This window comes from Aegilops tauschii, chromosome 2, assembly GCF_002575655.3.
Source record: "Aegilops tauschii subsp. strangulata cultivar AL8/78 chromosome 2, Aet v6.0, whole genome shotgun sequence".
NCBI lineage: Eukaryota > Viridiplantae > Streptophyta > Magnoliopsida > Poales > Poaceae > Aegilops > Aegilops tauschii.
In genome coordinates this window covers 97,999,251-98,071,339 of record NC_053036.3, presented here as the reverse complement: position 1 = coordinate 98,071,339, position 72,089 = coordinate 97,999,251, and the positions used below count along the sequence as shown (strand labels likewise).

The 72,089-nt window shown below is 46.7% G+C and overlaps 2 long non-coding RNA genes across 11 annotated transcripts; both read right to left on the bottom strand.

Annotated features, from left to right (window-relative positions):
• Positions 1-19,597: 19,597 nt before the first annotated feature.
• Positions 19,598-23,056, bottom strand: LOC120974450 (uncharacterized). Its single transcript, XR_012203740.1, has 2 exons — positions 21,607-23,056; positions 19,598-21,498 (listed from the first exon to the last, which is right to left on the bottom strand). It is a non-coding gene; the product is annotated as an uncharacterized lncRNA (long non-coding RNA).
• Positions 23,057-43,631: 20,575 nt separating this feature from the next.
• On the bottom strand, positions 43,632-51,425 carry LOC109772410 (uncharacterized). 10 transcript variants are annotated; one of them, XR_012201930.1, is made up of 7 exons: positions 48,201-51,425; positions 47,980-48,131; positions 46,967-47,174; positions 46,301-46,727; positions 46,125-46,230; positions 45,871-45,995; positions 43,632-45,775 (listed from the first exon to the last, which is right to left on the bottom strand). It is a non-coding gene; the product is annotated as an uncharacterized lncRNA (long non-coding RNA). The 10 variants fall into 10 exon arrangements; XR_012201927.1 differs by having other exon boundaries at positions 43,632-44,432; XR_012201929.1 differs by having other exon boundaries at positions 46,125-46,727.
• Between the last annotated feature and the right edge of the window lie 20,664 nt (positions 51,426-72,089).

The following is a 72,089-nucleotide window of genomic DNA, read 5'->3' as shown; positions in this document are numbered from 1 at the left end:
GAGCCGGGCCAAGGCGTTCCTTCCAGAACTAGACCCGGCGGACATTGCCCTTGGCTACCCCAGCTTGAAGGAAGACGGCACCCCCTTCGACCAAAGGGACTTTGCAGCCTGCGTGAAGATCGTACGCCTGGTGGCCACTCTGATAGGAAACGACACGGATCTGACCAAGTATCAGCCGAGTTACGATGCAGAGAATCAGAGGATCCCCAGCCCGTGTTATGAAGCCATCAGCTTAGTCCCGCCGACTCGTAAGCACACCTTTGCCCCGGAGATTGACCCGGCGGGGTTAATTGACGAGGAAGCTCAATTTGAAGCTCTGAGCGGCATTGACTGGAAATCGTCAACTTTCCAGGTCTTGGGAACAGCCGAAGGAGCGGAGAGGGATGAGTCGGAAGCTTCAACCCAGCAAGCATCGTAACTCTGCAGGCGGCTTATTTAGGCAATGCTTCACCCTTTGGACTCGATGAGTCTTGTAATAGAATAGGAGCAACATTTTAACTTTGTCGTGCCATCGTGCACGCGCTGAATGCTTAATGCCATTGAAGTTTCCTTATATTCCTCCGGGTCATAAATGATCCTTCATGTTCCTTAAGTTTAAATAGTTGTCTTTAACTATCCTGCATAGAAAGATAAATCACAAGTCTCTAGGTGGCTTACCGCACTGAGAATCATAGTCTTATGCATATAACCCGGAATATGAATCACAAAAGACTGGTCCTCAATTATGTCCTTGATATAACCGTAACAACACACTTACCGGCCTGCAAGCACACTTCCGGCTTAGATAACCCGGGTAATAAGGTTGGTACCTCAATTCTGGTTTACCAGTCTTAATAACGCTGATTGTGTTCGACTAGTACTGTAAATCAAAGTTAAGCCGGCAAAGTGAGACCCGCCGTGCACACTTGAAATAATCAGAAGAACTCGCTATAAATCAGAAAAACTTAGGGGCTTCCGGTTCGAATACGACCAGAGACCCGTCCCAAAGGGGTTATGCTAGGATTCGAATGCGATCATATAGCCCCCAGTGGGTGTGGCGATGCCAATCAAGAGGGTACCGACAGCTATGTTCTCTTTGGTTCGAATACGACCCATGTTTGAACAGGAAGCCCCCAAATGACCTTAAGAATTGTTTAACGACGCTGATTCGAATACGATCCACGTCGGTTCCCAAAGGGGGTCAAACTGTGATTCAGATATGATCAAAGAAAACTCCCCAATGAGCTCGGCACTTTGCCAATCAAATGGGTATCGACAACTATGTTCTCTTTGGTTCGAATACGACCTATGTTTGAACAGGAAGCCCCCAAGTGACTATATTGCGTATGGCTAGATCCGAATACGATCATAAGACGGATCCTCCTTCAAGTTATCATGTGATCTTGTAATGAAAACAACACATTCACCTTTGGAGGAGAAAAAAGGACAGAGGTCCTGCTTTATTGCTTATCATAATATATACATGGCTTAGAGAAATATGTACATTATGAGAGCAGGCGGCTCAAGTGTAATAAGGCCGAAGCTGAGCTATGTTCCACGGCCGACGGGTCTCTTCCTCCGACTTACGTGAATCTTTGTGCTCCCGAATGTCAATGAGGTAATATGACCCGTTGTGCAAATTCTTGCTGACCACAAAGGGCCCTTCCCACGGCGGGGATAGCTTGTGCGCATCTGTTTGATCTTGGATGAGCCGGAGCACTAGATCGCCTTCCTGGAAGACCCGGAATTTAACCCGGCGACTATGATAACGGCGCAGGTCTTGTTGGTAAATCGCTGAGCGAGCTGCTGCCACATCAAGCTGTTCGTCCAACAAGTCAAGAGCATCTTGGCGCGCCCGTTCATTATCCACCTCCACATAAGCCGCCACTCGAGGCGAGTCATGACGGATGTCACTGGGGAGGACTGCTTCCGCTCCATAAACCATGAAGAAAGGCGTGCAAACCGGTAGACCTGTTAGGAGTGGTGTTGATGCTCCACAACACGGAGGGTAATTCCTCCACCCAACAACCCGGCGTCCGTTGTAAAGGGACCAAAAGCCGGGGTTTGATGCCTTTCAGAATCTCCTGATTAGCCCTCTCAGCTTGACCATTGGATTGAGGGTGAGCCACTGATGAAACATCAAGTCGAATATGCTCTCGTTGACAAAACTCCTCCATGGCGCCTTTGGATAGATTGGTACCATTGTCAGTGATAATGCTGTGTGGAAAACCAAAGCCAAAGATCACTTTTTTCATAAACTGAACTGCCGTGGCTGCATCACACTTGCTAACTGGCTCTGCTTCAACCCACTTGGTAAATTTGTCAACTGCCACCAAGAGGTGGGTCTTCTTATCCTTGGACCTTTTAAAAGGCCCAATCATATCAAGTCCCCAGACCGCAAAGGGCCAAGTAATTGGGATCATCCTCAGCTCCTGAGCCGGCACATGAGCCCGTCGCGAGAACCTTTGGCAACCATCACATTACTGACCAAGTCCTCCGCATCAGCATGAGCCGTCAGCCAATAAAAACCGTGACGAAAAGCCTTGGCCACAAGAGACTTTGAGCCGACATGATGGCCACAATCCCCTTCATGAATCTCACGCAAGATCTCTTGACCTTCCTCAGGGGAGACACAGCGCTGGAACGCTCCCGTAACACTGCGGCGATGCAACTCACCATTGATAACAACCATTGACTTAGACCGCCGGGTTATTTGTCTGGCCAAAGTCTCATCCTCAGGCAAATCTCCCCGGGTCATGTAAGCCAGATAGGGCAATGTCCAGTCCGGGATGATGTGGAGAGCCGCGACCAGTCGTGCCTCCGGGTCAGGGACAGCCAAGTCTTCCTCTGTAGGCAACTTAACAGAAGGGTTATGCAAGACGTCCAGGAAAGTATTAGGCGGCACCGGTTTTCGCTGAGAGCCGAGCCGGCTTAAAGCATCAGCCGCCTCGTTCTTCCTGCGATCAATGTGCTCTACTTGATAACCCTAAAAGTGTCCAGCAATGGCATCAACCTCACGGCGATAAGCCGCCATGAGAGGGTCCTTGGAATCCCACTTGCCTGATACTTGTTGAGCCACCAAATCTGAGTCGCCGAAGCACCTTACTCGGCTCAAATTCATCTCCTTAGCCATCCGAAGACCGTGGAGCAAGGCCTCATACTCAGCCGCCTTGTTAGTGCAAGGAAACATCAATTGTATCACATAATGGAACTTGTCACCTTTAGGGGAAGCCAATACAACTCCAGCCCCCGAGCCCTCCAATTGCCTGGACCCATCGAAGTGAATAGTCCAATATGTGTTATCCGGCTTTTGCTCGGGCACTTGTAGCTCTGTCCAATCGTTGATGAAATCCGCCAAGGCTTGAGATTTAACAGCAGTGCGTGGTACGTATTTCAGACCATGAGGTCCGAGCTCTATAGCCCACTTGGCCACTCTCCCTGTGGCCTCTCTGTTTTGAATGATATCTCCAAGGGGGGCAGAACTGACCACAGTAATGGGGTGACCTTGGAAATAATGCTTAAGCTTCCGGCTTGCCATGAACACACCATAAACAAGCTTCTGCCAATGTGGATACCGCTGCTTGGACTCAATGAGTACTTCGCTGACATAATAAACCGGCCGCTGAATCGGATGCTCCTTACCCTCTTCCTTGTGCTCCACCACCACAGCCACACTGACGGCTCGTGTGTTAGCAGCCACATACAGCAATAAAGGCTCCTTGTCAATCGGAGCAGCAAGGACTAGGGGCTCCACCAGCTGTCTCTTCAAATCCTCAAAAGCAGTATTAGCTGCCTCGTTCCAGACAAAGTCATCAGTTTTATTCATCAACTGATATAATGGCATGGCCTTCTCCCCTAAACGGCTTATAAAACGGCTTAAAGCAGCGATGCGACCCGCCAAGCGCTGGACGTCGTTTATACACGCCGGTTTAGCCAGGGAGGTGATGGCCTTGATCTTCTCCGGGTTAGCTTCAATGCCTCTGTTAGAAACCAAGAAACCCAAGAGCTTGCCTGCAGGAACACCAAAAACACACTTGGCCAGGTTAAGCATCATCTTGTAAACCCGGAGATTATCAAAGGTTTCCCTTAAATCATCTATCAAGGTTTCCTCCTTCCTGGATTTAACCACAATATCATCCACATAAGCATGAATATTGCGCCCAATCTGGTTATGAAGACAGTTCTGCACGCAACGCTGATAAGTCGCCTGTGCACTCTTGAGTCCAAAGGGCATAGATACATAGCAGAAGGCTCCAAAGGGAGTGATGAACGTCGTCTTCTCCTGGTCCTTAACTACCATTTTAATCTGATGATATCCGGAATAGGCATCCAAGAAGCTTAAGCGCTCACAACCCGCCGTAGCATCAATGATTTGATCAATACGGGGAAGGGCAAAAGGATCAGCCGGACACGCCTTGTTTAAGTCCGTGTAGTCCACACACATCCGCCAGGTGCCGTTCTTCTTGAGCACGAGTACCGGGTTAGCTAACCACTCTGGGTGAAAGACTTCAACAATAAACCCGGCCGCCAAGAGCCGGGCCACCTCTTCACCAATAGCCTTCCACCTCTCTTCATTAAACCGCCGAAGGAATTGCCTGACCGGCTTAAATTTCGGATCAACATTGAGAGTGTGCTCAGCGAGTTCTCTAGGTACACCTGGCATGTCAGAAGGCTTCCATGCAAAAATGTCCCTATTCTCACTGATGAACTCGATGAGCGCGCTTTCCTATTTTGGATCCAGATTGGCACTGATGCTAAACTGCTGAGATGAATCACCTGGAACGAAATCAGCAAGTTTAGTCTCATCAGCCGACTTAAATTTCATTGCCGGCTCATGTTCCGTAGTCGGCTTTTTCAGAGAGGTCATATCTGTTGTGTCAACATTGTCCTTATAAAACTTCAACTCCTCTGTTGCACAAACAGATTCCGCATAAGCTGCATCGCCTTCCTCACACTCCAAGGCCACCTTCCGGCTGCCGTGAACCGTAATGGTCCCATTATGACCCGGCATCTTGAGCTGTAAGTACACGTAACACGGCCGTGCCATGAACTTGGCGTAAGCCGGCCGCCCAAATATGGCATGGTACGGACTTCTTATCTTGATCACCTCAAAGGTCAATTTTTCCACCCTGTAATTGTGCTCGTCTCCAAAGGCCACTTCCAACTCGATCTTGCCGACTGGATAAGCCGACTTACCAGGTACCACACCGTGGAAAATAGTGTTTGACTGGCTGAGGTTCTTATCAATCAATCCATACGACGGAAAGTCTCATAATAGAGGATGTTGATGCTGCTGCCTCCATCCATGAGTACCTTAGTGAACTTATATCCTCCCACCTGAGGAGCCACCACCAAGGCCAAGTGACCCAGGTTATCCACCCGGGGAGGGTGATCCTCCCTACTCCATACTATAGGTTGCTCAGACCATCATAAATAGCGTGGAACCGCCGGCTCAACAGCATTCACAGCCCTCTTATGAAGCTTCTGATCTCGTTTACACAGACTGGTGGTAAATACATGATACTGTCCACCGCTAAGCTGCTTTGGATTGGTCTGATAACCCCCCTGCTGTTGTTGATGACCCTGGCCGGACTGCTGATTAAAGCCCCCTTGTCCGTTCTGAGGGTTAGAATTTGAGCCGCCGCCCGGGCCGTGAAAACCGCCGGCGCCTGAACCGCCGCCCGGGCCATTGTTGCCATTAAAGGCGTTGGAATTCTTAAAAGCCTTCATGATTGCACAATCCTTCCACAAATGAGTAGCTGGCTTCTCTCTAGAGCCCTGCCTTGGACAGGGCTCATTCAACAGCTGCTCCAGCGTCGGGCCTGACCCGCCGGCTCGGGGAGGGGGCCTCCCCTTGCGTCTCTGGCTATTACCCTGTGAACTGGCGTTGGCCACGAACTCTAGGCTGCCGTCGGCCTTGCGCTTGCCACCTCCTTGGTTCCCCGGGTTATGCTGAGGACCCTTGCCATTGCCGTTCTTCTTTCCCTTCCCTGTCCTTTCATCATCTGAAGCGGGGTCCTTGGTACTATCAGAATCGGCATACTTGACGAGAGCCGCCATCAGCGTACCCATATCATTACAATCACGCTAGAGCCGCCCAAGTTTCATCTTCAGGGGCAGAAAACGACAATTATGTTCCAACATTAAGACTGCAGAGCCGGCGTCCATCTTATCAGATGAATGTATTATCTCTTTAACCCGTCGAACCCAATGTGTCGTAGACTCGCCCTCCTGCTGCTTACAGTTAGTCAAATCCACAATTGACATAGACTGCCTACAGGTATCTTTGAAATTTTGGATGAACCGGGCTTTCAGCTCAGCCCAAGACCCAATGGAATTCGGTGGTAGCCCTTTCAACCAAGTGCGGGCAGTCCCATCTAACATCATGGTGAAGTACTTGGCCATCGCCGCTTCACTGACCTCCAGCAGTTCCATGGCCATCTCGTAACTTTCGATCCAGGCGGCTGGTTGTAGGTCAGCCGTGTAATTAGGCACCTTCCTTGGGCCTTTGAAGTCCTTGGGTAGACGCTCATTGCGGAGAGCTGGCACTAAACAAGGGACACCTCTAGTCCTGGTAGGGATACCCACGTCGACGGAGGTCGTCGGGTAAGCTGGGGGAGTCTGGTAAGCCGTCAACTGAGGCACCTGCTCCTCCTCTTGTCGTGCTCTGTCTTGGTCTGCTGCGCGAAAGGCTCCGTTATGAGCCGGGCCATGGCCAGGGGGCGGGTCATGGCGTCGGACATTACTTGAGCCGGTCGCTGAGACCATGTGTCTGCTGTAACTCGGGCTCCGGCCCGGACGAGGGGTCGAGTGGATCCTGTCCCGGCTGTAAGAGTACGCCTCTTGCTGCGCCAGCGCTGTCTGAAGGAGTTCCCTGACCCGGCGGGTTTCAATAGCCGTCGGAGAGTCGCCGTCAATTGGGAGGGCCGCCAGCCGTGCTGCTGCGGCGACCATGTTCTCCAGCGGGTTAGCATAATGACCCGGTGGTATTGGCACATAGAGGCAGGGCAGGGTTCACCCGGGGAGGCCCCATCACTTGTGGCTGAACAGGGGTTCCAGACCCGGGCACTATGATCCCTGGCGGGTTACTGGACCCTGCACCTGGCGTGTTGAAGAGATTGGGCCTTTTGATGCCTCCTTCTCATGACCTCATTGGACGCGTTCTGATCCATCGTGAGTCGGAAGGACTGCGCCTGAATCAACTGAGTTTGGGCGTCGAGAGCCGCCCTCTCCGTAGCCATCCTGATCCCTTCCGCTGCCAGATCCTCTTTGGCTTTCACGAGGTCTAACTTTAACTGCGCCACCTCCGCGTCATGCTGAGCTTGATACGCCGGGTCAACCGCGGCGGTCAACAGGACCGTCATCTTGTCCGTGAGATCCATCAGTACCTGAGCCGGCGAAGGCACCGGGTTTCCCGCCCCAGCAGCAAGGTTCTGAACAGGCTGTGCACCGGCCATGAAAATTCCAACCCGGCTCGGCGGCTCAAACGGGTCCGGAATACTGTCGCCATCGGAACAACCCATTAGCCTGCCATCTTGAAGTTGATACAACGAGTTTGACTCATCTGTGGATGATTCGCCGTCAGAGCCGGCGGCCATCTCATCACCAGATCCAGATCCACCAGAGAGCCCTCCATGGATACATCCCACAAAAGCATGCTTCAAGGCAGGCAGGGCCCGGGCGGGTTGTGCGCGCTGAGCCGTCTCGATGAGATCGGCGCAGAGATCCGGCTCGGGGCCCGGCTCACCAATCTTGCCAATGAAAACATGAATTCCGCCGAAGGGAACCCGGTATCCGTACTCAATTGAGCCGGTGTCGGGCCCCTAGTTTGCATCGTCGATGTAGAGCTTGCCGCGACGACTCTTGGTCTTCCGACCCACAGCGTATCCCTTGAGCCCTTCGAAGCTGCCCTTCAAGAACTCAAATCCACCGTGCGCTGGCCCCACGGTGGGCGCCAACTGTCGTGGAATTGTCACGGCAGATGTCCTCAAGCTAGGACTTAGTCGTGGAGCCATCGCCGCTAGGAAGCTTGAAGGGGTTAAACGGGACAAGGAACACGAAGGTTTATACTGGTTCAGCCCCTTACGGTGAAGGTAAAAGCCTACGTCCAGTTGAGGTGGTATTGATTAAGGTTTCGATGACCAGGGAGCTTAACTGCTATGCCTGGCTCTCCACGAGATCTTCTTCTCCCTAAACCGCTGCCGGTTCGTCCCTTTATATAGAAAGGTTGACGCCCAGCCGCTTCTGAGAGTCCTGGCCCGGCTCATAAGAGTGTCCGGCTCGGACTCTCAACTATTCTTGCCTTACACTACAAGTTCTACCATAATGACGGTTGTAACTACGGGCCTTAAGCCATCTCCGGGTCTTAAGCCCATCTTTGGCCCACCGTCTTCAAGCTTGGCGCCGGGCTTCAGGTGATGACCCTTATGAGTAACCCGGCCCCTCCTGGCGGGTGACTCTAAGGTTTATATCCTCAACAGGCTGGCATGGCAAAATGGGAGACATGATATAGCAAGTGATAGGTAGCGAGCATGGCATTAGAGCGAACAACTAGCATAGCAAAGATAGAAGTGATTTCGAGGGGTGGTCATCTTGCCTGCAAGGTTCTCAGAGTTGTCGAAAGCTTGATCCTCGCAAGCATACTCGACAGGTTCCTCGTTCACGAAATCGTCTCCCGTCTCTACCCAAGACAAGAACACAAACAAACGTAACCACAATCAACCACGAGAAATGCACAAGCAACATGATGCAAAACATGTATGATATGCGAGATATGATATGCGATGCATATGCGTGCTCCGGAAGGAAAATGATGAACATGGCAGTAACTTGGCAAACCAAGCATGCCACTGGAAAGATGAGATGATTTCGGTCGAAATCGATATAAAGATCACCGGAAACGGATGCACGCTTTGCAAATGGCAAGCAAAACAAGAATGACGTGAATCTGCGATTAACAGCATGATAGCACTTAAAATGCAACAAGTAGCAATGCTACAGCACTCCAACATAGCAACAAAGCATATGGCAGTAATCTACAGGAGATGCTTGACAAAAGATGAACACTGAGCTACGGCTAGTTCACAACATATCAAGCTCAAACAAGCATGGCAAAAGTGCAAAAGATAACAGGTTCACAGACTTGGTGAAATTACTGGACATAGCAGAAAAAAGCATCAGGTAGCAATGTTCAGAGCACGAAATCAACATGCTACAGGAACTTAACATAGCGAAACAAGGTATGGCAGTGTTCTACTAAATGCATATGACAAAAGTTCCTTACTGATCATAAGCCAAAAAGGACCAGAAGATATGATGGCAAGCACGTAAACATAGCAAGTTTCGTTATCAGGTTCCAGACTTAGCAGAAAATAGAGCATGGCAGAAACAATAATATGTAGGCCTCTTTGTGAGCTTGATGCACTCACTACAGAGCAATACATGACAAAACAAGCATACCTACAGTAAGATGGCAAGTTTATGAAGCTAAGCATGGCAAGAACAAATACATAGCACATATGGATCAACTACAACAAGCTTGGCAAAATTGCATATCATGTTAAGAATCTGCGAGAAATATTTTATAGCAAAAGTAGAGCACGATTGAGTAATGCTATGGCACTCCATAATTTCAAAAAAGGGCAGGAATGGATCAATTACAACTATATCTACAAAACATCCTTACTTAACGTCTCCAAAATATGCATGGATCTCTCTGTAGCATCAAGTTTATATGGCAACAAAATAACAGCAGACAAGGACTTAGAGAAATCACTAAGTCCCTGAAATCAGAAATATTACGGGGCCTACTTTGCATGCTTGTGCTAGTCACCACAGAGATCACAAAAATACATGGCATACACCCTTGGAAAGATGGCATGGCATACAACAAAACACATGTAGAGCTTATGCCCATAAGATGCACAGATTAAATGATACAAAAATGACAAATCTCCAAGTTCTGATAAGAACCAGCAGATAACAGCAACTAGCCCTCTTGCAACAGAGATTTGGGCATCAAGATGACCTCTAATGAACATGGTGCAATTAAACAAAATGTAGAGCATCACGAGACGAACAATTTGGCATATTACACGCGCGAATCGGAGCTACATGCAAGGAGTTATGCAATGTTGAAAAATGCATCAGAACGTGAAAGTTTCTAGACTTGGTGAAATTTTGAGGGGGGGCTCGGGGTCAACCTGTTGACTGGATCTAGATCGAGTCGGGGCCGGCTCCCGAGGGCGCTCGCCGGCGACGGGAGAGGCGAGGGAGGCCGCGGCGGCCGGAGGGGCGGCGTCGGGCGCGGCGGAGGAGGGCGGCGACGGCACGGCGAGGCGGCAGGCGACGGCGGTGCGGGCAGGCGGCGGCGCGGGCAGGCGAGGCGGCGGAGCGGCGGGTGCGGCGGCGCCGGCGGAGAGGCAGGCGGCGGCGCGCGGAGGCGGCGCGGCGCGGAGGAGGGCGCGGGCGGCGGCCGGGCCGGGAGGGCCGCGGGCGGGCCCCGGCGGGCCGTGCGGTACGAGCGGCGGCGGAGGAACGGACGTGTCCGGCGGCGGAGGGGGACGAGGGCTAGGGTTTGGACTGAGATTCGTATACGGGAGGTCTCACATATAAATAGGTAGAGGGAGCTAGGAGGCTCCAAATGAGGTGCGGTTTTCGCCCACACGATAGTGATCGAACGACCTAGAGCATGGAAGAGAGTTTGGTGGGTTTTGGGCTGGTTTTTGAGGGGTTTTTGCTGGACACTCAAATGGACTTTGCGGATGCCCGGTTAACCGTTGAAGTACCAAACGACCTTCAAATGGAACGAAACTTGACCGGTGGTCTCCGGGTGGTATAATAAGGCCACTTGACAAGCCTCGGTCCATTCCGAGAATGTTTGATACCCGCTCACGAAAGAAAACAAGAGGGGTGCACCGGAGGAGATAGGAGCGCCGGATTGCAAAACGGACAACGGGGAAAATGCTCGGATGCAAGAGACGAACACGTATGCAAATGCAATGCACATGATGACATGATATGATATGCATGACATGAACAAAAAAACAAAGCGAAAAACAAAACCCGACCATGGAGGGAATATCAGAACACATAGCCGAAAATGGCAAGAGTCGGAGTTACAAATATGGCAAGTTACATGCGGGGTGTTACAACCACTTCAAAGACAGTTCAACAAAGGTTAGCCTTGCGTGGCAACTGCTGCGCAAGCTGCTGAGCAAGGCTGTGAGACCGGCCTAGCATGTCGGTCATAGCTTCCAGGTGTAGCTTTTTAGCAATGAGGTTCTCATTGGTGTTCTCCGCAATTTTTCTTAGAGATAGGACTTCAAGTCGAGGAAAACTGCCCGTGCGTTGCAACGGGAGATACACTACTAAAACATTGTCATTGCAGCGAAAACAGGCAAAGAAGAATTCTTTGTACATGACATAGAGTAACACACAACTCACCATCAATTTCAAAAGATATATATATATATATATACAGCCGGTCTATTCTGCTAATATTAGCAGAATAACTATTCTGATAACACTTCCGCACTGCACACTCAACGCAAGTGCACGTCATTCTCTGAACCAAGTGTGCTGCAGCACTACACGAGTGAACTTCTCGTCGGAAAAAAACTGTACGCGTTGTTTTTTTGGTACTGTTTTCGCTCTAGCTTTCACCGTTTATGGGAATGAGGCGTGTAATATACCGTTGAAAAGCTATGGATTAGGCGCAACTTCGACAAGTTGAACACTTTTCGAGATTCCACACGGTTTAAGAGCAGTTTTGAAAATGGTGCGGCCCATGACGAGTGGCAGCGAGCGTTTATTCGCGATTTCTTCTAAACCGCTCGTTGGAACGAAGAAAATGATGCACCGTTGGGAAGATATCGTCGAGGCGCACCTTTTTCATATCTATCATTTTCTCTAATTCGTTACGATTTAAGAGCAGTTTCAAATTTACAAAATTGCGGAATTCTGTTTTTTCTTAAATCAAATTTTCACTACTGTTTTCGCTCCAATGTTTTAACCGTTTGTCAAAACGAGGCGTGTAATATACTGTTGAAAATCTATGGACGAGTCGCAACTTTCATATGTTGAAATGTTTTTGAGATTCCTTATGTTTTTAAGTTAATTTTGAAAATCGTGTGGCGGACGATGAGTGGCAGCGGCCTTTTTTGTGAAATTTTTACAAACCGGTTGTCGAAATGATTCAAATGATATGCCATTGGAAAGATATCGATGAGACGCAACTTTTTCATGTGGAACACTCTCTCTAATTCGTTACGGTTTAAGATCAGTTTTAAATTTACTAAAATGCGGACACTCTGTTTTTCGCGACACCCAAATCGACGTGGGTACTTCATCCGACTGAAAACCGCACTGCATCGGACGAAAAACCGCACTGCATCAGACGTGTTAGAGAACTGCATGATTTCTTTTGTCGGATGTAAATTTTCTCACACGAGTTTTTGTTTTTTTCTTTTTACTTTTTTTTACGAACGAGAGTGGACCGCAGAGCCCAGGCCAAGTGAGCCGCGACATATATCAAAGTGAACCACATTACTATTTTGTTGTTTCACTAATTTTTAACACTTTCATGTTGGGCGCAAGTGAACAGCATCACTCTCAAAACTGAACCACATCCGCGGACCGAACGCACTGCAGGTGTTGACGTAGTCGACTAAATTTTAGAACACATGAAACAAATTGCGCCATCGCACCATCGCATCAAACAAACTTATTCAAGACCGTGAGCATAATGCCATCGCACTGCAAGCACCCTACTGCACACCCGTCCGCACCGCTGTGAAGACCCAGGCGAACTGCAGTGTTGCGCCCAAATGAAATATATATATATATATATATACAGCCGGTCTATTCTGCTAATATTAGCAGAATAACTATTCTGATAACACTTCCGCACTGCACACTCAACGCAAGCGCACGTCATTCTCTGAACCAAGTGTGCTGCAGCACTACACGAGTGAACTTCTCGTCGGAAAAAACTGTACGCGTTGTTTTTTTGGTACTGTTTTCGCTCTAGCTTTCACCGTTTATGGGAATGAGGCGTGTAATATACCGTTGAAAAGCTATGGATTAGGCGCAACTTCGACATGTTGAACACTTTTCGAGATTCCACACGGTTTAAGAGCAGTTTTGAAAATGGTGCGGCCCATGACGAGTGGCAGCGAGCGTTTATTCGCGATTTCTTCTAAACCGCTCGTCGAAACGAAGCAAATGATGCACCGTTGGAAAGATATCGTCGAGGCGCACCTTTTTCATATCTATCATTTTCTCTAATTCGTTACGATTTAAGAGCAGTTTCAAATTTACAAAATTGCGAAATTCTGTTTTTTCTTAAATCAAATTTTCACTACTGTTTTCGCTCCAATGTTTTAACCGTTTGTCGAAACGAGGCGTGTAATATACTGTTGAAAATCTATGGACGAGTCGCAACTTTCATATGTTGAAATGTTTTTGAGATTCCTTATGTTTTTAAGTTAATTTTGAAAATCGTGTGGCGGACGATGAGTGGCAGCGGCCGTTTTTTGTGAAACTTTTACAAACCGGTTGTCGAAATGATTCAAATGATATGCCGTTGGAAAGATATCGACGAGACGCAACTTTTTCATGTGGAACACTCTCTCTAATTCGTTACGGTTTAAGAGCAGTTTTCAATTTACTGAAATGCGGACACTGTTTTTCGCGACACCCAAATCGACGTGGGTACTTCATCCGACTGAAAACCGCACAGCATCGGATGAAAAACCGCACTGCATCAGACGTGTTAGAGAACTGCATGATTTCTTTTGTCGGATGTAAATTTTCTCACACGAGTTTTTGTTGTTTTCTTTTTACTTTTTTTTTTACGAACGAGAGTGGACCGCAGAGCCCAGGCCAAGTGAGCCGCGACATATATCAAAGTGAACCACATTACTATTTTATTGTTTCACTAATTTTTAACACTTTCATGTTGGGCGCAAGTGAATAGCATCACTCTCAAAACTGAACCACATCCGCGGACCAAACGCACTGCAGGTGTTGACGTAGTTGACTAAATTTTAGAACACATGAAACAAATTGCGCCATCGCACCATCGCATCAAACAAATTTATTCAACACCGTGAGCATCGCGCCATCGCACTGCAAGCACCCTACTGCACACCCGTCCGCACCGCTGTGAAGACCCAGGCGAAGTGCAGTGTTGCGCCCAAACGAAATCTGGAAAGACACCAAACATATTCCTGAACTTCAACAATTACATAGTCACACCGCAACTTCTGTTGTTGAGGAAGAAGGGAACCACCACGCCGTCTTCGCCGGTGTCGCGAACACCCTGGTTCCCGGTGCGGCAGAGCCCATCCTCGCCTCAGACATAGCAACAAGAAAAGGAGCGGCGCAACTAGCGCCATGGAGTCTCGCAATGAACTGCAAACAAATATTGAGTGAGCTGCAACAAAAAGCAAAGGAGCTACTAAATGAAAACACTACAAAATGCAAGAACATGCCAAATGCACTGCAGGGAACATGCTCGCCCGCCGAACTGCATTGGGAACATACAGAGTTAGACGCCCTGTGGTGGAGTTGGCTATGGGCCATTAGGCAAACAAATACTCGCACAAATATGGGACGATGTCCATGGGAGTACAATATAAACACACGAATACAAAAGCCCCAGCGGATATGGCCATCACCTTGGGCTGCATGTAGATGGGCACCACATTGCAAACCCACGCCCGCGTGCCGCACGACCACACTGATGGAACTGCACACCATACTGAAAAATGCATTACCTTGCCAACAGAGAACCCGTCCTCACCTCACACAGAGCAGTAGGAGAAAGCACGGCCAGCGCCATGGATCTGACAGTGAACAGCAAAATGAAATTTAGCGAGCTGCAAATAAATATCAAGACGAGCTTCAAAAAGAGCAGCAAAAACAAGTGTTTTCTGAACTGCATGGGGCGGCCGTTGACCTTCAGCTCCAGCTCAGCGGATTGCTTGTGCAAAATGTACTTCCTTTTTAGAAACAAAATAAGGAGAATTTTGAGTTTTCAAAGAAAAATAATTACAAGTGAACCCCATGGCACACAAGTGAACGACTGCAAAAAGTAAAGGCACTGCATCCTCGGCCAAAAAACAAAAAGAGAACTGCACGTCTGTGCTGCTCCAGCCGCTAGCGGCTCGCCGGAGAAATGCAGTGGCCACACCACCGGTGAATTTGTTTTTGTCGAACTGCACGCCATCGTTGGCTGTTCTTCACAACGCCGATTGGCCGAACTGCACTGAATCTTTCCTCCCAATATAAAAAAAGTAAACTACAACATCGATGCTCGCGTGTTTTCTTGTTCGTTAGTGGGGAACAAACAAGGAGCATCACCTGGCCGGGACGACGGACTGCATCCGCAACGGCAAGCTGCACTCTCACACGCTTTCTCACAGCACGCCTTGTTGCGAGGAAGAAGTCGAAGGGCGGCGATGTGGGATGCAGGGTCTTGCATCCGGCTGTGTCCATGGTCCGGAGCCACTGCTGCAAGCAAACGCGGCCTGACAGGTCAGCATGCTAGGAAGGGGCGCACGCTACGGCCAACACATGGGAATATCCTCGCTGGCTCTGAGCTGCATGCCCACTCGCTCCGAGCTGCATGCCGCACACACTGCACAGCACAACCCACGAAACGAACTGCATCAGGTGCCTCGACCATCTTCAGGCCAGCTTGCTAGAGGGGAGGGGAGGCAGGAGAGCTCGTCGGAGGGGGTGGGAAGCAGTAGAGATCGCCGGCGGGCAGGGGAGCACGAGAGCTCGCCCGGGGAATGGGGGACCTGCGCCATGCAGCCAGAGGAGCTAAATCTCGGGACGGGGGTAGGCGCTCCTAGCCCAGATTTGGCGGCCACCAGGGCGCGCCGTCGCGGGGAGGGGCACGGGGGCCGGGGTGAGGGGGCACCTCGCCTCTGTTTGCGATGCACGCGTCGCCGGGCAAGCACGGGAGGAAGGATCCCGCCGGATCCGACGGTCGCGCGGCCGGGTTAGGTGTCTGGGCAGGGGTGGGAGGCGGATCCCGCCGGAGAAGGTGGGACGGTGGGACGACGGCTCAGGTGGGGCGGGCCTCACCGGAGAAGGTGGGGAGGGTGGTTGGTGGCTCGTGGGACGGTGGCTCGGGGTGGGCCGCGCCACGCCGGAGATGGTGGGGAGGGTGGGACGGCGGCTCGAGGTGGGCCGTGCCGCGCCGGAGACAGTGGGAGGGTGGGATGGCGGCTCGGGGTGGGCCGCACGCGCCGGAGACGGTGGGGAGGGTGGGGGTGGGTGCGTGCGTCGGAGAAGGTGGGGATGGTAGGGGCGGCGGCTCGGGGTGGAGCACAGGTGCCGGGCGGGTTGGGGAGGATGTTGGGGACAAGGCAGGAGGAAGATGGTGGAGGTGGGTTGGGTCGTGGGAGAAGGGAGGTTGGGTATGTGTTAGGCGCTGTAAGTCGGGTGGGGTGTTATCAGAATAAGAAAAGTGTTATTAGAATAAGGTCTTAAAGGGTGTTATCATAATAGACCCACCCTATATATATCATAATAGACCCACCCTATATATACATATATATATATATCACTTATTAAGAGCGTTATTCTGCTAACACCTACCGCTTATTCTGCTAACACTGAAGGAACTACCCCCGCCCACCCCGACCCGCACAAAAAACACCTCCACCTTCTCCACATCTCGCTGCCCCTGCCCCACGACCTCATCTTCTCGACCCCCACCCCCCTTCTCCACCAAATTCCACCGCCGGAGCCCCGCCTCCTCCTTCCGCTGCCTCCAGTGGAGCCCCACCCCACCCCCGCCTCCTTCCTCCAGCACGACAGGAGACCGTCCTCCACCACCATCCTCCATCTGCCGGCGCGCCCCCAACCCCCTCCGCGCTGGCGCACCCCACGGCCATGGCGGGAACTGGCCACCACTGGCCCCGCGCGCGAGGTCTCCTCCACAGGATCCGGCCTCCTTCCTCCAGCACGGCAGGAGACCCTCCTCCACCACCCTCCTCCATCTGCCGGCGCGCCCCCAACCCCCTCCACGCCGGCGCACCCCGCGGCCATGGCGGGATCCAGCCATCGCTGGCCCCTGGCGAGGCCTCCTCCACAGGATCCGGCTGCCACGGCCATCTATGCGGCTAGAAACAGACAGATCCGGCCGCCAACCGCCGCTCATCCCCCTGCCCCTTCCTCGCCGTCATTCCATTCCGGTGGATCCGACTCGTGCCGATGTGCACTGCCCACCTCCTCTGCAGTTCAGTGGCACTCGTGTTGTTGCTCGTCTGCGAGACCTTGGCCTCGTCCCCAACCAGGATATGGTCCCCGTCGGACTGGCCTCCCCGCACCAAGCTTCTCCTCCGTCAAGTTCGCGGCAGGCCACGTGGGTGCAGTTTGCCCGTACTTCCCGACATGGTTAGGTCGCCTCAGTGCTGCAGTGTGGTTCCCTCGTGCATGCAGTTTTAGGCCCCCCTCCCCCGTGCTATTTTTTGTGGAGGGCAGAGCTGTTCAGGTGGCACTCCGATGCAGCTCGGTTGCGGAAGGGAGGGTGGCGATGACCTATAGTCATGGCGGTTGAATGTCTTGGTGCTGCTCCAGCGCCCGTCTCTGCTTCAGCTCCCCTGTAACTGAAGCAGTTCACCGGAGCAACCCCCGTAGCACTTTCCTCCTTGATCTGTAGATCGGTAACATGCCCCCTTAATGCCGCAGCTTGTTTGAGTGGTTGTCACTGTCCACACCACAAATCGTGGAGCCATGGTCATGTTGTCGAGTTCGCCTGTATTTGTACTCCATCACACGAGCATGTGCATTACACATCGCTCCCCGTCCGTGTTCAGCTCCAGCTCCCCTGGATCAACCTCGATCATGTCGCAGTGCAGCTCACTATGCCTAAAGTTGTAGCTCGGGAACGAACGAGATGTGCAGCTGACATTACATAATTGTGCAGCTCACTATACATAATTGTGCAGCTCGCTGGACCCTGTTTGAAGTTCTAAAAAAAGTGCAGCCCCCTAGTGGTTCACTTTGTTAAAAAAAGGAGAAAGAAATCCCCACGGGAGGTTCACTTCTTTCTCTAAATGCAATTTGTTTTGTTTGTGGGACGATTGGAAAAAGTAGTTCACTCCAATTTGTGTAGCAGCTCATTACCCCTATGCATGAAGTGTAATTTTTTTTCGTGTGTTTCAAAAATCAGTCGATTACATCAACACATGCAGTGTGTTTGGTCCTTGGATGTGGTTCACTTTTGAGAGTGATGTTGTTCACTTGCACAAAGTGTGGAAGTGTGAAAAAAATTAGCAAAAAAAATAGTAATGCGGTTCACTTCCATGTATGTCGAGGTTCATTTGCACTCGTCTCTGCGGTCCACTCTCGTTCATAAAAAATGTTTTAAAAAAGAAAACAAAAACTCGTTCGGGAAAATTTGCATCCAACAAAAAGGAATCGTGAAGTTCGCTTGATTGTCTGATGCAGTGCGGTTTTCTGTCCGAAGCAGTGCGTTCTTCTGTCGTTCATCAAAAAATGACAACAAAAACTCACAAAAGCTCATCTGAGAAAATTTATGCCGACAAGAAAATCATGAATTTCGCTTGACTCTCTGACGCAGTGCGGTTTTCCGTCCGAAGCAGTGCTTTCTTCGGTATTTCATAAAAAAATGACAACAAAAACTCACAAAAAGCTCATCTGAGAAAATTTACGCCCGACAAAACAAATCATGAAGTTCGCTTGACTGTGTGATGAAATGCGGCTTTCCGTCCGAAGCAGTGCGTTCTTTTGTCGTTCATAAAAAATTGACAACAAAAACTCACAAAAAAGCTCATCTGAGAAAATTTACGCCCGATAAGACAAATTATGAAGTTCGCTTGACTGTCTGATGCAGTGCGGTTTTCTGTCCGAAGCAGTGCGTTCTTCTGTCTGATGCAGTACACACGTCGGTTTTGGTGTCTCGAAAAACAGAGTATCCGCATTTTTAGTGATTTTAAAACTGCTCTTAAACCGTAAGGAATTAGAGAGTGTGTTCTACATGAAAAAGTTGTGCCTCGTCGATATCTTTCCGATGATGTATCACTTGCATCATTCCGCTGAGCGGTTTGAAATTTTTTATGAAAAAATGGCCGCTGCCACTCATCATTCGCCGCATGATTTTCAAAATTAACTTAAAAACGTAAGGAATCTCAAAAACATTTTAACATATGAAAGTTGCACCTCGTCCGTAACTTTCCAACGGCGTATCACACGCCTCATTTCGATAAACGGTTCAAAAACTAGAGCAAAAACAGTACCGAAAATTTGAATTTTTTTGAAAAACAGAGTTCCGCGATTTAGTAAATTTGAAACTGCTCTTAAACCGTAACGAATTAGAGAAAATGATAGATATGAAAAAGATGCGCCTCGACGATATCCTTCCAACAACGTATCATTTGCTTTATTCCGATGAGCGGTTTAGAAAAAATCGTGAAAACACGCTCGCTGCCACTCGTCATGGGCCGCACTATTTTCAAAACTGCTCTTAAACCGCGAGGAATCTTGTGTCACCCCGGCTCAGAGAAAACCGGAACGCCCCGTATTCCAGCCCAGAGATCGAGGAGAAGTCTTCTGGAATACGGCACTGCTCAGCATAGAACAAACCAGCTTTCTATTATTACACGAATATGAATACAAGGTCTCCGATATTACAATAAATAACCTCGGTACGGCGACACTACGCCGCCTGCCATTGTTGTTCTATGCAAGCAGCAGAACAACTCGATGCAGCGGAAGAACTCTAGTAGCGGAACAACGACGACGGTGGTGAACTCCACTCCGCAGGGACTCTGGCTGGAACACTTATCCTAGCTCGCACGAACGGAAACCACGACAAGCAAGCAATCAAATCCGGCATGACCTGCAAACTGGCATGACACGCCAGGTCAGTACATTGAATGTACTTGCAAGCTCACAATAAACCAGAAGCATTCAAGGCAGACAACAGCATGGCAATTACAGGTTAGGCAGAATTTAACATGATATCATCAGAACAATATAGCATGAACAACTTGAACATGATACAGTTAACACAACATGAACATGGCATGAACATATTAATCCGGCAACACTATCATGCAACATGATGTCACTACATGCACCACTTATTCTGCTCGGGCTACCTTGTGACCATCACATGCATCACTTACCGACCTCGGACATCACACAATCATCTTAGGATCAAATCAAGCTTGGTATAAACAATACCGTACTAATCATTAAATGACCACAAGGAGCTTGATCTTTACTCGCACAACATCACGAATATACAACAACTCGGTATCCTCGATACCACATGATCCTTGCGACTATCACAACCCGACCAACACTTGGCCCGTGATCCTTACGGCGATCACAACCCGACCTACACTTGGCCCGTGATCCTTACGGCGATCACAACCCGACCAACACTTGGCCCGTGATCCTTACGGCGATCACAACCCGACCACTAAATGGCTCGTGATCCTTACGGCGATCACAACCAACTTATCTCATTCTTATTAAGCACATTATTCTTATTACTGTTGACTCATGGTGTGACCTACTTTCGACCTGGGCCCTTATCCGCGGGCACGGCTATCGATAGATTTAATATACACTCTGCAGAGGTTAGTACACTGTACCCACACTATGGAACCCATGGCCTCGCACTCCCATTCGGGTGGACCAACGGCGTTCCGACAAAACCGATCTACTGCCATGACACACTCCCGGCCACTCCGACCAACTCCCCTCTGGGCTAAGTCATGGGTGGCCCTGTGTCTACCTCAAGACACAACGACCACCGTCGTGGCCCGTCCCACTCTGGGACCCGGATCCAAAAACTAACTCAACAACGGGCACACAAGGCTTATGTCCGCCTACCTGATCAGGGTAGCGCGTGCCCATAACCTTCCCTCGTTGGAGGCACCGGCGAGAGGCACGACAATAGACCCAGGTAGGACCGTCCCATACCGGTAAGCGTGGTTGCACTGGTCAGCATCGATTCAGCGGCACCATGACTCAGCCAACAGTTGTTCAAGTTCAATTTAATCCGGTTAACTTGAATGCAAATATACTGAGCCATGATAAAATACATGAACATGATATCAACATAATCATGAGGGTATCGCATAACTATCCACCATATCAACAATAAATCATATCCACTGAGCATGGCATACTGACTAGCATGACCATCACCATTCACCAACATCAACATGTACCACTAGCAATCATAAACATATGAAAGGAGATAGTAGCAGGTAGAACATGATAACAGAGTACAAGACAACATAGCACAAAAGTGAACATGCAACTCTAAACATTACCGGAACAGCGATAACCATCTTTTCAACAAGCAAACATTTAGTAAAGATTCAAGTTGAAAACCATGGCTACTGCATGACTATCATGCAATTGGGTATTGTGGCTTGCCTGGGGATGAAGAAGGCACCGGGGAGAAGTGCGGTGAAGCCGCGGAAAGATTTGGCGGAAACAGTTCTCTCTCGGAGGGGGCTGTTTACGTGCAAGGGCAAAAAGGTCATTTTCATAGTGTCAAACCATAGTGAAAATGAAACCAACAAAAAGAGCTCGACGATACGAAGAAGTGAGCGTTAGTTTCACCTTAAACGGAGTTACGGTTGCGGAGTTATGAGGTGTAGAAGATCAGGGACCAATCTGTGAATATTTTCATCACCAACGGGTCCCTGGGAGGAAAAACTGAAAGCGCATAAAGATAAATATGTTTTTTGAAAGTGAAAACGCGTTTTGTACCGAAGTAGAAGGAAAATACGTTTCCACAAAAGAAAAGCGTACCCGGGGGAAACCCGTCTCCACTTATCCACGTGGGCTGAGGCGCCTGGGCCACTGGCGCGTGGGACCCAAGGGCAGGGGGGAGGGGGCCAGCGAGGTCGTCCTCTTCCTCCCGCGCCTTTGTTCCTCCCGTGGAACAGAGCGGGGCAGGGGAGGGAAGCGGCCAAGGGGCCGGCCGGCTCCGGCGATCCCCGGCCCGGCCGAGGGTACCGGCGGGACCGCGGGGCTGCGCCGCACCCGTTCAGAGGGAGCACGGCCACCGGGGAGGATAGGGCTGGAGGGGAGAGGCGGCGCCATGGGAGGGCAGAGGCGGCTCCGCGGAGGTGGTGTTCGTCGGAGCAGGGCGCTCCGGCGAGGGCTGAGGAGTCGGGGCGGCTCGCGAGGACGAGGGGGAGGCCGTTGTGAAGTCGGGGAGGCACGAGGAGGCTCGGGATGGCCAGAGGATGCGGTGGCCGAACGACGGAGACGACGGCCGGACTAGGGCGACGCGGCCACGGAACTCTCAGGCGAGGGGCAAGGGGTTTGCGCGAACTGCTAGGAGGTGGGGGAGATCGAGGACAACACCAGGGGAGGAGGGGATGCTCGAGCTCGCCGGAACCAAGGAGGAACCGCGGCGGCCGAGGCGAACAGAGGCGAACTCCGGCGAGATGCCGTGGCTCTGGTGGGCTAGGAGGGACTAGGAGGGGCTTGGGAGCTGCGGGAGAGTCTAGGGGTCCTTATATAGGCCGAGGGGAGGCTTTTGGAGCTCACGGGCGAGCTCCCGACCAAGCATTAATGGAGGGCAGTGGCTGGGCATGGCACGGGCATGGCATTTGCGACGCATTCATGGCGAACGGCAACAAGGCAGAGGCACAGGGCGATGCAGAGGCTCACGGGGCAGCTACTAGACATGGTTGGAGGTCGAGACGAGGAGGGAGGAGACGAGCACAGGGACAAGAAGAAGCCAGAGCGCGCAAACTGCATGACGCAAGCGTCCGGGGGATCTGCACCATGGGGGTCGTGTACAATTTTCATACCTACATCACTGGTCTTGCTCCTTCATTATTGTTTTCTTGGTCTGGATCTTTGGCTGAAAGAGTTGGGCCATATTGCTTCTTCGTATGACCATAGATATTGTCGGTGCAAATTTTTTTTCGGCAATTGGAGTTTATCTCATTTTTCTGATAGGGTAACCCATTAAATGGCAGATCTATCACTTCTCAAGTTCTGACCGCAGAAAAATGATCATCCGAAATCCTTGCAAGAAATCAGCAAATAAATCAGTAGCCACCAGAACGGCCTTTACAACTCATATCTGGGACATTACTGAAATAACTCAACCACGGCTCAGGACAGCCGAAAAGGAGCTCAGAGCATGAGACCGGGTCGATAAGAAGAAGGTGGCAGCTCCCTAAAATAGCCAGCAGCTCCCTAAAATAGCCAAAAAGCAGCTATAGGACTACTTGTTGGGAATCGTAGCATAATTTTAAAATTTTCCTACGCTCACCAAGATGCATCTATGGAGTATACTAGCAACGAGGGGAAAGGAGTGCATCTACATACCCTTGTAGATCGCGAGCGGAAGCGTTCCAATGAACGTGGATGACGGAGTCGTACTCGCCGTGATCCAAATCACCGATGACCGAGTGCCGAACGGACGGCACCTCCGCGTTCAACACACGTACGGTGCAGCGACGTCTCCTCCTTCTTGATCCAGCAAGGGGGAAGGAGAGGTTGATGGAGATCCAGCAGCACGACGGCATGGTGGTGGGTGCAGCGGGATGTCGGCAGGGCTTCGCCGAGCTTATACGAGAGAGAGAGGTGTTGCAGGGGAGGAGGGAGGCGCCCAAGGCTGTAGTTATCCTGCCCTCCCCCCTTTATATAGGCCCCCTTGGGACGGGAGGGCGCCGGCCAAACCCATCTAGGGTGGGGGGGCGGCGGCCAAGGGGGTGCCTTGCCCCCCAAGGCAAGTGGGAAGCCCCCCCACCCTAGGGTTTGCAACCCTAGGCGCATGGGGGGAGGCCCATGGGGGGGCGCCCAGCCCACTAGGGGCTGGTTCCCTTCCCACTTAAGCCCACGGGGCCCTCCGGGATAGGTGGCCCCACCCGTTGGACCCCCAGGACCCTTCCGGTGGTCCCGGTACAATACCGGTAACCCCCGAAACTTTCCCGGTGGCCGAAACTTGGCTTCCTATATATAATTCTTCACCTCCGGACCATTCCGGAACTCCTCGTGACGTCCGGGATCTCATCCGGGACTCCGAACAACTTTCGGGTTTCCGCATACACATATCTCTACAACCCTAGCGTCACCGAACCTTAAGTGTGTAGACCCTACGGGTTCGGGAGACATGCAGACATGACCGAGACGCCTCTCCGGTCAATAACCAACAGCGGGATCTGGATACCCATGTTGGCTCCCACATGTTCGACGATGATCTCATCGGATGAACCACGGTGTCGAGGATTCAATCAATCCCGTATGCAATTCCCTTTGTCAATCGGTATGTTACTTGCCCGAGATTCGATCGTCGGTATCCCAATACCTTGTTCAATCTCGTTACCGGCAAGTCTCTTTACTCGTACCGCAATGCATGATCCCGTGACTAACGCCTTAGTCACATTGAGCTCATTATGATGATGCATTACCGAGTGGGCCCAGAGATACCTCTCCGTCACACGGAGTGACAAATCCCAGTCTCGATCCGTGCCAACCCAACAGACACTTTCGGAGAAACCCGTAGTGCACCTTTATAGTCACCCAGTTACGTTGTGACGTTTGGCACACCCAACGCACTCCTACGGTATCCGGGAGTTGCACGATCTCATGGTCTAAGGAAAAGATACTTGACATTGGAAAAGCTCTAGCAAACGAAACTACACGATCTTTTATGCTATGCTTAGGATTGGGTCTTGTCCATCACATCATTCTCCTAATGATGTGATCCCGTTATCAATGACATCCAATGTCCATAGTCAGGAAACCATGACTATCTGTTGATCAACGAGCTAGTCAACTAGAGGCTTACTAGGGACACGTTGTGGTCTATGTATTCACACATGTATTACGATTTCCGGACAATACAATTATAGCATGAACAATAGACAATTACCATGAACAAAGAAATATAATAATAACCATTTATTATTGCCTCTAGGGCATATTTCCAACAGTCTCCCACTTGCACTAGAGTCAATAATCTAGTTACATTGTGATGAATCGAACACCCATTGCGTCCTGGTGTTGATCATGTTTTGCTCTAGGGAGAGGTTTAGTCAACGGATCTGCTACATTCAGGTCCGTATGTACTTTACAAATATCTATGTCTCCATTTTGAAAACTTTCACGAATGGAGTTGAAGCGACGCTTGATATGCCTGGTCTTCCTGTGAAACCTGGGCTCCTTGGCAAGGGCAATAGCTCCAGTGTTGTCACAGAAGAGAGTCATCGGGCCCGACGCATTGGGAATCACCCCTAGGTCGGTAATGAACTCCTTCATCCAGACTGTTTCCTGCGCTGCCTCCGAGGCTGCCATGTACTCCACTTCACATGTAGATCCTGCCACGACGCTTTGCTTGCAACTGCACCAGCTTACTGCTCCTCCATTCAAAATATACACGTATCCGGTTTGTGACTTCGAGTCATCCAGATCTGTGTCGAAGCTAGCGTCGACGTAACCCTTTACGACGAGCTCTTCGTCACCTCCATAAACGAGAAACATATCCTTAGTCCTTTTCAGGTACTTCAGGATATTCTTGACCGCTGTCCAGTGTTCCATGCCGGGATTACTTTGGTACCTTCCTACCAAACTTACGGCAAGGTTTACATCAGCTCTGGTACACAGCATGGCATACATAATAGACCCTATGGCCGAGGCATAGGGGATGACACTCATCTTTTCTATATCTTCTTCCGTGGTCGGGCATTGAGCCGTGCTCAACTGCACACCTTGCAATACAGGCAAGAACCCCTTCTTGGACTGATCCATATTGAACTTCTTCAATATCTTGTCAAGGTATGTACTCAGTGAAAGACCAATGAGGCGTCTTGATCTATCTCTATAGATCTTGATGCCTAATATATAAGCAGCTTCTCCAAGGTCCTTCATTGAAAAACACTTATTCAAATAGGCATTTATACTTTCCAAGAATTCTATATCATTTCCCATCAATAATATGTCATCCACATATAATAAGAGAAATGCTACAGAGCTCCCACTCACTTTCTTGTAAACACAGGCTTCTCCATAAGTCTGTGTAAACCCAAACGCTTTGATCATCTCATCAAAGCGAATGTTCCAACTCCGAGATGCTGGCACCAGCCCATAGATTGAGCGCTGGAGCTTGCATACTTTGTTAGCATTCTTAGGATCGATAAAACCTTCCGGCTGCATCATATACAACTCTTCCTTAAGGAAGCCGTTAAGGAATGCCGTTTTGACGTCCATCTGCCATATCTCATAATCATAGTATGCAGCAATTGCTAACATGATTCGGACGGACTTCAGCTTCGCTACGGGTGAGAAAGTCTCATCGTAGTCAACCCCTTGAACTTGTCGATAACCCTTAGCGACAAGTCGAGCCTTATAGATGGTTACATTACCATCCGCGTCTGTCTTCTTTTTAAAGATCCATTTATTTTCTATGGCTCGCCGATCGTCGGGCAAGTCAGTCAAAGTCCATACTTCGTTTTCATACATGGATCCTATCTCGGATTTCATGGCTTCTAGCCATTTGTCGGAATCCGGGCCCGCCATCGCTTCTTCATAGTTCGAAGGTTCACCGTTGTCTAACAACATGATTTCCAGGACAGGGTTGCCGTACCACTCTGGTGCGGAATGTGTCCTTGTGGACCTACGAAGTTCAGTAGTAACTTGATCCGAAGCTTCATGATCATCATCATTAACTTCCTCCCCAGTCGGTGTAGGCACCACAGGAACATTTTCCCGCGTTGCGCTACTTTCCGGTTTGGAAGGGGTGACTATCACCTCATCAAGTTCCACTTTCCTCCCACTTAATTCTTTCGAGAGAAACTCCTTCTCCAGAAAGGACCCGTTCTTGGCAACGAAGATCTTGCCTTCGGATCTGAGGTAGAAGGTATACCCAATAGTTTCCTTAGGGTATCCTATGAAGACGCATTTTTCCGACTTGGGTTCGAGCTTTTCAGGTTGAAGTTTCTTGACATAAGCATCGCATCCCCAAACTTTTAGAAACGACAGCTTAGGTTTCTTCCCAAACCATAATTCATACGGTGTCGTCTCAACGGATTTCGACGGAGCCCTATTTAAAGTGAATGCGGCAGTCTCTAAAGCATAGCCCCAAAATGAGAGCGGTAAATCGGTAAGAGACATCATAGATCGCACCATATCCAATAGAGTGCGATTACGACGTTCGGACACACCGTTTCTCTGAGGTGTTCCAGGCGGCGTGAGTTGTGAAACTATTCCACATTTCCTTAAGTGTGTACCAAATTCGTGACTTAAATATTCTCCACCACGATCTGATCGTAAGAATTTTATTTTCCTGTCACGTTGATTCTCAACTTCACTCTGAAATTCTTGAACTTTTCAAAGGTTTCAGACTTGTGTTTCATTAGGTAGATATACCCATATCTACTTAAGTCATCAGTGAGAGTGAGAACATAACGATATCCTCCGCGAGCCTCAACACTCATTGGACCGCACACATCGGTATGTATGATTTCCAATAAGTTGGTTGCTCGCTCCATTGTTCCAGAGAACGGAGTCTTGGTCATCTTACCCATGAGGCATGGTTCGCACGTGTCAAATGATTCGTAATCAAGAGACTCCAAAAGTCCATCTACATGGAGCTTCTTCATGCGCTTGACACCAATGTGACCAAGGCGGCAGTGCCACAAGTATGTGGGACTATCGTTATCAACTTTACATCTTTTGGTATTCACACTATGAACATGTGTAACATCACGTTCGAGATTCATCAAAAATAAACCATTGACTAGCGGGGCATGACCATAAAACATATCTCTCAAATAAATAGAACAACCATTATTCTCGGATTTAAATGAGTAGCCATCTCGAATTAAACGAGATCCAGATACAATGTTCAGGCTCAAAGCTGGCACTAAATAACAATTATTGAGGTTTAAAACTAATCCCGTAGGTAGATGCAGAGGTAGCGTGCCGACGGCGATCACATCGACCTTGGAACCATTCCCGACGCGCATCGTCACCTCGTCCTTCGCCAGTCTCCGTTTATTCCGTAGTTCCTGTTTTGAGTAACAAATATGAGCAACCGCACCAGTATCAAATACTCAGGAGCTACTACGAGTACTGGTAAGGTACACATCAATTACATGTATATCACATATACCTTTGGCGTTGCCGGCCTTCTTGTCCGCTAAGTATTTGGGGCAGTTCCGCTTCTAGTGACCACTTCCCTTGCAATAAAAGCACTCAGTTTCTGGCTTGGGTCCATTCTTCGACTTCTTCCCAGTAACTGGCTTACCGGGCGCGGCAACTCCCTTGCCGTCCTTCTTGAAGTTCTTCTTACCCTTGCCCTTCTTGAACTTAGTGGTTTTATTCACCATCAACACTTGATGTTCTTTTCTGATCTCCACCTTCGCCGATTTCAGCATTGAATATACCTCGGGAATGGTCTTTTCCATCCCCTGCATATTGAAGTTCATTACAAAGCTCTTGTAGCTTGGTGGAAGCGACTGAAGGATTCTGTCAATGACCGCATCATCCGGGAGATTAACTCCCAGCTGAGACAAGCGGTTGTGCAACCCAGACATTCTGAGTATGTGCTCACTAACAGAACTATTCTCCTCCATTTTACAGCTGAAGAACTTGTCGGAGACTTCATATCTCTCGACCCAGGCATGAGCTTGGAAAACCGTTTTCAGCTCCTCGAACATCTCATATGCTCCATGTTTCTCAAAACGCTTTTGGAGACCCGGTTCTAAGCTGTAAAGCATGCCGCACTGAACGAGGGAGTAATCATCAGCACGCTGCTGCCAAGCGTTCATAACGTCTTGGTTCTCTGGGATTGGTGCTTCACCTAGCGGTGCTTCTAGGACATAATCTTTCTTGGCTGCTATGAGGATGATCCTCAGGTTCCGGACCCAGTCCGTATAGTTGCTGCCATCATCTTTCAGCTTGGTTTTCTCTAGGAACGCGTTGAAATTGAGGACAACGTGGGCCATTTGATCTACAATACATAGTGTAAAGATTTTAGACTAAGTTCATGATAATTAAGTTCATTTAATCAAATTACTCAATGAACTCCCACTCAGATAGACATCCCTCTAGTCATCTAAGTGAAACATGATCCGAGTTAACTAGGCCGTGTCCGATCATCACGTGAGATGGACTAGTCAAGATCGGTGAACATCTCCATGTTGATCGTATCTTCTATACGACTCATGCTCGACCTTTCGGTCCTCCGTGTTCCGAGGCCATGTCTGTACATGCTAGGCTCGTCAAGTTAACCTAAGTGTATTGCGTGTGTTCCGAGGCCATGTCTGTACATGCTAGGCTCGTCAACACCCGTTGTATGCGAACGTTAGAATCTATCACACCCGATCATCACGTGGTGCTTCGAAACAACGAACCTTCGCAACGGTGCACAGTTAGGGTGAACACTTTCTTGAAATTATTATAAGGGATCATCTTACTCACTACCGTCGTTCTAAGCAAATAAGATGCAAAAACATGATAAACATCACATGCAATCAAATAGTGACATGATATGGCAATATCATTATGCTCCTTTGATCTCCATCTTCGGGGCACCATGATCATCTTCGTCACCGGCATGACACCATGATCTCCATCATCATGATCTCCATCATTGTGTCTTCATGAAGTCGTCACGCCAACGATTACTTCTACTTCTATGGCTAACGCGTTTAGCAACAAAGTAAAGTAATTTACATGGTGTTATTCAATGACACGCGGGTCATACAAAATAATAAAGACAACTCCTATGGCTCCTGCCGGTTGTCATACTCATCGACATGCAAGTCGTGATTCCTATTACAAGAATATGATCAATCTCATACATCACATATATCACTCATCACATCTTCTGGCCATATTACATCACATAGCACTTGCTGCAAAAACAAGTTAGACGTCCTCTAATTGTTGTTGCAAGTTTTTACGTGGTTTGTAGGTTTCTAGCAAGAACGTTTCTTACCTACGTATGACCACAACGTGATTTGCCAATTTCTATTTACCCTTCATAAGGACCCTTTTCATCGAATCCGTTCCGACTAAAGTAGGAGAGACAGACACCCGCTAGCCACCTTATGCAACTAGTGCATGTCAGTCGGTGGAACCTGTCTCACGTAAGCGTACGTGTAAGGTCGGTCCGGGCCGCTTCATCCTACAATACCGCCGAAACAAGAAACGACTAGTAGCGGCAAGAAGAATTGGCAACATCAACGCCCACAACTTCTTTGTGTTCTACTCGTGCATAGTAACTACGCATAAACCTGGCTCATGATGCCACTTTTGGGAATCGTAGCATAATTTTAAAATTTTCCTACGCTCACCAAGATGCATCTATGGAGTATACTAGCAACGAGGGGAAAGGAGTGCATCTACATACCCTTGTAGATCGCGAGCGGAAGCGTTCCAATGAACGTGGATGACGGAGTCGTACTCGCCGTGATCCAAATCACCGATGACCGAGTGCCGAACGGACGGCACCTCCGCGTTCAACACACGTACGGTGCAGCGACGTCTCCTCCTTCTTGATCCAGCAAGGGGGAAGGAGAGGTTTATGGAGATCCAGCAGCACGACGGCGTGGTGGTGGATGCAGCGGGATGTCGGCAGGGCTTCGCCGAGCTTATACGAGAGAGAGAGGTGTTGCAGGGGAGGAGGGAGGCGCCCAAGGCTGTAGTTATCCTGCCCTCCCCCCCTTTATATAGGCCCCCTTGGGAGGGGGGGCGCCGGCCAAACCCATCTAGGGTGGGGGGCGGCGGCCAAGGGGGTGCCTTGCCCCCCAAGGCAAGTGGGAAGCCCCCCACCCTAGGGTTTGCAACCCTAGGCGCATGGGGGAGGCCCATGGGGGGGCGCCCAGCCCACTAGGGGCTGGTTCCCTTCCCACTTAAGCCCACGGGGCCCTCCGGGATAGGTGGCCCCACCCGGTGGACCCCCAGGACCCTTCCGGTGGTCCCGGTACAATACCGGTAACCCCCGAAACTTTCCCGGTGGCCGAAACTTGACTTCCTATATATAATTCTTCACCTCCGGACCATTCCGGAACTCCTAGTGACGTCCGGGATCTCATCCGGGACTCCGAACAACTTTCGGGTTTCCGCATACACATATCTCTACAACCCTAGCGTCACCGAACCTTAAGTGTGTAGACCCTACGGGTTCGGGAGACATGCAGACATGACCGAGACGCCTCTCCGGTCAATAACCAACAGCGGGATCTGGATACCCATGTTGGCTCCCACATGTTCCACGATGATCTCATCGGATGAACCACGGTGTCGAGGATTCAATCAATCCCGTATGCAATTCCCTTTGTCAATCGGTATGTTACTTGCCCGAGATTCGATCGTCGGTATCCCAATACCTTGTTCAATCTCGTTACCCGCAAGTCTCTTTACTCGTACCGCAATGCATGATCCCGTGACTAACGCCTTAGTCACATTGAGCTCATTATGATGATGCATTACCGAGTGGGCCCAGAGATACCTCTCCGTCACACGGAGTGACAAATCCCAGTCTCGATCCGTGCCAACCCAACAGACACTTTCGGAGAAACCCGTAGTGCACCTTTATAGTCACCCAGTTACGTTGTGACGTTTGGCACACCCAAAGCACTCCTACGGTATCCGGGAGTTGCACGATCTCATGGTCTAAGGAAAAGATACTTGACATTGGAAAAGCTCTAGCAAACGAAACTACACGATCTTTTATGCTATGCTTAGGATTGGGTCTTGTCCATCACATCATTCTCCTAATGATGTGATCCCGTTATCAATGACATCCAATGTCCATAGTCAGGAAACCATGACTATCTGTTGATCAACGAGCTAGTCAACTAGAGGCTTACTAGGGACACGTTGTGGTCTATGTATTCACACATGTATTACGATTTCCGGACAATACAATTCACTACTGGAATCAACTAATTTGCCATCTGCCAGCTCTTTGCCGTCCGCTAGCTGACGGCAAAGAAGCTCTTTGCCATCAGCTACCAAAAAGCGGATGGCAAAGAAGTGGCAGACGGCAAAGAAGCTCTTTTCTTTGCCGTCAGCTGGCGGACGGCAAAGAGAGAGGTGGCCCCCACCCCCCGCCCGTTTGGGGAAAACTTAACGCCCCACCTCTTTGCCGTCTGCCAGCGGACGGCAAAGAGGCAAAAGGGTGGACGGCAAATAGTGGCGGACGGCAAAGAGGAGACTACCTAACGGCCCGTACCCCCCCCCCCCCGCCCGTTACTCTCTGTTCTCTCTCTCTCTCCTCGCCGACGCGCACTACATCCCACCCCACATCCCACCCCACCGCTGCCGCGCGCCGCCGCCCCCAGCACTCGCCGCCGCCCGGCGCCCCGGCCCCACCGCCCCCGGGCCCCGCCGCCCCGTCGCCCTCCTCCACCGCCCCGCCGCCCCGTCGCCCTCCTCCACCGCCCCGGGGCCCCCACCGCCCCGGCCCCCCGCCGCCCCATCGCCCCGGCCCCCCACCGGCCACCTCCTCCACCGCCCCGCCCCCCTCCTCCACCGGCGACCTCCTCCACCAGCCCTGCCTCAGGTGAGCTCTACCCCTTTTTTCCTTTTTTCTGTTTTTTTAGTTTTAGGTTTAGTTTTAGTTTAGTTTTAGGGCCGCAAACAACACACTAAAAAAAGTTCGTACATAAAGTAGTTCGTACATAATAAATAGTAAAAAACTACTCGGCGTCGCTATCTAGGTCAATCAGGGCCGGGCCGTTGCCGCCGTCATCGTCGCTGCTGGAGCGGTTCGCGACGTCGTCCCAGTCCACCGGGACGTCGTCCGAATCCTCTTCCTCCTCCGCCGCCGGCGCCTGCTGCCACTCCTGCTGCCACTCCGGCGGCACCTGCTGCCACTCCGGCGGCGCCATCGCCGCCTGCTGCGCCGCCTCCTCCTGGGCCTCCAGCGCCGCCGCCGCGGCGGCCTCCTCCGCTGACTGCGCCAGGATCGCGAGGAGCCCGGGCGTGTCCTCCGGGTCGCCGTCCTGCTGGAGCGCCGCCTGCTCCGGCGGGATCACAACCTCGGCCGGGGCTGGTGGGGCGGGGCCAGGAGGCGGGGCGCGCCCGCGCCCGCGCAGGCCGGAGGGCCCGGCTTCGCCTGTGATGTCGCCGACGGGGAGCCCACGGGCGGCGCGCTTGAAGGCGCCGATGACTTCGTCGAACCGCTTGCCCTTCCAAAAATGGCGGCGGCCCTTCCGGTTGTAGCGTCCCCCGGGGTGCGCGCGAAGCTCTGCCGGCGTTGTCGGTGTGCACTGCGTGGGGAATCCGTCCGCGGAGATCCTCCACGGCCGCGGCAGCTTCGCCGGCGGCGGCACGTAGAGGCCGAACCGAGCGAGGTCCTCCGTCTGCCCCAACGTGAGGCTCGACGGCCAATGGCCGCCCGGTGCCGCGCCGTCGGAGTCCAAGTCACTGGACGCCATCCCGCGAAGAGAACGCCGGTGTGAAGAGGGAGAGGAGGGGGGCGGGGCGGTGGAGGAGGTGGCCGGTGTGACCAAACGCGCCGCGCAGGGCGGGTTTTATAGCGCCGGGCGGATTTAATGCGGCACGGAGACGCCGGGCCACGGAAGACGAGAGGGCGGCGGGCGGAAGACGAGACGGCCGCGGGCGGAAGACGAGATGGCCGCGCGGAAGACGAGACGGCGGCGCGCGGAAGACGAGAGGGCGGCGCGCGGAAGACGAGAGGGCGGCGTTGACCGCGAGGCATCGGGGCACGCGGGGCAGGCGAGGCGGCTGCCGGCAGCGCGGCAGGTGTGCAGCGCGGCAACGGGAAGCGGGGGCAGGAGGCGTCGGGGCACGCGGGGCAGGCGAGGCGGCAGTGGGCAGGAGGGGCAGGCGGCAGCGCCTCAGCGGGGGCGGCCGACGCGACGCGACGCGGCGGCCGAGGCGGAAGTGGCGCCGCAGGCCGAGGCGGAAGCGGGGGCGGCCGATGCGGCGGGCGAGGCGGAAGTGGACGGCAAAGGCACTAGAAAGTTTGCCGTCAGCGGCGGACGGCAAAGGCCTGTCGTTAGCCACTTAACGGACTGACAGCACAATTATTGCCGTCCGCTCTCTTTGCCGTCCGCGGCAGACGGCAAAGGGCCTTTGCCGTCAGCCGCCAGGAAGCAGACGGCAAAGCAGCTGTTTACCGTAGCCTTCTTTGCCGGAGCCTTTTGCCGTCCGCGGCTGACGGCAAAGGTCTTTGCCGTCCGCCTTTCGAGCCTTTGCCGTCCGCCGTGGCAGACGGCAAAGTAGCTGTTTCCTGTAGTGATTATAGCATGACAATAGACAATTACCATGAACAAAGAAATATAATAATAACCATTTATTATTGCCTCTAGGGCATATTTCCAACACTACTGTCACAAAAAGAAACTCAACAGTTGTACGAGACGGCCGAAAAGCAGCTCAGACTCGTGACAGTTGTTGAAGAGAGAAACAAGAATCGGCATCCACCCCGGATAGCTAGAAACAGCTCAGATCACAGGTGTGGTGCCGTCATTGGAGAAAAAGGGGACAAGGGCTCATCAGGATCATTTTCCAGGTTCACGGGTACTTGTATTGAGCTCATTGAGGTCGTCAATCCTCATAATCCTTTGTCACACTGCGGTGTATACTGGCTTTCTTCTCTTAATCATCCTCACGTGGTTATCAGATCCTCATCCGAGTGACTTGTAAGATCTTGATGGTATGCTCATTGCATATATATGAGGACCTGATTCCGAGACAGACATGTATTCTGACTGATTCTTGATTCTGACAAAAATATTGCGGATCTGATTCTTGGGATTCACTGCCATATGCTGTCAATTCACAGCGTACTACCTTGTACCAATGTCTTACTGAGGAATATTTGATAGCTTGTGCTTGAAACTTTCATCAGACAACTTGCTGAAGAAGACTGAATATCGTGCTTCAGAAGCTTACCCCCTTAAAGACTTTGCTGGGGAAAGACTCGGTACCTTATGCCGGAAGCTTTTGCGGTTGCTTACTGAAGAAGGCAGAGTACCTTGCGCGAGAAGTCATCCATGTATCTTACTGAGGAAGATAGATGAATCTTGCTTTGGAAGCTTCTCTGGTATCTTGCGAGGGAAGATTGGGTTGCTTCCACCAGAAGCTTCTTATTGTGATATGCGGACCGAGTACCACATATACATACCATCTTAATATTTCTGATGTTGATTTCCTGTATGAAACAGGGTTTTACTGGACTATCCTCCTTTCTGAGTATATGCCATATATTTGCTTGCTTCCAGGTACATCGAGTTCCAAAATCATCCTCAACGAAAAATTAAACTTGTATCTGAGCCATACCTTTGATAATATTCTGTCAACCTTGCACACAACTTATCTTCTTGCTGATTTAATCATTTTGTTGTGATGAGTGCACACTAATGCAAACTTGATATTGACGGTCCATCCAGGATTTCTTTTGCATCCAGACAAGATATTCCCAATTTTTCAGTGCAGTCTGCTGATAATTCCATTTTGTTTAGCTGAGTTTCCAAATATATGCATTTCTTGCTGACTCTTCGGGTCCAGTGTCGGCTGACGAGCAACTTTAATAGGGAAAGAATTTGTAACACCGAAGGCCCAAAGAAAGGAACAAAAGAAAGGACTAAAACAAAAGCACACAAGCATCCTACTAATATAATTAATCAAGCAATCACCACATATTACTGCTACTCACACAATAATATGCATGCACACCTAAGCACGCAAATCTCGCGGAAACTCTGGTATTGCGGTCTAATATGCTGTGACGATGTGCACGAGGACGAATAAATGTGTGGAAGAATTGGTGTAAACAGCGCTACACCAAGTGCTAGCTTAGCCAGATAGCAACCTGGACAAGCTCGGAGGTAAGGACGTACTCGGTAATCATGTAGTGGGACACGAAGGTCGCAACTAAATTGTTATCAAGCGGACGGAAAAAGATCCGTACTCGTCCAAGAAATAGGATAGCGGGGAAAAACTGAGGCTGCTGACATTGCCCTTTCTTGATAACTACGATCATTAAGGGTTGCCAACACGACAAAAGATAAGAACGATCCGGGATAGACGCATGTCCATCACCGAAATGATAGACGGGACTGAAAGAAAGACATCGGTGCGATACCTGAGCACCATTTTTGCAAACAGTGTCGGGATCACTTGGCATCACTCTGCTGGGACAGAAACGACACCAAACACCAAAAGAAAAAGGGACTGGAGAAATGCAAAGGTTGAGCTGTAGTGGATCCAAACCGATGCCAGCTACACTCACCAGATAAACCGTTAGTACAAATACTAAGGCTATATGCATGCTATGCAACAAACAAATGCTGCAACCAAATGCAATAAACAAGCCAGACTCTATACTACCGATTTCTAATGTTCGCGCGGTCTAGGGCGTCCTACAGCCAGACCTGCTCTGATACCAAGCCTGTGTCACCCCGGCTCAGAGAAAACCGGAATGCCCCGTATTCCAGCCCAGAGATCGAGGAGAAGTCTTCTGGAATACGGCACTGCTCAGCATAGAACAAACCGGCTTTCTATTATTACACGAATATGAATACAAGGTCTCCGATATTACAATAAATAACCTCGGTACGGCGACACTACGCCTGCCACTGTTGTTCTATGCAAGCAGCAGAACAACTCGATGCAGCGGAACAACGACGACGGTGGTGAACTCCACTCCGCAGGGACTCTGGCTGGAACACTTATCCTAGCTCGCACGAACGGAAACCACGACAAGCAAGCAATCAAATCCGGCATGACCTGCAAACTGGCATGACACGCCAGGTTAGTACATTGAATGTACTTGCAAGCTCACAATAAACCAGAAGCATTCAAGGCAGACAACAGCATGGCAATTACAGGTTAGGCAGAATTTAACATGATATCATCAGAACAATATAGCATGAACAACTTGAACATGATACAGTTAACACAACATGAACATGGCATGAACATATTAATCCGGCAACACTATCATGCAACATGATGTCACTACATGCACCACTTATTCTGCTCGGGCTACCTTGTGACCATCACATGCATCACTTACCGACCTCGGACATCACACAATCATCTTAGGATCAAATCAAGCTTGGTATAAACAATACCGTAGTAATCATTAAATGACCACAAGGAGCTTGATCTTTACTCGCACAACATCAGGAATACACAACAACTCGGTATCCTCGATACCACCGTGATCCTTGTGACGATCACAACCCTACCAACACTTGGCCCGTGATCCTTACGGCGATCACAACCCGACCTACACACAACCCGACCAACACTTGGCCCGTGATCCTTACGGCGATCACAACCCGACCAACACTTGGCCCGTGATCCTTACGGCGATCACAACCCGACCACTAAATGGCTCGTGATCCTTACGGCGATCACAACCAACTTATCTCATTCTTATTAAGCACATTATTCTTATTACTGTTGACTCATGGTGTGACCTACTTTCGACCTGGGCCCTTATCCGCGGGCGCGGCTATTGATAGATTTAATATACACTCTGCAGAGGTTAGTACACTGTACCCACACTACGGAACCCATGGCCTCGCACTCCCATTCGGGTGGACCAACGGCGTTCCGACAAAACCGATCTACTGCCATGACACACTCCCGGCCACTCCGACCAACTCCCCTCTGGGCTAAGTCATGGGTGGCCCCGTGTCTACCTCAAGACACAAGGACCACCGTCGTGGCCCGTCCCACTCTGGGACCCGGATCCAAAAACTAACTCAACAACAGGCACACAAGGCTTATGTCCGCCTACCTGATCAGGGTAGCGCGTGCCCATAACCTTGCCTCGTTGGAGGCACCGGCGAGAGGCACGACAATAGACCCAGTTAGGACCGTCCCATACCGGTAAGCGTGGTTGCACTGCTCAGCATCGATTCAGCGGCACCATGACTCAGCCAACAGTTGTTCAAGTTCAATTTAATCCGGTTAACTTGAATGCAAATATACTGAGCCATGATAAAATACATGAACATGATATCAACATAATCATGAGGGTATCGCATAACTATCCACCATATCAACAATAAATCATATCCACTGAGCATGGCATACTGACTAGCATGACCATCACCATTCACCAACATCAACATGTACCACTAGCAATCATAAACATATGAAAGGAGATACTAGCAGGTAGAACATGATAACAGATTACAAGACAACATAGCACAAAAGTGAACATGCAACTCTAAACATTACCAGAACAGCGATAACCATCTTTTCAACAAGCAAACATTTAGTAAAGATTCAAGTTGAAAACCATGGCTACTGCATGACTATCATGCAATTGGGTATTGTGGCTTGCCTGGGGATGAAGAAGGCACCGGGGAGAAGTGCGGTGAAGCCGCGGAAAGATTTGCCGGAAACAGTTCTCTCTCGGAGGGGGTTGTTTACGTGCAAGGGCAAAAGGTCATTTTCACAGTGTCAAACCATAGTGAAAATGAAACCAACAGAAAGAGCTCGACGATACGAAGAAGTGAGCATTGGTTTCACCTTAAACGGAGTTACGGTTGCGGAGTTATGAGGTGTAGAAGATCAGGGACCAATCTGTGAATATTTTCATCACCAACGGGTCCCTGGGAGGAAAAACTGAAAGCGCATAAGGCTAAATACGTTTTCTGAAAGTGAAAACGTATTCTGGACCGAAGTAGAAGGAAAATACGTTTTCACAAAAGAAAAGCGTACCCGGGAGAAACCCGTCTCCACTTATCCACATGGGCTGAGGCGCCTGGGCCACTGGCGCGTGGGACCCAGGGGCAGGGGGGAGGGGCCAGCGAGGTCGTCCTCTTCCTCCCGCGCCTCTGTTCCTCCCGTGGAACAGAGCGGGGCAGGGGAGGGAAGCGGCCAAGGGGCCGGCCGGCTCCAGCGATCCCCGGCCCGGCCGAGGGTACCGGCGGGACCGCGGGGCTGCGCTGTACCCGTTCAGAGGGAGCACGGACGCCGGGGAGGAGAGAGCTGGAGGGGAGAGGCGGCGCCATGGGAGGGCAGAGGCAGCTCGGCGGAGGTGGTGTTTGTCGGAGCAGGGCGCGCCGGCGAGGGCTGAGGAGTCGGGGCGGCTCGCGAGGACGAGGGGGAGGCCGTGGTGAGGTCGGGGAGGCACAAGGAGGCTCGGGACGGCCGGAGGATGCGGTGGCCGAACGACGGAGACGACGGCCGGGCTAGGGCGACGCGGCCACGGAACTCTCAGGCGAGGGGCAAGGGGTTTGAGCGAACTGCGAGGAGGTGGGGGAGATCGAGGACAACACCAGGGGAGGAGGGGATGCTCGAGCTCGCCGGAACCAAGGAGGAACAGCGGCGGCCGAGGCGAACAGAGGCGAACTCCGGCGAGATGCCGTGGCTCTGGTGGGCTAGGAGGGACGAGGAGGGGCTTGGGAGCTGCGGGAGAGTCTAGGGGTCCTCATATAGGCCGAGGGGAGGCTTCTGGAGCTCACGGGCGAGCTCCCGACCAAGCATTAATGGAGGGCAGTGACTGGGCATGGCACGGGCATGGCATTTGCAACGCATTCATGGCGAACAACGACGAGGCAGAGGCACAGAGCGATGCAGAGGCTCACGGGGCAGCTACTAGACATGGTTGGAGGTCGAGATGAGGAGGGAGGAGACGAGCACAGGGACAAGAAGAAGCTAGAGCGCGCAATCTGCATGACGCAAGCGTGATCACCACGCGCACTGGTGCAAATAGCTCGTTTTGGCCAGGACGACCATGTCCAGTGGATTGACCCTAGTGACCTTAGTATATTTGAGGCAATAAATCATTCCAGGGTCAAAGAAGAGATTTGCACTTAGCTCCAAAGTAAACCAGTAGCCAAGTGTTTGTGCTGTGCAATGGGGACACCAGCTAGGTAACTCAGTAAATAGTTTGTCTGGTGATGATCATACACTAAGGTGACTACGATCACAAGAAATCAGATTAAGAGGAGGAGTTTAAAGGGTGGTTGCTGTAGAAAGTGACCCACTGGTCAGAAATGGGAATTTGGATGATGCACTGACATGGTTGCGTCAATTGAGCTGAAAATGGTTTTGGCCCAATTATTTGAAGATATTAAGATTCCCAAGGAGTTTCATGCCATTTGGAGGAACCAAAATAGCACTTGCTTCAGAAAGATTTATTATAAGAAGAAACTTGGAAAAATCCACAGGACAAATGGTCAAAAGGATTGAGCCACAACTTGGTGTAGGTAGGTTATATGGATACTAGAAGGTATAGAAAAATTTACAGCCATAATGGAGTAAGATAAAATATACTTGCTTCACAAACTGAAAGTTTGACCAGAAACTAAGAATTGAAGCTGTGCTCACATGGAGGCATGAAATGAGCTCAACTTTGGTGGAGGGCTATGATATGATGATATTAAGTCCCATGCAAAATTGCAACTCATTTTGATATTCCTAGCATGTACCTCCTTCACAAAGCTTCTTTCTGGACAGAAACTTTGGAAAATCATAATTAAACAATTACTGGGCAAATGAGGTTGCATTTTGGCATGTGGCAATTATATGGACATGAAAATATGTCCGAGGAGTTTTAGGTCAATTGGGAAAAAGAAAATGGCACTTGCTTCACAATGTGCCATTTAGGGCAAAATAGGAAATGAATTATTGGAGGATTATTTTTGAACATGGCAATGAAAAGTTTTGCCACATTTGATCACGATATGACCCAAACAATTTATGAGAATTATTTGGGAATTTTTGGAGTGATGGAAATATAGGTTGCTTCACAACCTAGGGAAATTTGAGTTATTCCTTTAATAGAAAAGGAAATATTCCCAATAAAAAGAATATTGGGATTTGGGCTAGGATGAAAATGACAGGGTTTAGGGAAAGATTTAGGAATGACAAGCCACTCTGGAAGCCAAGAAGAGAGCATCTTCTTCAGTTTCCAGACCACAAAGCCACAAAAAAGGAAAAACTCACGCAAAAACCTCGGAAAAATAAAAGAAAAAGAAAGGGCAAAAAATCAGGCTGTCACAAATCTCGAAAAGTGTTCAACATGTCGAAGTTGTGCCTAATCCATAGCTTTTCAACGGTATATTACACGCCTCATTCCGATAAACGGTTAAAAAACTAGAGCGAAAACAGTACCGAAAAAACAACGTGTGCAGTTTTTTCCGACGAGAAGTTCACTCGCGTGAGTACTGCAGCACACTTGGTTCAAAGAATGACGTGCACTTGCGTTGAGCGTGCAGTGCGGAAGTGTTATCAGAAAAGTTATTCTGCTAATATTAGCAGAATAAACCGGCTGTACATATATATATATATATATATATATATACATATATATATATATATATATACATATATATATATATATATATATCTGGGCTATTCTGTTACGCGTAACAGAATATTATGCTGTTAACCTTTTTGAACTGACGGTTTCAGGCGGTTGTACTGATATTTTCGAAGCGGTTGAACTGATGCTTTCAGTTGTGTTTAACAGATCGTCTTCTTTAGTTCAAAAACTTTTTGTAATTTTTTTGTCGGAACGGGGCGTGTAATATATCATTGGAAAGCTCTTGACAACATATTTCAAGTATATTGAACGTTTTTGCAAAATCATTATGGTTTAAGAGCAGTCACAACCTAGGGCAATTTGAGTTATTCCTTTAATAGAAAAGGAAATATTCCCAATAAAAAGAATATTGGGATTTGGGCTAGGATGAAAATGACAGGGTTTAGGGAAAGATTTAGGAATGACAAGCCACTCTGGAAGCCAAGAAGAGAGCATCTTCTTCAGTTTCTAGACCACAAAGCCAAAAAAAAGGAAAAACTCACGCAAAAACCTCGGAAAAATAAAAGAAAAAGAAAGGGCAAAAAATCAGGCTGTCACAAATCTCGAAAAGTGTTCAACATGTCGAAATTGCGCCTAATCCATAGCTTTTCAACGGTATATTACATGCCTCATTCCGATAAACGGTTAAAAAACTAGAGCGAAAACAGTACCGAAAAAACAACGTGTGCAGTTTTTTCCGACGAGAAGTTCACTCGCGTGAGTACTGCAGCGCACTTGGTTCAAAGAATGACGTGCACTTGCGTTGAGCGTGCAGTGCGGAAGTGTTATCAGAAAAGTTATTCTGCTAATATTAGCAGAATAAACCGGCTGTATATATATATATATATATATATATATATATATATATATATATATATATATATATATATATATATATATATATTAACCTTTTTGAACTGACGGTTTCAGGCGGTTGTACTGATATTTTCGAAGCGGTTGAACTGATGCTTTCAGTTGTGTTTAACAGATCGTCTTCTTTAGTTCAAAAACTTTTTGTAATTTTTTTGTCGGAACGGGGCGTGTAATATATCGTTGGAAAGCTCTTGACAACATATTTCAAGTATATTGAACGTTTTTGCAAAATCATTATGGTTTAAGAGCAGTCACAACCTAGGGCAATTTGAGTCATTCCTTTAATAGAAAAGAAAATATTCCCAATAAAATCTTCTTCAGTTTCTAGACCACAAAGCCAAAAAAAAAGGAAAAACTCACGCAAAAACCTCGGAAAAATAAAAGAAAAAGAAAGGGCAAAAAATCAGGCTGTCACAAATCTCGAAAAGTGTTCAACATGTCGAAGTTGCGCCTAATCCATAGCTTTTCAACGGTATATTACATGCCTCATTCCGATAAACGGTTAAAAAACTAGAGCGAAAACAGTACCGAAAAAACAACGTGTGCAGTTTTTTCCGACGAGAAGTTCACTCGCGTGAGTACTGCAGCGCACTTGGTTCAAAGAATGACGTGCACTTGCGTTGAGCGTGCAGTGCGGAAGTGTTATCAGAAAAGTTATTCTGCTAATATTAGCAGAATAAACCGGCTGTATATATATATATATATATATATATATATATATATATATATATATATATATATATATATATATATATATATATATATATTAACCTTTTTGAACTGACGGTTTCAGGCGGTTGTACTGATATTTTCGAAGCGGTTGAACTGATGCTTTCAGTTGTGTTTAACAGATCGTCTTCTTTAGTTCAAAAACTTTTTGTAATTTTTTTGTCGGAACGGGGCGTGTAATATATCGTTGGAAAGCTCTTGACAACATATTTCAAGTATATTGAACGTTTTTGCAAAATCATTATGGTTTAAGAGCAGTCACAACCTAGGGCAATTTGAGTCATTCCTTTAATAGAAAAGAAAATATTCCCAATAAAAAGAATATTGGGATTTGGGCTAGGATGAAAATGACAGGGTTTAGGGAAAGATTTGGGAATGACAAGCCACTCTGGAAGCCAAGAAGAGAGCATCTTCTTCAGTTTCTAGACCACAAAGCCACAAAAAAGGAAAAACTCACGCAAAAACCTCGAAAAAAGAAAAGAAAAAGAAAGGGCAAAAAATCAGGCTGTCACAAATCTCGAAAAGTGTTCAACATGTCGAAGTTGCGCCTAATCCATAGCTTTTCAACGGTATATTACATGCCTCATTCCGATAAACGGTTAAAAAACTAGAGCGAAAACAGTACCAAAAAACAACGTGTGCAGTTTTTTCCGACGAGAAGTTCACTCGCGTGAGTACTGCAGCACACTTGGTCAATGGACACATGTACTACACAACAATGTGCATCTGTACTATCCACAACAAAAAACTAATCTATTACGCTGTGTTGAACTTATAACTTTTTTAGCTGTGAACTTGTTGTATTTTTACAATGCCAAAGCTAGCAAATAGTACAAGATTCACCCAACAAGGGGCTAATTACATAGAGCAGCTGCACTAATACAACGGTCAGATCGGTAACTAGTAGCTAGTAGCAGTGGTTACCAACACACATACACATAAATTGATAACAAGGTAATGTACAAGTTCATGTACAGTAACGCTACAAGTTCAAAAAGAAACCTGAGATAATCCTCACATATTAGTTTTTCTGTAAACAAAGAAAAACCGATTAGACATACGGTCAATGAGTAATTTTAAATTGTGCTGAAGGCACACAATAAAGAGTCGTCATTCTGTACATCCTGACATAATCAAATAGACTGCAGAATTTCCCAAGCGAACTTCCACATGTTTTTGTGAATTGAACCTTATTCATATTTTACATAGAAGAATTTGCAGTAGCATTTTTTGTGCGGATGGAATCTGCTACATAGAGAAATGGCAACCAAAATTATGTCACTTGCCGGCTAGCATCCATGAAAACTGAGACAAAATTGAGTCTTGTAGAAGATCAAAGTAATAAAACACTTGCTGCATCCATCAGCAATTATGCATGACCAAGCAATGTGCAAAGCAAAGGCGCTGGTGTTCTCCCTGTGTGTGTGCTCGACTTGGACGGATGTGCAGCACTTGGTGAAGTTGGTGGCCGCGACCCGTGATTCTACTCGTACTGTTTTCAACGCTCCACTTGGACGGCTGCCAGCACCCCTGCTGGACGAGCTCGTGCCCAAGTCCTAACAAGCACCTACATAACATCAAAATTTTCAACTAGAGAAACATGATTTTTTAAGCCTTCTATGCACTACAAGACATCAAAAACAGCATTTAGATATAGCCTTCTATAGCCTGCTGGACAAGCACCTACATATAGGGGAGTCAGCAATATAATGACAGGTTAAAGGTTCAAAGACTGGTGATTTTACAAGGCCTCTCAAGTCTGAACTGATATGAACTCCTTTTTGCCAAGCTACTGATTTTTTTATATATAGCCAGCTATCTTTTTGAACACACACATTGAACCATTTGTGGGGTTCTTAACGAGCTGATGATAAAAAACATGTTGAACTGAACTTTAGGTTTCAAGAAGTACCGAATGCTTTTGGGTTCTTTTATGTACCTTTTTGTTATCTTATTTCTGAACTCCAACTCACAATTAAAATCACAATACACACATGTACTACGGTACTCTGATTGTACGATTTCTCGCAAAACCATGGGAGTATACTCTGTTCACATCCATTCCGGGACTTTCTTTCCAGAGAGTGGAAGAATTTAGGACAAATGAGATGCTACTATGGCTCGATCAGCGCACATTGATTAAAGGGAGTACTGATCATTCATGCTGCCCTGGAAGATCAAAGCCAGCAAGTTACCAAGGATGGGGATTCGTTTTGGTGTTTTTTATGGGTCTGTTACGCAAACATTTCTTTGTTTCAGAACTGGCAATAGAATTATGAATGTCTGATTTGAGAATCGAATTCAAAAGTGAATCTATATATCTGGAAGAAAGGCAGCACATCAAGAATGTTTGATTATGTAAAATTTGTGAAAGAGAAGCTACTATCGGAACTCATGTACCCAGTACAAGTTCGGTTTTGAAAATAAAATTAACAGTACAAGAGATAAGTAATGAGCTAATGCAGCTCTTGAAAATGCTGTTCTAATTCAACGCTAGGGAAGTAAGAAAATATAACATTACACGCCATCAATGACTAATGGTAGTACAAAATGTTTCTTTTTCGCACATTTTTTCTGGGTTAAGTTCCTATGGCTAGTAGCTATCAAGGATTCAAGTGATCTCTCAGCAAAAATAATTTTGTACTCCCCATGTAGTAATACCTAGACTTGCTGTCACATGTGTTCTTTGTCATCCACAACACAACAATGTTTCTCTGTGCTACTCTCTCTAAGCTACTGAATGTCAATACGACATTTGTGTTGTAACACATTCATCAAAATATTACTGCCTACGAGATGAGAGATGAGAGAGCAATATTACTGCCTACGAGATGAGAGATGAGAGAGCAATATTACTGCGTATGAGACAGAGGTTCTGCCTTCTTCCATCAGGTCTGAATCAAAGCGGCACTAGTTCAATTCAAAATAAAATGTCGGTTCAAACAGGAGGCACGGAGATCTTCGCCGTCGGGAGATGGAGAAGAGAGATTTCGAGCAAGGTTTACCTCACGATGACCGGGAAGGAGGCGCGGGCGAAAGTAGGCATTGCGACAGTGAACGGCCTCAGGCGGCGGTGTTGGACTGCTGGACGCAGCGGTGTCGAACCACCCACCTAAATACTTTTAAGCACCTACGAAGCATCAAAGTCACAAGTAAAACTTGCAGTCAGAGGATTATGTGGAATTTCAATTTGTACAACTAAATACTTTTAGCCCTTGTACAAACACAAGAATCTGAAGAAAAAAATGCTGGCCCTCACTTGCATATACCAGCAGGCACCTACGGAGCACCAAATTCATAACTCCAAAATACCAATATTTGTGCAGTTTCCAAACTTCTCTCCGTCAGTAGAGCATCACAGTTCACTACAAGAAATCAATCAGCAGCACTGCAACAGTGATGATGTAGCTAAGGGAGAGAGAGGGAGGCACGAACTGGGGTCCAGCCTGGCTGCTGCATCCTCGTTCTGGTGCCGTCAGGTACGAAACTTCAGCAATGTACAGGAGCTCATCGCTGCAGCAGGAGATCAAGCCTGGGAGGGCACGAGCAGCGTCACGGAGAGGAAGGAGTGCGCCAGGGGTCACGGTGCGCATGAGGCCGGTGACAGAGCATGCAGTGACGCAAATGGCAGTGGTAGCAACGCACGCAGTGACGCAGGTGTCCGAACTGACGGCCGCGACAAAACTCGGCCACCCTGAAGCCATGGGGTTGGACTGATGGACGCAACGAACTCCGCCACCTTGGGCTGTCGTGGGCCGCGGTGGCTCTAGTAGAGGAGCTAGGCGTCCATGGAGGAGCCGCAGGCCGGCGAGGCAGTGAACTTGCACATGCAGATGGAGTGAACTTTTCAAAATTGGATCACCTAATGTCATAGCAGTCCCCACTTAGGAATTTGCAGAAACAACTAGCATGCAACAGAGAGAACACTTGTGTATGGCTATGGAAGAACACAACAACCAGTGGCAGTCTATTGAGTACTATTTGTAGAAGGATAGTCAGGGTCCAGGAATCAACTCCATTTTTCAATCAACTCGTATTTGATCAGTACTAGTAGTACTGAACAATAAGTATAGATTTGTAGCAGCGGTAAGGAATCATTACCATGAAGAGGGCGACGAGGTTCACGTTTATTTTGGCCCCTCATCGTTGTTGAGATCGATGATGATGAGCAGCAAGTGGGGGAGGGCCGCCGTGATCTGCTAGGTAGGAAGCAGAGGAGGCCATGAGGGCACCTCAGATCGTCGGAGGGAGGCCACCATGAGGACACCCGTGTTGGCCCACTAGCCGAGAAAGAGGAGCATCGACGAATCTACACCAAGGACACAAAACTATGAACTTCATGAAAAAGAAATTTGAATGTCAAAGAAGTTAGTGTGTGAATTGTTCTGATATAAAATTTTCGTATTCTTAAGAAAGGTAAAAGGCCTACGTTGGCTCCATTTGCAACACGACGACGGAAGTAATTTATCAGAAGATTTTGACATTTTGAGGCCATGCCTTTTGCTTGCACAGCAGTAAGTTCAATTATTTTCTTCTATATATGCTCAATTTGGTGATGAATTTTTCTGGCAACTTAATTTGGGGGCAATTATTAAGGTAAAGGTGTTTACCACATGTAAGTGTTCAATATCTTTTCAACAATTCAGAGAGTACAAACTAAATAAATATTGATAATCGATCAGCGAGCATGCATCACAAAGCAAATGTTCGAAGCAAAATGAGATGGCATTTACATAGACGAAGCAGGCTGCTGAATCAAATCACTGATTTAGTAGCATTTTTACATAGACGAAGCGGGGTAGCACACATATAGGCTGAACTATTTTATTTAACTGTCCAAATTTTTGGGTCACCCGAATTTGAATCGCACTAGTTCTTTTCCTGTTCAATTAATTTTATCCGAACTTTACTGTCTCTCATTTTTGAACTGATGTGATTTTTTTGCCAAAACTACAACCAAAATTACGTGTGCTGAACTACCATTTTAATATATAAACCTAATTGAGTTTCTGATAGATACTCAACTGTTTTGTAAACATATAGCGAAACTAAATTCATAAACACAAGCATGTTCGGCAATCAATTTTTTCTCTTGAATATGTAGAGGGACACACCTTGTTCTTACGGTCAGATTCATACATCTGGGCAAATAAGTGCGTATAGGAGCTTCAGGACAAGGTACATCGGCACAAGTTTTCGTACATCTTCTTGTTGCATTGAAAAATGGCTTGTACGTAATCCCATCGACAATGCATCAGAGTTGAACCTGTAGGCACACATTCTATACATGAGCTTGGACGAAACAAACGCATGAATGTCTGAGATAGGTGCTTACCAAAAAGCAATTCATCCTCGTAGCTCCCCGCACATGGATTTGGACTGAAGCATCTTGGTCACCGGACTGCAGGAGAGGGCGGGCCGTGGCGCGAGCTGGGGGGCAGGGGAGGGCGGCGGCGCGATAGGTGGCAAGTGCGGGAAGACGGCGGCGCGATGGGGGACAGAGGAGGAAAGCGGCGGCGCGAGCGGGGGCCGGGGGAAGAAGGCGGCGGCGCGAGCGGGGGCCGGGGGAGGAAGGCGGCGGCGCGAGCGGGGGGCTGGGGAGGAAGGCGGCGGCGCGAGCGGGGGCCGGGGGAGGAAGGCGGCGGCGCGAGCGGGGGGCGGGGGAGGAAGGCGGCGGCGCGAGCGGGGGGCGGGGGAGGAAGGCGGCGGCGCGAGCGGGGGCCCGGGGAGGAAGACGGCGGCGCTAGCAGGTCGTGTTATGGGCTTCAGCGGGCCATTTGAGTTGCTCCGGTTGGTTTTTTGGAGAGTGAAAAATTGCATCGCGCCCTTATAAGAGTGTATATATATATATATATATATATATATATATATATAAGTAGGAATGCTTAGATTTCCACTCATTCCCACACAATATTTCCTTCACCCTTGTTAGAAGCATGCTTAGTTATAGACAACATGAAATGTGAGATCCTTCAAAACTCTAAGAATACATGATTGATTACTACAGAATAATAAATGAACCAATTAAGTAAAGGAAACTATCTGTTGGTAAAAATTGTATGTGAACTGCATAACTCATTGCATGTACACTTTCGTCACTAAGAGTTCTTTCATAAGTCAATGATTTTGTTAACTGTCAGAAAACTTACAGAAAAATTACACATCTTGAACAATAGAATGCAAGTACCTGATGATTCAACAAAATAAGGATTGAAATGTAGAACCTATAGAAGGGAGAGCGGGATACTCCAGTTGGCTGAATGTAGAAAAAATAGAACTATTTGAACACCTGAGCATTTTGCCCATTCTTCATTTGATCCGTACTCACCTCACAGCTCCTTGTATTCTTCAAATATTGCCAACTGAACTTTATACAAAAAAAAGGTAGACATGATAAACCTATTTATCACTCGCTGAACTACTCTGAATTTTGTGGTACCTGGTGAAGATTAAGAAAATAGTTATGCCCTGCTATATTTGGTGATAAAAAAGATATCAAATGTGACTAAATAGTTCTGCTTAAGCATATGTACCTGGACTCTTTGGTATAATCCGAACAACAAAAGCTCCCTCAGATAGATAATGCTATAAGCGCTAGGAATCATCTAATTAATTTTAGACCCCCTAAGGAAAAATTGATGTCATGTTGCAACTGGGACTGTAAAAAGAAAGCTTTTGTTCTTAGAAAATTTATCAATAGCTTATCACATAATGGAAGTCTGGTATGTTTAATTTAAATAGCGAAGGAGCAGAGTCCGAGATTACCATTAAACTGATGGTGTACTCTACAAATTAATATGCACAGCAACTATATATTGTATTTTCCATGTCGTGCTCTACATGTTCTTGGAGGAATGTTTTTCCTGATCTTTTCTTCTTTTTCTTTCTTTGGGGTCTTGGAATACACAGAACTACATGAACTAAATACACTTTAATGTTTCAAAACCTGCGGGCTTTAGCTATGCCTCAGTTCTAAAACATTGTAAAAATTCAGCTCCCTGATGGTCCTTGAGCTAGTAGTCGAATTCCTAGCTCATATACTTTTCTTAGGAATACACAGCTGCATATCCATTAGAAAGTAGGGGCACAACTTTTTCACAGATAAAACTAACCGGTAGGCTGGTGATCAGAACTAACCAAAGCCTTATCAATTAGTATACATGATGTCCAGTACCAACTCTTACTGAATTTGAGTACCTACGTCAATAAAAATACACTGAATTTGGTGTTGCCGTGTAGAAAGGATCAAACCGATCAAGTATAATCAACTATTACTACCTGCAGGCTCTAGCATGCGTTATCCTTCTTCGCACACTTGCAACTACTACCCTGTCATAGCGTAGTTGATGACATAGACATTGATGAAGCATGTGACATAGACATTGATGGGATTAAATATATAAATTAAATGGAAGGAAGCTGGTAATATATAGTAAATTCGAGAGGAATTTATTGCATAATTGCAATGTTAGAGAGACCCATCACAGAATTTGAAGTGAGGCTTTCATCTCTGGACCTTTTACCCTTATTCCCAAGCAGACACCAAAACAAATATCTCAAGTATATACCAAAATTACAATGGGCATCCCTTGAAGGTCATGATTATTATGCTGATAAAGAACTGCAGATTTTTATATTTGCGCATAATATAGCTAGGCTCACAAGCTACATTGCCACATACGTGAAGCTGAAGTAGTGCTGAACATACAGTTTGGTACATATAATTCAGAGAAAGAACAATACACCACTGCATAATAATACTTACATGGAGTTAAATATATCAATTTAGGCACATATAGTATTTCATTGCTGCTCTCTAATCATCTATTACCATTAATGAACCTTGTGTCTACATGTACAACAAATTTTGGCTAAAAATGACCTTACAGAAGTTAGCCATAGCAATCGACACAGGAAGTGCTAGTGAATACTTCTTGATACTGATGATTAGCTACAAAATTGATCAGTAAACCTACGTTACTTAGGCCCATAGCAAGCCATTGTACAATGACACTCTAAATCTGAAAGAAACAATTTGTCAACATCTTACCTGCAACAGCCAACGACAATCCATCAAACCAAAAATTATTGCTGAGCACCACAGCGTTCGGCAAGGTAATGTGGCTGGGACTCGCCGGCTGGATACCACATCCTTCATCCATTCCTTCGATTGGCGAACAACTCCTCATCGGTGCCTGACCATCGTCTGCGACCAAGGGAACCGGAAGGAGGCCGGTGACAGGTGAAGCACAGCCGTGTCACGTCACGCGAGATGCGGCGAATCCTGTCAATCGAGAGAAGGGGGAGGGTGGTGCCACGACGGATGGGGCGGTGACGTGCGCGGGTGGGGCTGGGTCGTGCTCGTCGTCTTGCTCTGGGAGGAGATCTTGCCCGAGGAGGGGTCTAGCTGGAGGGTGATGCGCCATGGCTGCAGGGGTAGGCGCACCGGCGGGGTAGGAGGCGGCGGCGCGGGGCAATGGCCGGCGGCGCGGTGGCAGCCGGGCGGGGCGGAGCAGGGCAGGAGATGGAGGCGGGCTGGAGGTTGAGATGGGATCGGGAGGGTGCGGGGATTGAATTCTTACAGATGTAGGAGGGTTTCTACAAAAACGAAACGTTTTTTCAGATTCACTAAAATAGGGGCGGCGGGTTTAATTCCTAAAAACCATAGGGACCTTTCTGTAAAAAGGATGCGATGGTGACCCAGATAAACTCAGCCCGTGCTTTATTATTACTAGCAAAAGGACCCGTGCGTTGCAACGGGAGAAAAAAATAATAATAATCTCCAATGGCATGACCATATTTTGCTGCATCATCGAGATAGACTATCACTCTCAATTTTTTCCAAAAATCTTGATTTTTTTTAATTAGGAACATTTTTTTGAACTCATGCACATATGTGAAATCTTGAACATTTTTCAAATTCATGATCAATTTACAAATTTTTGAACATTTTCTAAAGTGAAGAATATTTTTTGAATTCATGAACATTTTATACTATTTGCAATCATTTTTTAAATCATGAACATTTCGTTTGTTATTGTTTGTAGAGTATTATTACTCAGATTTCAGCCATATATGCCACTCAAAATTCCCCTCTCCCAAAAATTTCACGGCTATTTAGTTGACCAATAGCTGTCTGTAAAGAGACAGTTGAAAAGATGATTTTATCCATGACCATCACGGGCATTGCCATTGGGTGTTCATGGCCACCGATAACTTTTTTGTTAAACAATTTTCAGGAGGTGGCACACTATCTAGCCAAACGATGCATGTACTCATTTTGGAATTAGTTTCACATCTCATATTTTTGGCATGATTATGAGGCAAAAGTCTTAATTAATTTTAAACTGAAAGTGCAAGAAAAGTATTAATTTATCTTGCAAAACAAATGAAAATTCTGACTTTCTGAACACCAACTGAAGGTGATTATTTACTGCTGCAGTTAACTGTTACAATATATGCTTGATTGACATTGGCCCTTAACGGATCTAAACAGGGAGTACATACTGTAGTAGGATCAATGGTATCTTGTTAGCGCTGCTGCTGTGGGATTTTTTTCACGCTTGGTGGTTCACTGGTTTCGGAACACCAACGATGATAGCTTCAAGGAAAGAAACATCATCCTTAACTCGGTAGCTGCATCTGTCCAACACGCCGGCGACGACTTCCGGACCAAAACTGGGCGGCGTCAGCAACATCTCAGCCAAGAAAAAAAAGGCAACGCTAACATGACAGACGAAAACGGTGGAGACGCCGGGCATCTGTGCAAGGTGGGCGCGGCCTCCGGCGGCACCTCGGCCATATCTGGGCATTCCCGATGGCATCTTGGACAGAGAAGAAACTGAACATCCGCCGTGCACCGAACAGTGCTGCGGCACGCTGCCGCTCTTCTTGACTCCATCTTCTTCTTCCTGCACTGCACGGCAACCGGGACTCCAGGAGCGGTGCCACTACCCGCTGCTCTATCCTGTGCATGCCTTCATGTCTGCACACATGGCAGGTAAGAGGTAAACTCATCCTCTGTCATGGGCTCATGGCCGCAATCACAGGACCTGCCCTCGAGGCGTCCTGATGGGTCCTTGAGCCCTCGGCATGAACAAGTACTCGCCGCTAACGGAGAAGCATCGAAACGCCACGAGGCTTTAAATGGAGCTCGAGCGTTACCTCTGCGCATAGCCCGTGCTCTTCGCCACTGACAACGGCGACCAAGGCCGACATACAGGACGCCATGGACAGGGTGCTCGTTCTGGACGCCGCGTACCCACTCCTCTGCTCCCTAAGGTCGTCGAGCTTGTGCTTTGGGCCGTGCTCCCCGACGTCGTTGTGCAACAGGGCCGTTGCCTTGACGTAACTACACATGGAGCGGGCGGCTTCTCCAACGGTTACCAACGACGCAGCATACCTCGTAGAAGGCGTGTGGCGGCAGACATGGATGGAAGGCCGAAGCAGCGCGCCACGGCGGCAGCGTGAGCAAGGAGGAGGAGGTCAAGCAGAGCCAGGGAAAGGAAGTACGATGTGGAGATGACATAGGCGAGGACGAGGGCGTCTCCACGAGCGCAGGGGGGTTTTCTTCCTCCAGCGAACTCGGCGGCGACATTGGATGTTTCGACGAAAATTGCAATTTTGACGGGATTTGATGGAGCTTCTGGTCCAAGGACGCAACCTGATTGAGATTCCGGCCGAGGACCCTTCCTTCTTATACCAGGCAACTCAAATCCGGGTAGGGAAATCCATTGATTGCAGTTGGAGAAGGACACGGTCTCCAATCACGACACGGGAGCAGCAACTCGGACATTGGGAGGTGGCCGTGGCGGCGGCGGCGGCTGGAGGACTCGAGCCTCGTTGTGGCCGCTCGCAGGGCCATGCCCTTCCTTCCTTAGCAGCGCGAGATAGGGGGGGGGAGGGGAGGACGGGAGCCGGAGAGTCCAGATCGGCGGCGGCCAATGCTGGTCAGGAGGAGTTCGTGCGTGTTGAGAGGAAGAAGAAGGAGATGTCCGCGTGTGCGTGCGCTTTCAGAAGTTTTTCTTTTCAATACTGGGCGGTCCATAAGGGAAGGCCCATAATAAAAGGATCAATGTAAGAGAAGGCCCGTAATAAAAGGATCAATAGCGCGAGCGAGCCTAGCGTGCGACGTTTTTATTAGTATCACCTCGCGTATACGTTTTAAATTCAAAGTGAAAGCGTAAATTCACGTGAAGAAGCGTATTGTGACAGTGAACCCGACAAAGTCAATCCGTGCTTTATTATTAGGGAGAGATTAGGAAAAGATTAACAGCCAATGAAGTGGCTGCGCGGCTAGGACGGGGAGGCTGGGCTTGGGCACGAGCGATATGCTGGGAGATGGAGTGTCACACGGCCCACACGAGCGAGCAGTAGGGGTTGTCTTCGTTCAGCTTGAAGGAGGGCAGAGGCTATAGGTGGCTTGCGGCGACGCTGGAGGCAAACTCCGACGGGACGGCAAGGGCCGCGGGAGTGGCGGGGATGGGTTGCCCACGGCCGGATCTCGTCGGCCGAGCACAGACAACTCGTGGCGGCGGTTGTTGAGCTCCTGGCATCCTGGAGAGAGAGAGAGATGTGGGGAAGAGAGAAGAAGAAGGAAGGGAGAGAGAGATGCGCTGCTGATAACCCACAAGTATAGGGGGTCGCCACAGTTTTCGAGGGTAGAGGATTCAACCCAAATTTATAGATTCGACACAAGGGGAGCCAAAGAATATTTGAAGGTATTAGCAACTGAGTTGTCAATTTAACCACACCTGGAGATTAATTATCTGCAGCAAAGTGATTAGTAGCACAGTAGTATGATAGTTTTGGTGATAGCAGCAGTAGTAACAATAATAGTAACAGTGATAGCAGTGATATTGTAGCAGTAACGATAGCAGTAGCAGTAGTAGTAACTTAGCAAGAATAATATAAGATAAATTCGTAGGCATTGGATCGGTGACTCGTTGGATGATATTCATCATGAGACAGTTATAACCTAGAGCGATACGGCACTAGCTCCAGTTCATAAATATAATGTAGGCATGTATTCCGTAAATAGTCATACGTGCTTACGGAAAGAACTTGCATGACATCTTTTGTCCTACCCTCCTATGGCAGCAGGGTCCTATTGGAAACTAAGGGATATTAAGGTCTCCTTTTAATAGAGAAGTGGAACAAAGCATTAGCACACGGTGAATACATGAACTCCTCAAACTACTGTCATCACCGGGAGTGGTCCCGACTATTGTCACTCCGGGGTTGCCGGATCACAACACGTAGTAGGTGACTATAACTTGCAAGATAGGATCTAGAACATAGATATAATGGTGATAACATAAACGCTTCAGATCTAAAATCATGGCACCAGGGCCCAAAGTGACAAGCATTAAGCATGGCAAAGTCATAACAACATCAATCTCAGAACATACTGGATACTTGGGATCAAGCCCTACCAAAACTAACTCGATTACATGATGAATCTCATCCAACTCCTCGCTGGCCAGCAAGCCTACGAAGGAATTACTCACTCCCGGTGGGGAGCATCATGGAATTGGCGATGGAGATGTGTTGGTGATGACGAAGATCAAAGATCCCCCTCTCTGAAGCCCCAAACGGACTCCAGATATTGCCTCCTGGTGAAGAACAGGAGACGGCGGCGTCTCCGTCTCGTGAAACGCGATAATTCTTTCTCCTTGATTTTTTTCTGGAAATATGGGATTTTATAGCGTCGGTTTGAGGGTCAGCGGGGCCACCAGGTGGGCAGCACCCACCAGGGCGCGCCTGGGGGGCTAGCGCGCCCTGGGGGGTTGTGCCCACATAGCTGCCCCCTCAGGTCCCTCCTAGCTCCAGAAATTCTCTTATTTGATATAAAAAAATCCTCGCAAAGTTTCGTTCCGTTCTGAGAACTTTTATTTCTGCACAAAAATAACACCATGGTAGTTCTGCTGAAAACAGCGTCAGTCCAGGGTTAGTTTCATTCAAATCATGCAAATTAGAGTCCAAAACAAGAGGAAAAAGCGTTAGGAAAAGTAGATATGTTGGAGACATATCAACTCCCCCAAGCTTAAACCTTTGCTTGTCCTCAAGCAATTCAGTTGATAAACTGAAAGTGAAAAAGAAAATATTTTACAAATTCTTTTGCTCTTGTTTCATAAATAAGCTTAAACAGCACCCAGGTTTTCAGCAAGGATTATAACTAACCATGTCGACAATAACTTTTAAAAATTATATTAACTCATATCAATGACATAAACAACTAGAGAGCAATAATAAGATATTTCAATAGCAACACGTTGTCAACACAACCGTGATATAATACGACAATAGTGGTATCTCGCTAGCCCTTCCCGAGACCGCAAAACATAAATGCAGAGCACCCCCAAAGTTCAAGCAGCGACTAAGCATTGTAATTCATGGTAGAAAAGATCCAGTCATGATGCATCCAACATTAGCTATACACAATGCATCAGCATGACAGCAGTGCTCTCAGGTTCTGGTGCTTATTTGAGAAGGTGATGACACAACATAAAAGTAAATAGATAGTCCCTTCGCAAAGGGAAGCAGTGATTTGCATAGGTGCTAGAGCTCAAGTTTTTAAAACAGAGGTAAATGATATTTTGAGACATGCACCCTTCTCATTTACTTCACGACCATCAGTTATCAATATCTTCCATGCTAAGCACGCTAGTGGCGGTTCCCAAGCGGAAAGGTAAAGGTTATGACTCCATTGGGAGTTTTTGTTTGATTATTTGTGAGCTCTTTTCTTTTTGTAGTTTGGGACTGGGCATCCCTATTACCGCCATTTTTCTCGTCCGATGGCGAGTGAATAAACACTTGACCTGAGAATAACCCGCTTAGCATGGAAGATACCGACTACCTCTTGTTGTTCCATGAACGATCCAGGCACACAAAAAGGATATTTATTTGAAGTTTTTAGAGGTGTCACATGCAAATTTACTTACGACGGCAGGGTAATACCGCATATAGGTAGGTATGGTGGACTCATCTGGAATAACTTGGGTTTCAGGTTTTTGATGTACAAGCAGAGTTCCCACTTAGTACAGGCGAAGGCTAGCAAATAGGTTGAGAAGCGGCCAGCTAGAGAACAACAACGGTCATGAACATGCATTATGCATAAGTAACATTGGATACTAGCATGAGTAGGATATGAACACCATGAACATAAATATCATAGAGGCTATGTTGGTTTTGATTCAACTACATGCATGAACATGTGCCAAGTCAAGACACTCGAACATTCAGAGGAGGATACCATACCATCATACTACATCACAATCATTTTAACGCAATGTTGATATCCAAGATAAGTCATTATTCACTCCTAGCTACTTATGCATGGCATGAGAAACTATAATCTCTAATTGTCATTGCAAACATGTTTGATCATAATAGGCTGAAGCATGGATACTAGGTTAAACATATTTACAAAAATAGAACAAGTCGAGTTCATACCCTTTTCTCTCTACCACGGCCAGTTAATCTAATATCGTCATTATTGCCTTTCACTTGCACGACCGAACGATTTGAAATAATAATAGTGCAACAGTGCCGTTGAAAGCACAAGTGCTCCCTAGGTGGTTTTGGTAATTAATGTCAACATATCTCTTGTTGGACTAACACTTTTACCTAGTATGTTTCATATAAGTTCAACAATGAAGTGGCATGGACTAAAGGATGTGGAACCCCTTCAAGTTGCTAAGGACAAAGGATTGGCTCAAGCTTCAAGCACAAGACTCTACATTTTATATTTTAGTGATCCAAGATCACATTGAGTCTATAGGAAAAGCCAATACTATCAAGGAGGGATGAGGTGTTGCTTAATGTCTTACTTGCTCAAAGTGCTTAGTGATATGCTCCAAAGCCCTCAACAACTTTCTCACATCCACACATGTCCTAAACCAAAAGTCTAACTCGGCCCCACCGATTCTTTCCATCCGACGCCACCGAGTTCAGATGTCTTAGCCACTGCCACAAACCCTAGGCAAATCGGTCTCACCGATAGGGATCTCGGTCTCACCGAGATGGGATTGTAATCTCTCTGTGTATGTCCATTACCAAAATCGGTCTCACCGAGTTTGTGTAACCGGTCCTATCGAGATTGCAATGCAAACTCTCTGGTTAACTTATTACCAAAATCGGTCCCACCGAGCTTGCGTAATCGGTCCCACCGAGTTTGCCTGGCCAACTCTCTGGTTAGCTTATTACCAAAATCGGTCCCACCGAGTTTGTGGAATCGGTCTCACCGAGATTACGTTATGCCCTAACCCTAATCATATCGGTCCTACCGAGTTGCATGTCGGTCCCACCGAAAATCCTAATGGTCACTAGATTTGCTGAATCGGTCAGACCGAGTTTCTCAATTCGGTCCCATCGAGATTGGTAAATTGTGTGTAACGGTTAGATTTTGTGTGGATGCTATATATACCCCTCCACCTCCTCTTCATTCGTGGAGAGAGCCATCAGAACGAACCTACACTTCCAACTTACATTTTCTGAGAGAGAACTACCTACTCATGTGTTGAGACCAAGATATTCCATTCCTACCATATGAATCTTGATCTCTAGCCTTCCCCAAGTTGCTTTCCACTCAAATCTTCTTTCCACCAAATCCAAATCCTGTGAGAGAGAGTTGAGTGTTGGGGAGACTATCATTTGAAGCACAAGAGCAAGGAGTTCATCATCAACACACCATTTGTTACTTCTTGGAGAGTGGTGTCTCCTAGATTGGCTAGGTGTCACTTGGGAGCCTCCGACAAGATTGTGGAGTTGAACCAAGGAGTTTGTAAGGCAAGGAGATCGCCTACTTCGTGAAGATCTACCGCTAGTGAGGCAAGTCCTTCGTGGGCGACGGCCATGGTGGGATAGACAAGGTTGCTTCTTCGTGGACCCTTCTTGGGTGGAGCCCTCCGTGGACTCGCGCAACCGTTACCCTTCGTGGGTTGAAGTCTCCATCAACATGGATGTACGATAGCACCACCTATCGGAACCACGACAAAAACATCTGTGTCTCCAATTGCGTTTGAATTCTCCAATCCCTTCCCTTTACATTCTTGCAAGTTGCATGCTTTAGTTTCCGCAGCTCATATACTCTTTGCATGCTTGCTTGTTATGTATTGTGATTGTTAAACTTGTGCCAAAACTCCACTTGAACTTAAAGAAGTTTAAAACTGCTACTTTTAGCACTTAGTGTCTAATCACCCCCCTCTAGACACCTCTTCTCGATCCTTTCAATTGGTATCAGAGTATTGGTCTCCATTGCTTTGGTTTAATCACCATTGGAGGAAGATGGATGAGTCTACTTTGGGGAGTCTTAGACATAGAGTGCCTATACTTGATGGGGAGTATTTTCATGAGTGGAAAAATGAGATGCTTGTGATTTTCAATCAATATCATTTGAACAAGTACATCGCTAGCCCTTGTGCACCTCATGTTGATCCTATGCATCCTACCCTTCATGAGTCAATTGACATTATTAGGAATCTTAGAACTGTTAATCTTATCACTAGAGGCTTGCCTAGAAACTTGATTAGAAACTTGCCTACTCTTGAGTGTGCCTACACTATATGGAAATTTCTTGAGGAACGATTTCCGGACTATTCCTTGAAAAATCTAGATGAAATTCTCCATAAGTCTATTGCCTTGAGTAAGATGAATTCCAGTGATCCTATGTTTGGTGATTGTCTATTTGAACTTACAAATCTTATGCGTGCCAAAGGAAATGTTGGAATCATTAGCGATATTATTTCCAAAGCTATTAAAATTCATAAACAAGATCATTGTCAAACTCACTCTAACGAATCACCATCTCTACGATTTGATCCACCACATGACGATGATGAACATGGATACTATGATGAGGATGATGATAGGACTTCGATCTTGATGATGCAATGAGACACTTTGGTCTTATGGCAAATCTTCGGGGATATATGGCAGGAGGAAAGGAATGGGTTCTTGATAGTGGGTGTACCGATCACATGACCGGAGATAAAGACATGTTTCGTGAGCTTGCTGAAAATGATGGTCCTCGAAAGTATGTCACTTTCGGTGACAACTCAAAGGGTAAGGTGGTTGGCCTCGGTAAGGTGGCTATCTCACATGATAGCTCCATTCAAAATGTTATGCTCGTTGAATCTCTTGGCTACAACTTACTTTCAGTATCTAGACTTGCTGATTTCGGTTTCAATGTCCTATTCACTGAAGTAGATTGCCAAGTGTTTTGTAGATATAATCATAAAATGGTATTTACCGGTATACGTAGAGGTGATCTTTACATTGTTGATTTCACTAAAAAGGCTCAACCTAGAACTTGCTTTATTGCTAAATCTTCTAAAGGTTGGTTATGGCATAGACGATTAGGTCATGTTGGTGTGCGAAACCTTGACAAGCTTATTAAAGGAAATCATATCCTTGGTGTTAACGATGTCATATTTGATAAGGATAGACTTTCCAGCGCTTGTCAAGCAGGTAAGCAGGTTGGAGGAAGGCATCCCGTGAAGAACATCATGACCACAAGGAGGCCACTCGAGCTACTTCACATGGATCTCTTTGGTCCCAACGCTTACAAGAGTCTCGGTGGAAATTCTTTTGGTCTAGTTATAGTTGATGATTTTTCAAGATTTACGTGGGTGTTCTTTCTCGATGACAAATCGCAGGTCCAAAAGATCTTCAAAAACTTCGCTAGGAAGGCCCAAAATCAATTTGAAGTGAAGATCAAGAAGGTTCGCAGCGACAACGGAACGGAGTTCAAGAACGCAAATGTGGACACCTTTCTTGACGAAGAAGGGATTTCACATGAGTTCTCGGCTACATACACACCTCAACAAAATGGAGTTGTTGAGAGGAAGAACCGGACGCTCATCGAAATGGCGCGAACGATGCTTGATGAGTACAAGACGCCGAAGCATTTTTGGGCAGAAGCGGTTGAGACAGCTTGTCATGCAACAAATCGCTTGTATCTTCACAAGCTACTCGGCAAGACGGCATACAAGCTCCTCACCGGTAACAAACCCCAAGTTGGATACTTTCGAGTATTCAGCTCAAAATGCTACATTCTTGATAAGCATCGTCGTTCTAAATTTGCTCCTAAGTCTCATGAAGGTTTCCTACTTGGTTATGGCTCAAACTCTCACACTTACCGTGTCTACAATAATTTCACCCGAAAGGTTGAAGAGACGGTAGATGTGAAGTTTGATGAATCTAACGGCTCGCAAGTAGAGCAATTGCTAATTGATGTAGGAGACAAAGACCCCTCGGAAGCAATCCAAGACTTGTCTATTGGCAAGATTCGTCCAACGGAGGTGAAGGAGAGTACCTCGTCCGTCCAAGTGGAAGCTTCTACCTCACGACAAGGTGAACCAAGAGTTGACACGGAAGAACATCCACAAGTGGGACACACCAAGATGAAGAAAACGAGGAAGTACACCAAGAACGTCAACAACCTCCTTCTCCACCGCGACAAGAGAACGACAACGCCAACAATGAAGAAGGCCAAGAAGAAGAACAAGATGAAGAAGATGTTCAACCAAGACCCAAGCAAAAACTTTCACAAGTTCGAGCAAGAATTGCTAAAGACCATCCCGTCGAGCAAATCTACAATGATATTCAAACCGGGAGAATCACTCGCTCAAAAACTCGTTTAGCTAACTTTTGTGAACACTATTCATTCATCTCTAGCATTGAAATTATGAAGGTTGAAGAAGCATTGGAAGATCCGGATTGGATAAATGCTATGCATGAAGAGCTACACAACTTTGAGAGGAATCAAGTGTTGACATTAGTTGAGAAGCCCAACAACAACCACAACATCATCGGTACCAAATGGGTGTTTCGCAACAAGCAAGATGAAGATGGACAAGTAGTTCGCAACAAAGCACGTCTCGTCGCCCAAGGCTACACACAAGTCGAAGGTATGGACTATGGTGAGACTTATGCTCCCGTTGCTAGACTTGAGTCCATTCGCATCTTACTTGCCTATGCTAATCACCATGATATCACCTTATACCAAATGGACATTAAAAGTGCTTTTCTGAATGGTGAAATAGAGGAGGAAGTTTATGTCAAACAACCTCCCGGCTTTGTTAATCCTAAGAAACCTAATCATGTTTACAAACTCCACAAAGCTCTTTATGGTCTTAAACAAGCTCCTAGAGCTTGGTATAAATGCTTAACCAAGTTCCTTATTGAAAAAGGCTTTGAAATTGGAAAAATTGATTCTACACTTTTTACTAAGAGGGTCAATGGAGAACTATTTGTATGCCAAATTTATGTTGATGATACTATATTTGGATCAACTAACCCTCATTTTAGTGAGAAGTTTGGAAAGCTAATGTCGGAGAAGTTTGAGATGTCGATGATGAGTGAACTCAAATTCTTTCTTGGTTTGCAAATAAGCAAACTAAGGAAGGTACTTTTGTCTCTCAAACAAAGTACACCAAGGACTTATTCAAGAAGTTCAATATGCAAGAATGCAAAGGTATGACTACACCCATGCCTACTAGTGGACATCTTGATTGGTTCATTGTTATATCTATGTGCTTCACATCCCGATATCATGCTAAGTGTGTGCACGTGTGCACGATATCAAGCTGCTCCTAAAGAATGTCATCTTAAGGCCGTGAAAAGGATAGTGAGATACTTAATTCATACACCAAATTTTGGCATTTGGTATCCTAAGAGGCCTCTTTCGATCTTGTTGGCTACTCCGACTCGGACTATGCCGGTGACAAGGTTGATAGAAAGTCCACTTTGGGTACTTGTCAATTCCTTGGTAGATCTCTTGTGTCTTGGTCCTCCAAGAAACAAAACTCGATATCCTTATCCACTGCCGAAGCGGAATACATTGCCGCTGGTTCATGCTGTGCTCAATTACTTTGGATGACCCAAACTCTTAAAGATTATGGGATATATGTGAAACATGTTCCATTACTTTGTGACAATGAGAGTTCTATCAAGATTGCTCACAATCCCGTGCAACATTCTCAAACTAAGCATATTGAAGTTCGTCATCATTTCATTCGAGATCATGTTGCCAAAGGGGACATTAATCTTAAGCATGTTCGCACCGAAAAGCAATTAGCGGATATATTCACTAAACCACTTGATGAGAAAGTGTTTTGCAGGTTAAGAGGTGAATTGAACATCATTGATGCTTCAAACTTGGAGTAGGAACTCCGTTTGATACATGCAAGGCATGAGCCTATGACTAATCCTTGACATTTCTCTTATGATGACTATCTTATGTCTTGGATATATTTGCACCTTGCATGTTATCTAACCCTTGTAAGTACTTGGATGAATCTAAGTCTATGAGATTGCAACTCACTCACATCTTGAGCAATCTCTACATCACCAAGTCTCTACACAACGGTGGTTGAAGACAAGGAAGCATGGAACCATTCAAACATATCCTTTGACAAATTCTATGTTGAAATTCATGATTGTTATTTTGGATACACAAGTGCTCTTCCTTGCAAAAACTAACCCATGTAGGTAGATGAACTCAAATTCCAAGTGGTGCTCCCAACTCTTGATGAGCTACATCAATCTTGAGCAACCCACACAAGTTCAACTACATGATCATGATCAACACCACCACCCAAGGTATGTTATTCCATCTTAGAGAAGCTTTACTCCAAGTCATGAGTCAAAGCAACTCGACAAGATGTGAATACATCAAGATACTTAAACGAAAAATGGTAACCCCATTTTGAGCTTAAACGATGAGTATGACCTATGATCAAGTGACCTCACTTGACTCCTAAGTCAATATACTCTAACATAGGTGACTTTGTCGCCGACCATTTCTAGATGAAGTTCTCTTGTGTTCTTTTCTGTGCTCTTGCATTTGTCTCATGCATATCTGTTTCCCCTTTCAAAAAAAACTTCATCTAGATTTCATTTCTTTTCTTTTCTATTCTACATTCCCTGCATCACATTCATTGCAAATCATTCAGTTAATTCCTTGCAAATCCTTATGAGATCTTACTTGTCTAGTGAGCTGAGGTGACAAGTGTTTTCTTTGTGATGAACTCAGTCACACCGGTTTATTATTTTCGGACCAACCGAATTCTTTCGGTGCAACCGAAGCATACTACTCGGTGCCACTGATTTCACTACAGGAAAAACATTTTGCCATTTATTCCTGTATTACTTTTGATCCAGCTCCACTTAATGAATCTTGTCCTCTACCAGCATCACAATTTTCTTGCTGCTTTGATCTATGACTCAAGGACCAAACCCATGTGACAACAAATCCAGAAGACCCTTCTTGGAAATTGATGTCAAAGGGGGAGAGAGATCACATCAAAACTTTGTCTATAGAGAGAGATCACATCAATACTTTATCATATCTCTAGGGGGAGAGAATACTCAAGGGGAGAGTAATCTTCAAGGATCCCAGATGCTTAGTGTTCAAGAGAGATGTTACATGTCTTCTAAAGGGGGAAAGACATGTTCATATGTGCTCATTTGCATTAGCTCTGTTCATTTGTGTCTTTGAGCTCTGATTTTCTGTTCCCTATCTTCTCCCAATATCCCATGCTAGATTCAGGGGGAGCAAGACTTCTAAGGGAAAGAATCCTTAAATTCATTGTACATCTTTACCTTTGGGGACATGTCAATATCCAATGTGGTACTCAGTACTCATTCTCTACATGTCATCCCAGTCTTGGTACTCTTGTGGTTTCTTCTTGTTTGCTCTGGCTAGTAGGAGTATCTATGTTGTCTAACCTTATTTTCACAGGTTCATTCCATCCTAAGCCAACTCAAGACCACAAGGTAAGTATATGCATCACAATCATGTGCATGAGGAATTCTTGCTGATGTACATACTGTTAGCAAGAAGGACTCGTGAGCATGAAGGTACATTTCCCATATTCACACCTTTTGGCTCTGATGCATATAGCCAAGATACATGTAACACATTGCCTACTCTGTCATGGTTATTCTCTCACATGCTTCTATATTTCATATTCACATGATTGCATACATGTAGGGGGAGCCTATCCATGTTACATGTCTTTCCAAAGCTTTACTTGTTATTCTCTATATCTCTATCTAAAGCTTTGATGTATGTTGTCATCAATTAGCAAAAAGGGGGAGATTGAAAGCACAAGTGCTCCCTAGGTGGTTTTGGTAATTAATGTCAACATATCTCTTGTTGGACTAACACTTTTACCTAGTATGTTTCATATAAGTTCAACAATGAAGTGGCATGGACTAAAGGATGTGGAACCCCTTCAAGTTGCTAAGGACAAAGGATTGGCTCAAGCTTCAAGCATAAGACTCTACATTTTATATTTTAGTGATCCAAGATCACATTGAGTCTATAGGAAAAGCCAATACTATCAAGGAGGGATGAGGTGTTGCTTAATGGCTTACTTGCTCAAAGTGCTTAGTGATATGCTCCAAAGCCCTCAACAACTTTCTCACATCCACACATGTCCTAAACCAAAAGTCTAACTCGGCCCCACCGATTCTTTCCATCCGACGCCACCGAGTTCAGATGTCTTAGCCACTGCCACAAACCCTAGGCAAATCGGTCTCACCGATAGGGATCTCGGTCTCACCGAGATGGGATTGTAATCTCTCTGTGTATGTCCATTACCAAAATCGGTCTCACCGAGTTTGTGTAACCGGTCCTACCGAGATTGCAATGCAAACTCTCTGGTTAACTTATTACCAAAATCGGTCCCACCGAGTTTGCGTAATCGGTCCCACCGAGTTTGCCTGACCAACTCTCTGGTTAGCTTATTACCAAAATCGGTCCCACCGAGTTTGTGGAATCGGTCTCACCGAGATTACGTTATGCCCTAACCCCAACCATATCGGTCCTACCGAGTTGCACGTCGGTCCCACCGAAAATCCTAACGGTCACTAGATTTGCTGAATCGGTCAGACCGAGTTTCTCAATTCGGTCCCACCGAGATTGGTAAATTGTGTGTAACGGTTAGATTTTGTGTGGAGGCTATATATACCCCTCCACCTCCTCTTCATTCGTGGAGAGAGCCATCAGAATGAACCTACACTTCCAACTTACATTTTCTGAGAGAGAACTACCTACTCATGTGTTGAGACCAAGATATTCCATTCCTACCATATGAATCTTGATCTCTAGCCTTCCCCAAGTTGCTTTCCACTCAAATCTTCTTTCCACCAAATCCAAATCCTGTGAGAGAGAGTTGAGTGTTGGGGAGACTATCATTTGAAGCACAAGAGCAAGGAGTTCATCATCAACATACCATTTGTTACTTCTTGGAGAGTGGTGTCTTCTAGATTGGCTAGGTGTCACTTGGGAGCCTCCGACAAGATTGTGGAGTTGAACCAAGGAGTTTGTAAGGGCAAGGAGATCGCCTACTTCGTGAAGATCTACCGCTAGTGAGGCAAGTCCTTCGTGGGCGACGGCCATGGTGGGATAGACAAGGTTGCTTCTTCGTGGACCCTTCTTGGGTGGAGCCCTCCGGGACTCGCGCAACCGTTACCCTTCATGGGTTGAAGTCTCCATCAACGTGGATGTACGATAGCACCACCTATCGGAACCACGACAAAAACATCCGTGTCTCCAATTGCATTTGAATTCTCCAATCCCTTCTCTTTACATTCTTGCAAGTTGCATGCTTTACTTTCCGCTGCTCATATACTCTTTGCATGCTTGCTTGTTATGTATTGTGATTGTTAAACTTGTGCCAAAACTCCACTTGAACTTAAAGAAGTTAAAAACTACTACTTTTAGCACTTAGTGTCTAATCACCCCCCCTCTAGACACCTCTTCTCGATCCTTTCAGCCGTGGACTAAGCTGGAATCTGCAAACATTTATTCAAGAGGAGAAGACAAGGTAATATGGGCTCTTTGTTAGATCAACATAATGCAAATGAGAGCCACTCAACATTTTCATTGTGGTCTTCTCCTCGGTATGACTCGATTAAAGAAAAGAAAATTAGGGAAACACACTGAAATATTTTTGGAGTTTTTGGTTTTTTCGAAAGCAAGCAAACGAAAAAGGGAAAAGCAAAAACGAGAAAAACTATTTACACGGGACAGCTCCCAACAAGTAAAATAAGATCAAGGAAATCTTTTTGGGTTTTCTTTTTATTGCTACAACAATTTAAACTAGGAAGAAAAATCAGAAAGAAGCAAGAAACATATTTTTGGGATTTTCTCAAAGTTTTTTCAAACACACAAGAAGAAAGCAAGAAAATAATTTAAACATGGATGATACAATGAAAAAGTGTGAACACCGACAACTAGAGTGAAGTGTGTGAACATGAATGTAATGTCGGTGGGAATACTTACTCCCCCAAGCTTAGGCTTTTGGCCTAGCTTGGTAATCAGTCAGTAGCCTGGATGGTAGTTGGTGTGGTAGCTCATGGAGGCCCTCAGTGCTGATGCCTCAGCCCACCATGCTGCATTGTGAGCTCGAGCCTCGTCCTCCAGAACAAAATTCTTCCTCTGCTGTGATAGTCAAAAAGAGCAGGCGCATGCAAATATGTGTGCACAACAGAAGTCTGGTTAAACAACAGATTATAAGTGAAGTCGTGAATTTTTCCTTTGAGGATCTTATGGATTTTTAAAGCATCAAAGTCTAAATACTGCGTGGGTAGGATGGGGTCAAAGGGCAAAGGTGAAACACCCAGCTCTCGTGCTAAACGCGTGGCATAAATTCCGCCATAGTAATAGCCACTGTTAGAATTATGCTGCAGTCTGCGTGCAACAATCGCTGCAAGATTATAACTCCTTTCACTGGTGAGAGCGGCGCGTATGAGGCTCGAGTCTGGAGCACAAAGCATACTACAGTCTTGCTTGCCTACTTTGCATTTTCCATTAAATAATGCGAAGTACTGAATTGCAGGAAAATGTATGCTCTTTATTCTACCTTGTGCCACTCCCCTAGTTTCACCAAAGCAAAGGCTAGTTAAGAATGACTCAAACTCAGACCTAGGTGGCTCATCGAGTGAACCCCAGCATGGGATTTTACAGAGGTGAGCAAACCTTTCTAGAGAAATGGTAAATGGATTATCATAAAGTTTAAAAGACACCCTAGACTCATGGGGAAAGAATTTAAATTCTTTGACAAATGATTCGGTGAGGATGAGGCATTGGTCGCACTTATCTGAAATGTAGGGACCGAGTTCGGCATTATGAACTAATTGCTCAAATTCCTCCTTAATACCAACTCTCGCCATGTAATCGTCGCATGGCCATAAGCATGTTTTGGTGGTGCCACTTCGAATGGACTTTTCGCTCGGTTCAGCATAGGACCGGCGAACGGAGCTGCTACTAGAGGATGCCTCCGAGGATCTCCTCCTCGAAGAACTCGTTAAAAAGAATTTCATAATGTTCGCATACAATTTTCTGAAAATTTTTGGTCATGAAAAATTTAGTAACGAAACTTCAGAAAATTGATTACAACTACTCATAGGGATGTATAGAGGCCATAGCAAGCATTCAAAACTTAGAACTCTAAGAATTCAACATGCAAGCTCATCTATAGCAGCACCAAGAGTAGCTAATTATTCTAAATATAAACCACTAAAACAAAAACTAATTGGACAAATGGAGGAGTCACATACCAAGCAACAAATCCCAAAAACAGTTTCAGAAACAGAGCTTCGAGCAAAGAGATCGAAATCCGCAGTTTCGGGAGCAAGAACACGAGAGAGAGAGAGAGTGGTAGTGAATTTTTTCTGTATGAATGGAGTGGTGGGAGGAAGAAGTAAGTGAGGGGGCCCACCAGGTGGGCAGCACCCACCAGGGCGCGACTAAGGGTGCTGGCGCGCCCAGGTGGGTTGTGCCCACCTGGTGCACCTCCCTTTGGTATTATTTGCACCAAAAATTCATAAATAATCAGAAAAAATTCGTATCAGATTTTCAGAGCATTCTTAGAACTTATATTTTTGGGTCATTTTTTTATTGCACGGAAAAAGCAGAAAACAGACAAAGCATGGCATTTTATTTTATTTAACTAATAAAAAACAGAAAACAAAAGGTAGGGACGGAAGGTAGTGCTTACTAAATTCATCAACTTCATACCTCTCAAAAATGATCCATTGATAAGGTTGATCAAGTCTTATTTGGAACCACTTTCGATTAGCATGAAACCGAAGAACTTTCGCAAATCACTAAGTTACCTCAATGGGGATATGAATGTCCCCAAAATAAGCATTTCATATTTCTTTTTAACAGTAGGTAGAGGTAGTTGAAAACTTCCAATGGTGGTCTTCGGAGATTTTTCAATAAAATTGATACCATTCACTTGGAATTGTTTCTTCGGAAAATGCACCATATGCTCATTACCATTGATATGAAAAGTGACCTTGCTTTTATTGCAATCAATAACAGCCCCTGCGGTATTCAAGAAGGGTCTACCAAGGATAATCGACATGTTTTCATCCTCGGGCATCTCAAGTATAACAAAGTTAGTCAAAATAGTAACATTTGCAACAACAACGGGCACATCCTCACAAATACAGATTGCTATGGCAGTTGATTTATCAGCCATTTGCAATGATATTTCAGTAGGTGTGAGTTTGTTCAAAATCAAGTCTTTTATATAAAGAGAAAGGCATAACACTAGCACCAACTCCCGTAAAGCAGTTTTAACATAATTTCTTTTAATGGAGCAAGGTATAGTTGGTATTCCCGGATCTCCAAGTTTTTTAGGTACTCCATCTTTGAAAGTGTAATTATCAAGCATAGTGGAGATTTCAGCTTCTGGTATTTTTCTCTTATTAGTGATGATGTCTTTCATATACTTTGCATAAGGAGGCATTTTCAAGATATCAGTCAAGCGAGTGTGCAAAAAGATTGGCCTAATCATTTCAGTAAAGCGTTCAAATTATTCATCATCTTTCTTTTTGGTTGACTTAGGTGGAAAGGGCATAGGCTTCTGAACCCATGGTTCTCTTTCCTTTCCATGTTTTCTAGCAACAAAGTCCCTTTTGTCATATCTTTTATTCTTAGGTTGTGGGTTATCAAGATCAACAGTTGGTTCTATCTCAACATCATTATCTGGTTCTTAATCATTTGGTTGAGTGTCTTCATGAACCTCATCATTATCTTTTTCATTATCAGAAGGTGAATGTTCATTACCAGATTGAGTTTCAGCATCAGAGATAGAAACTTCAATATCAATATCAGGAGGTTTTTCTACTTCGGGTTCACTAGAGGCAAGCAAAGGCTTATCATTTTTCTTATTCTTTTTCTTTTTAGAAGAACTAGGTGTAGTGGTGTTGTTCCTTTCAGAATCTTGTTCAATTCTCATTGGATGTCCCTCAGGATAAAGTGGTTCCTGAGTCATTTTACCTCCTCTAGTTGCTACTCTAACAGCAAAGTCACTTATATTATTGTTCATTTCATCAAGTAACTCTCTTTGAGATTTAGCAACTTGTTCTAATTGAGTTTGAACCATAGAGGCATGTTTTCCTACACCTCTAACATCATTTGAGATTCTAAATAACAAGTCACTTAAGCGAGCAATCATATCAGAGTTGTACTTCAATTGTTTCATAACATTTGCATTGAAGTGATCTTGCTTTCTAATGTAATTATCAAACTCATAAAGGCATTGACTATGATGTTTATTATGAGGATCATCACTATCATTGAGTTTCATTAAAGATTTTACCTCTACCACCTTGGGTGGTCGTGGTGCTGCAAGCCCATGTAATTCTTCGATAGGTGGTAAATTTTTAACATCCTCGGCCTTAATACCTTTTTCCTTCATAGATTTCTTTGCCTCTTGCATATCTTCAGGACTGAGATATAAGATGCCCCTCTTCTTCGGAGTGGGTTTAATAGGTGTTTCAGGAGGAGTCCAATCATCATAATTTTTCAATATGTTACTCAATAATTCCTCAGCTTGCCCAATAGTCCGTTCCTTGAAAACACAACCAGCACAACTATCTAGGAAGTCCCTAGAAGCATCGGTTAGTCCATTATAGAAGATATCAAGTATTTCATTTTTCTTAAGAGGATGATCAGGCAAAGCATTAAGCAATTGGAGAAGCCTCCCCCAAGCTTGTGGGAGACTCTCTTTTTCAATTTGCACAAAGTTAAATATTTCCTGCAAGGCAGCTTGTTTCTTATGAGCAGGGAAATATTTTTCAGAGAAGTAATAGATCATATCCTGGGGACTACGCACACAACCAAGAGCAAGAGTATTGTACCAAGCTTTAGCATCACCCTTTAATGAGAACAGAAATAACTTGAGAATATAGTAATAGCGAATCTTCTCATCATGAGAAAAAAGGGTAGCTATATCATTCAACTTAGTAAGATGTGCCACAACAGTTTCAGTTTCATAACCATGAAAAGGATCAGATTCAACCAAAGTGATTAACTCTGGGTCGACAGAGAATTCATAATCCTTATCAGCAATAACAACGGGTGAAGTAGCAAACTCAAGATCACATTTCATTTTAGCATTCAGAGATCTTTCTTTATACTTGCACAGCAATTTCTCTACATCTCCATCCTTACAAGCAAGAATATCTCTAGTTGCCTCCTCACTCATAGTATAACCTTCCGGTACCTTTGGCAATTCATATCTAGGAGGACTAGTTCTAGTAGGTGTTGCAAGACTTTTAGTTTCAAGTTCATCATCACATTCAACAATATCATGTTGTCTTACTCTAGAAATTTGTTCATCAAGAAATTCACCTAGTGGCACATCATCATCAAGCAAGGTACTAGCATCATCATAAGTAGCATTCATAGCAGAAGTAGCATCATCAATAACTTGCGACATATCAGAATTAATAGCATGTTGTGGTGTTGAAAGTTTACTTATAACAGAAGGTGAATCTAAAGCAGAACCGGATGGCAGTTCCTTACCTCCCCTCGTCTTTGAGAGAAAATTGTAGTCTTAGCATCCTTCAGATTCTTCATAGTGATAATATGATAATATTCCCAAATAACTCAACAAATATAGCTATGCTCCCCGGTAACGGCGCCAGAAAAAGGTCTTGATAACCCACAAGTATAGGGGATCGCAACAGTTTTTGAGGGTAGAGTATTCAACCCAAATTTATAGATTCGACACAAGGGGAGCCAAAGAATATTTGAAGGTATTAGCGGCTGACTTGTCAATTCAACCACACCTAGAGATTAATTATCTACAGCAAAGTGATTAATAGCACAGTAGTATGATAGTTTTGGTGATAGCAGCAGTAGTAACGGTAATAGTAACAGTGATAGCAATGATATTGTAGCAGTAACGATAGC